This window comes from Euleptes europaea, chromosome 1 (genome assembly GCF_029931775.1).
Source record: "Euleptes europaea isolate rEulEur1 chromosome 1, rEulEur1.hap1, whole genome shotgun sequence".
NCBI lineage: Eukaryota > Metazoa > Chordata > Lepidosauria > Squamata > Sphaerodactylidae > Euleptes > Euleptes europaea.
The window spans coordinates 15363721-15419163 of NC_079312.1; the positions used below are offsets into that span (position 1 = coordinate 15363721).

At 47.4% G+C, this 55443-nt stretch overlaps 1 protein-coding gene across 1 annotated transcript; it reads right to left on the minus strand.

Annotated features, from left to right (window-relative positions):
- Nucleotides 1–225: 225 nt before the first annotated feature.
- On the minus strand, nt 226–27665 carry LOC130492546 (E3 ubiquitin-protein ligase TRIM7-like). Its single transcript, XM_056866305.1, has 7 exons — nt 27465–27665; nt 19080–19175; nt 16479–16709; nt 9544–9566; nt 6493–6611; nt 5069–5101; nt 226–743 (listed from the first exon to the last, which is right to left on the minus strand). The coding sequence occupies exons 1-7, from the start codon at nt 27663–27665 to the stop codon at nt 226–228; spliced, it is 1221 nt and encodes a 406-aa protein (XP_056722283.1).
- Between the last annotated feature and the right edge of the window lie 27778 nt (nt 27666–55443).

Sequence of the window (55443 nt, forward strand, 5' to 3'; positions counted from 1 at the left end):
TGGCGGAAGGGGGGGGGGACACGAACTATTCACAGCTCTCCTTGACCACAAGCCGGTTATTCTTTAAGAACTGAATTGTGTCACTGTTGCTTTAAGAAATGAGATACAAATTTTAAAAAGGGAATGGAGGGAAAATGTCTCCCTTTTTACTCCAGTCAGTTTTGGTGGTTGGGAGCCCCGGAGAGGCCTCATTTGGTGCTCCTGGTGTGAAGAGAAGAGAAGGTCTTAAGAAGAGAGCTTGAGGTGGCCTTTTCCCCACACGTAAAAGAAGGGCAGGAGGGTCTCTCCACGGAAGGAGGCTCCAGAGAACTGGTAGATCGGGGATCCTCGGTCAGCGTCGAAAAAGGCCACTCGGCCCCCAGCGTAGTTCAGGCAGACTCGGATCCTCTTGGGCTCCCCGGTCAGGGTCAGGGGAGGGTGTTTGTCTTTCATGGCAGCCCAATACTGCCCAAGCGACTTCCCCACAGCCCAGATCCCTCCTTCAGGACTAAAGGAGAAATATCCTCTCCTCCTCACAGACTTTCTGGCCACCCCCACACGCCAGCCTTCCTCACTTCCCACAAGGACTTCCCAGAAATGGTGGCCGGCTGTGAATCCCTCACGGCCCAGAACAATGTAACGGTTTTCAAATCTCTCAGGATTGCTGGGCAGAGCTTGAGCTTTTTCTCCCCGTCTCACACTTTTCCTACCCTCAGAAAGGAAGAGTCGGGGATGGGCCGTGTCTGGATCCAGAGTCACATTTGCTGTTGGGGGGAAAATGAGGAGTCAAGAGGAGAAGCATTTTCAGCCGGGAGATTTCTCCCCCTCTGCCCTGTTCTGCATCCTCCTCCTGCTCCCACCTCTTCATGACCCTCTCCTGGATTCACAGACTCTCTCCTGCCTCCTCCTGACCTGCTAAAAGGCAGAGCAGCCATCCTTAGGTTGCCAACCTCCAGGTATTAGCTGGAGATCGCCCGCCATTACAACCGATCTCCAGCTGATAGAGATCAGATCACCTGGAGAAAATGGCCACTTCGGCAGTTGGACTCTATGGCACTGAAGTCCCTCCCCTGCCCAAACCCCGCCCTCCTCAGGCCCCACCCCCAAAACCTCCCATTATTGGCAAAGAGGGACCTGGCAACCCTAAGTCTTCCTGTGTGCTTCAAGAAAAGGCAGGTAAAATCCACAATAAAACCCCACAGTAACCCAACCCATTTCTTCCCATATCCTATCCCAAGCAGAGAACCTCGAGAGAGAAGAGAATCAGGGATATTTCAGTCACAGGATTTTCCCCCCTAAGAAATCACACGAGAGAGTATTTACATAAAAACCCAAATCACATGAAAAATGAGCAGAGGCACAGAATGGGTTGAACACATCTCAAAACAGGGAATACCACCGCATTTGCCTTTCATTGACTCTGAACAAAACACAGAGACTGGAAGGGGGTTCCCATTGCTTTCAGCTTGTCAGGGAGATGTGTGTCTCAATTGGCATTTGGGACCATTTTGGATGGACTTGGGGTGGTTTCTATATTCTATATTCCAGCGAAAGAACAAAGATTGGACTGAATGCAGCTTCTCAGGGAATAAGGTAACGTGACTTCAGCAATAAAGTGGAGCCGATGTCCTGCCTGCACCCCTCAGAGGACGCCTGCGAGATCAGACCTTCACACCTCAGCCTGAACAACCTGCCTTCTACCCTTCTGTCTTTTTAAAGGTTGCAACATCTAGCCTGATGAAGGCCTCTGCTGTTCTTGAAAGCTTGCACAACATTTTGTGCCAATTTAAATAATAAATAATGAAGGTATTACATTGATTTTGCTCCTGTTTTGAGATTTTGCATGGACCACTACAGCTGTACAAGTTTTTCCTGGATCCCAAGAATGACATTTCTACCCAACGCAGCAGCCCCCACCCCCTCCATCTCATTCTAGTGATGCCTTTCCCTGTATATGGTCACAACAGAAAGGTCTAGAGCAGGGGTGCCAAACATGCGGCCCAAGGGCCCCATCCGGCCCCCGAAGAGTTTTTATCCGACCCGCGGAGCCGAGGAACCTAGTACCCCTTTCCCCTTCCCCCTGGCCTTTTCGGGCTTCCCGGGGCCCGTGCATGGCTGGGGAGGGAGTGGAGAAGGCTTCTGCCCAGTCATGCCGAGCCGTGGGCCGCTGCTGTGGCTGGGGTGGAGGCCTTTCCGTGGTCGCACTGGGCCGCGGGGCCGCTGGGGTAGCTGGGGGTGGCGTGGAGGCCTTCCTGCGGTCGTACTGGGCCACGGAGCTCCTAGTGCGTCAGGGTGTGTGTGTGGGGGCAAGGCTCTTCTCTTCCTCTTTTTCTGCCCCTCCCCTTTTCTTTCTTTCTTTCATTCTCTGTCTCCCTCCTTTTCTTTCTCCCTCTCTCTCCCTCTCCATTTCTTTCTTTCCATCCCTCCCTCTCTTTCTTTCTTTCTCTCTCTCTCCCCTTTCCTCTTTCTTTCTTTCTTTCTTTATTTATTTATTTATTTATTTATTTATGTGCCCATGGCCCGGCCCAACCAAGTGACATTTCTGTCATATCCAGCCCTCCTTAACAAATGAGTTCGACACTCCTGGTCTAGAGACTTACTTTTTAATGAAGGCTGGGAATTCAGAGAACCAGGTACACGTATTGGTAAAATGGTATATCTATATAATGATAATATGGTATTGCCTATTTTAAAAAAAATATTAACCCCCCCCCCCCAGAGGTGAGCGAAGGAGATGATCACCACAAGGAAAGGATCAGGACAGGCTTTCCTATAAACCAGGTTTAAAGGGCTAATAACCTGTGAGAAGATGGCCAGGATCAAGCTAGAATTTAGAGACATATCCTTGGTATTGAATTCATGTCCCCTCCCTGCCCCTGTGGAAGCAACTTATTGACAGCTCTGCAAAAACTAAGCCCTCTTGTGGTGTCCTCGGTGGCAGGTTTAAAAGAGCTGCAGTATTATCAATTGGAAGCCCTTCTGCATTAGAGTTACCATCACAGAGCTATCAAACTTCAAGCATGACCTGGGCTAGAAAAACAAATGTCTCAATAACCAATTTGCAAACAAAGAACAGCATGACAATATATAATATATAAATGTGAAAAATCTATAATTTAAAATGACTAAGGTGAACAAAAAGGCAAAACAACATGACAAAACAATTATACATACAATGTGAAACAATTAGAACTCAATATACAATATGCACAAATGAGAAAAACCAAGCGCGAGTATATCCGTCTGTCTACCAGATAAGCAACAATGTATCAGTCCTCACAATGATATAATCTATGCTGACAAGGATTTGATTATTCTTTTTTTCTGTCTTTTTTTGCTTTTTTCAAGGGATGATGACAGATTCAAGGATATTCTCCAAAATATTCCATAGCTAAACAGGAAAAGGACATGTCGTCTAGATCGTACTATCACGTTTCGCTGCGGGCTTCATCAGCTGTCATGAAAAAGGACACAAGAAATATCATAATAGGTGCTATATTGTAATGGACCAGAAGGTTCCTCTCCGAGATTTCAGTAAGCAAAGTCACTTTATGGTGATCTAGACGACACGTCCTTTTCCTGTTTAGCTATGGAATATTTTGGAGAATATCCTTGAATCTGTCATCATCTCTTGGGGGGAAAAAAGCAAAAAAAGACAGAAAAAAAGAATAAGCAAATCCTTGTCAGCATAGATTATATCATTGTGAGGACTGATACATTGTTGCTTATCTGGTAGACAGACAGATATACTCGCGCTTGTTTTTTCTCATTTGTGCATATTGTATATAGAGTTCTCATTGTTTCACATTGTATGTATAATTGTTTTGTCATGTTGTTTTGCTTTTTTGTTCACCTTAGTCACTTTAAATTATAAATTTTTCACATTTATATATTATATATTGTCGTGCTGTTCTTTGCTTGCAACTAACTATATAGCACGGAGCCTTTCTTCTTTCTTAAGGTTTATCAATAACCAATTTGGCAGAAGAATGACTTATTTTATGAAACTGAGCCAAGCAACAAACGTCCTTTGGCATCAAGAACGGTTTCCTTGCCTCAAGCATATTTTGCAGAGCCTTGAAAATGCTATTCTGATGCTTGCAAATTTGGCAGCACCAAAAAGTAACATTTTTTAAAAGAAAACATAACTTTTCAATGAGGCAGAACTGGTTTGAAAGAAACTTTGCTGCCCTGAACACAAACATACATATAGTATCCAGGCGATATCTCTCCAAAAACTAGTTCTGTAACTTTACTGAAAGCTTTGGTAAAGGATTGATATGTTCCGATACACCATCATTGCTTTTTGAAAATATATTCATTTAAAACAGCCAATAACCGACCCTACACAGAAGGGAGCAAAACCGAGCTAAGCCAGCATCCGACCTGCAAACATCTGCCTTCCTTGTGCCTGAATTCATTCTCAAATATACTCAGGAGACAGCCTCCTCCTGCCCAGAAGTGTGCATCCGAGTGACAGACAGGGAGGCGGAAGACCAAGCTGAAGAGGAGGCTTGTGAGTGACAGGCACGTAGTTCCCGCTCTCCTCCCAAACATTAAACACAAATGATGTGTGAACAACTAGAAAAGAAGCACCAGGGCAGGCTGGACTTCTGCCTCTATATACGACCATTCCACAAAGGCAGCTTTAAAAAAAAAGCACACACCATGGATCAAATGCACAATTTGTAGCACCTTGAAAATCAGAGAAATCTGGAAAGCAGGTAGGGAAATCCACGTAGAGAAAAGGGATTCCCAACCTAGTCTGGGCCTCTTCATGGGGAGGATTCTGAAGGGCCCACAAGGGCTGATGCCCAACAACCATTTTTCTCTCATTTCAATATGGCGGCAGGTAGGCGAACGGAGGCAGTTCATCCCCTCAGAGTCCACCTTCTCTTTCACCCTGACAGACCTTCTCCTCAGAACAAGAAGGAACTGAAGGTGACAGGGTGGGAGAGAGGTTGAGGAACAACACGAGAGCAACCAGTAATGTCATCTCAGGAAAAACACTAAACAGAAGAACAGAAAGTGTAAGGTGAAGCTTTTAAGTTAAGCAATAATTGTATAAAGTGTATAAAGAAAAGATTACCTTTCTGCAGGAGAAGTCCAGAATCCAGAGTGTCTGAGGAAGCAAAAGAAACAAAAGTGAGCAGCTGACCCTTGTGCCTATCACCCATCATGTGACGAAAACATCAGTTCATCATATGGTCTCTTTTTCTCTTGGGGAGGGAAGGTGCCATGGTGTAGCCCCACCTCATCAAATCTCGAAAGCTAAGCAGGGTTGGTACTTGGATGGGAGATCAAAGAAGATTCTGCAGACTAAGGCAATGGCAAAGAAATCTCTGCTTCTCACTTGCCTTGAAAACCCCTTTCTGGGGTCGCCATAAGTTGGTTCTGACTTGATGGCTGATGCGTACATATTTCTTCTGAGTTTTGGCTGAAAGGTTAAGTAGAACCTACTTCTGGGGAAAATTCTTTCCAAATTTTATTGATGTGGTAATGTTCCCATTTCTTTTCACTAGTAACTTTTAGTGACTGGAGATTGACTTCATAGAAAGTATGCTAAGGACTGCGGCCCAAGGGTCCACTCCAGCTAAACTCAGGATCCTTCTATAAAGAGATTCCACAGTGCCATCCTAAGCAGACTTACCACCTTCTAACTCCGCTGATTTCAATGGGATTTCAATGGGATTTCAATCTGCTTGAGACCCCACCCTCAGTCCCCCTGAGACCCCTCTGTGGGCTGAGCTATGACATGCTCAAACACAGACTCTCAGTCAAAGAGACCAGTTTTGAGAGGTCCAATTTGGCCACAGACACACTGCAATGAGGATAGGGGTAGTTATTCCTGAAAGGGATGGGGTGGGTGTCTCCATTTCATGAGTATGCCCTGAAGGGCAGTTTCCTCCCCCTCCCTTTGGTTTTAAGTGCTTGTTCTACTATCTAGCTCCCACTTTGCCAGTCCATGGACACAAAGGACTAGAGTTCAGCAGCACAGAATAATTTTGAGAAAATCCACACAATGCTATTTTGAAGTTGCAGAAGAAATCTGAACAGAAAATCTTCCTCGGTGAACTACCTAATTCGTACACACACTCCTCGTATTCCTGGGTCTGCTAATGATATAAGCCCGGGGTCCCCAACATGGCGCCCACCAACCTCTTTATTGGTATCTGTCAAGTATTTAATGAAGAGGCCAGGGCAAGGTGGCACTTTTGCCAAGCAAGGGTTTTGATTGGCTGGACAGCTTTTTTAAAATGTTGCTTTCACTTCTTCTGCCACCAACAGCAGAAGGATCTTCCCTGTGTGACTGAAGGGAAGCTGCAGCAGCCATTTTGTGGCTGGCTCCTCTTCCAGTGGCCTCCATTTTGTGGCTGTGCCTACCATGCTGTGTCTGAATTCCTAAGGTGGCTGCGGGCTCAAAAAGGCTGGGGACCCCAATACAAGCAGCCTCAAACACATCTGGCCCAAGTTAATGTTCAGTCTCAAATCCTTGCCGCATTTCTTCATTACCTACGAATTGCTTCTTGATTCCCTCCAAAAAGACATTTAGATCGGAGATGTCCAAGACGCGCCCCTTCGGCACAAGAGGAAAAGCCACTCGATCCTCAAACGCCTCCTTTTCTTCGTACCTTGAGAAAAATAATGTCAAGGTACCATCCATCCAATTCTCAATCCCCCCCCCACTCCTGGCAGATCAGAGAAACAGAGGAAGGAATCGGCAGAAAGACGAGAGACACAGGCTGAGGCTGAAAGCAGAGCAAGACGGGAGGTTTTTTGGAGAGCAACGTCCACCCCACAATAGTTCCTGAGACCCCAAGGCCACAGAGCAGCTGTGGGGAATGGTTAATAAAAAATGAAACAGAGCCCGTTTGAGGTCAGAACACCACCACAGGGGGAGGAAGGGCTCCTGTCAGCCCCCCAGCCATTTTCCCTGGGCTGAAACTGTGCTGGGGGGAAAGTAACTCCCCTCCTCAGGGTTGTCTGGACACGAAAATTGGCAGGGAGTGGGAGGCAGGAGCCCTTCCTCCCCCAAAGAGGCATTTCAATGCCCTACAGACTCTACTTTATTCCCTAAATTTGCTGTGTGGCTGAGGGGAACCCAGACCCAACTCTGAAAAAAGCAAACACCAAGTTTGGCCTTCAGAACACCAACCCCCCATCCCCTGACCAGATCTGCCTTGCAAATGTCCAGTGGAGGAAGAAGAAAGAAGGGGTGGTTAAGAGCTCTGGAGTTTAGGGTTAGAGTTATTGTGGCTCAGAGGAAGAGCATCTGCTTGACATGCAGAAGGTCTTGGGTTCAATCCTTGTCATCTCCAGGTCAAAGGATCAGGTACTAGGTGGGGTGAAAGACCTCTACCAGAGACCCTGGAGAGACACTGCCAATACTATCTTGGATTGACCAATGGTCTGATTCAGTATTCGGCAGCTTCTGTCAGGTTCTCCAGCCAACCTGGGCAATTCCCAAAAAGCCACTCGCTCAGACAGTCAAGTCAGAAGCAGGTAAACTTTATTGTAGAAGCATCAGGTACAGCTAAGGTAACATGCAGGTTTTCAAAGCCACTAATGGCGGGCCAGAGTACAGATTCACAGGTGCGAATACTAATAGGCTTGGGAAAGGGATTGATAACAGGAAAGGGATGTGATAACAGTGTCTGGTGGAGAGGAGAGTGAAGTAACCCAAAACAGACTACAGCTTGTTAACCGCTCAAGGCCGAGGCCGAGGGCGGGGGGAAACCGGGAGTGGGAACAGCAGAGCAACTATGTAAACACCCAGCAGGGCCCTGACTCATGTCAAGAGCCTGACCGCTTGTACGGGCCAGCTCCAGCATGGCTAGCATGGGCATCGCAGGCACCAGTGAAGAGACACCGAGGACCACCTCTGACAGCTTCCTGTGTCCTGTGACTAGGACTGTAGGACCCTGGTTCAACCCCACATTCAGCCATGCGGCTCACTGGGTGACCTTAGACCCGTCCCTCTTTCTCTGAGACAGGGATGCTGTGAGGAGAAAATGGAGGAGGGCAGAATTAGGTTCAGTGCCTTCGTGTCTTTTTATCCCTTTCCCATAATACCAGCACTCAGGGGCACCCAATGGATTTGTTGAGAAATAGGTTCGGGAGAGACAGAAGGGCATACTTCTTTACTCACAGCCACAGAAAGCCAACCTCTGAGTAACACTGCTAGGAGGCAGCAGCAGGGAAGGGCCTCAACCTCTGTCCCGTGTTTGTTGGCCATCCAGGGGCATCCCTTGGCCATTGTGTGAAACAGGATGTTGGTCTTAATGGACCCCGGATCTCACCCACCTGGCTCTACTTATGTTCTCAAGAGTGAGGCTGAGAGATGATAGAAGGAAACTGGTCACAATGACATCACCACACCCAGAAACGTGTTTCCTTCTGTTCCTTTTAATCATTTGCCCCTGGTGGCAGTAGGTTTGCCAGGTCCCTCTTCGCCACAGGCAGGACATTTTGGGGGTGGAGCCCGAGGACAACGGGGTTTGGGGAGGGGAGGGACTTCAATGCCATAGAGTCCAATGGCCCAAACTGCCATTTTCTCAAGGTGAACTGATCTCTATCGGCTGGAGAACAGGAGTTCTCCAACTAATACCTGGAGGTTGGCAACCCTAGGTGGGAGGCGTGGAGACTTCTATCCCAATAATGTCACATGACAATTCTTCTTCCTCTGAAAATACCTAGGGAGACTTAAAGCAGAGGTGCGAATTTTCTGACCTCCAGCTGTGTATTCCCCATTATGGGTTACTCAGCATGACAAATGCTTTATTTCGGGAGCCCTGTTGTTACCAGGGCAGCCAGTATGGAAACAGCCAAGACCTAATCTGAGTAGGAGCAGCACATTTAAGTGCTATGTGGATGCAGGAACACTGATGGAAACGTGGCACACACACGCGAACTCCTGCTTCCTCATGTGTAGTCTCACCCCGCCCTCCTTAACAAACCAAGCACATCGGATTCGGTTGGGTGGTCATATCCCGTTCACCTCTAAAGTGCCCCCATAGCCAGCCCCGATGCCAACCAAGGCGTTATTTGGGCCAAATAAAGTTTCCAAACTGCCATTTTATGGAACAAATGTCGCTGAGGAGACTCAAACCCTGTATTTCCTGGAGATGTTTTTAAAATATTGCTTTTGAAACAGCTGCCACCACAACAAAAAGATCTTCACTGAGTGACTGAAAGTAACCTGCAATACCCATTTTGTGGCTGGCTCCGCCTCCTACCGCACCCATTGTGTGCCAGCCATTTTGTAGCTGTGCCCATCATGCCAGGGCGGAATCCCAAAGGTGAACACCGGCAGCCTCAGAAAGTTTGGGGACCCCTAGAGATTTTTCAGCTAGGTGTCAACCAAGACCCCCCTAATACTATTTCAGAGTTTCCTGTTGACGAGGCTCTGTGTTTAAGCTGTTTGCCACTGACCGAAGGATGGAGATCCATGATCTTAATTATACCTGATGTGGCCCTCAGCCACCATCCTGAAGGACCACGTTCTTCACAGGACACCCAGAGCCCTCCCAATGTTAAGAAGGTTAATGAGCAAGAACCATTTACCTCTGCAAGGTGCTTCTGGCATCCTAAAGAAAAATGGGAGAGAGAGAGAAAGAAGAGAGACCTCAGTGCTCGCTTAAAAGCCACCCCAGGAAGACCCCCTCAGACCCTGAGAAATCCTGCACTCTGGCCCTTCTCCTGTGTCCAGCTAATAGACTCCACTCAAAGCCTGGGGTGGATCTCCATAAAGTGGGAGAAAATCTCTGAGGTTAACATTAGCAGACAAAGTGGAGCCATTTCAGAGGAAAGTTGTTGATCTGCTTTGACAATTCAACAGTGGCTACTATTGTGGGCCGGGGAGCTGATAGCTAGAACCTTCACCAGATAAGTGTTCAACAGGAAGCTACATAATCTCAAATCTCAAATCAGTCTTTATTGTGCAGGCTACATGCATCTAAACAGTTCAATGTATTCACGACCCAAATAGGATGGTGTGACGGATAAGGGGTTAATCTGCAGCAGGAGCTGACAGACCAAGAGTGGGTGGAGCCAGAGAGCTGACGCTCTGAGGGAGAGAAAAGGATTCAAAGCTTGGGGGACCCAGCCTGGATAGGAGGCTGTGAAAGGAGTGGAAGCTTGGGACCAGCCAGAGAGGGCTGTGATAGATTGGAAGCTTGATAGCAAGACTGAGCGGCAGCCAGACTGTATACTCTGTGAACCCGAGGGGTTCTGTGAAAGCCAGAGCTATTGACACACACAATCTGTGGTAGTGACAGGAGTGAGAATTGGGTTAGAGAGGGCCCATTCTCAAGTCACAAGGGGAATTAGTCTCTGACGTAGAGCTATTCCAGTAGCAGGGAGGTGTGGAGGATTACAGCCACTGAGGTGGAGTAGTCAGAGAGAGCTAGGCTGGGGACAGAGATGAGAGTCTGAAGCTGAAAGACAGACTGAGAGTCTGAACGTCTGAATAATAGTTCTGAAGGGATAGAACTAAGCTAGAAACTGAATCTGAAGAAGCTTGAAACTAGGAACTAAAGGAACTAGAATGAAGGAAACATCTAAGCTTTATCTCTAAAGCGATCTTGTGTATATAAATCTGACTTGAGTTTTCCCTCCAAATTTCTGCCTTTTCCTGAAAACCAATCTCTGTGAGTTCTCTTTAATAAATTTCCCTGTTTTGTCTGCTTAAGTTGAAAAGCCTCTTGTCTCCTATTTCTCACTGAGGTAAATACGGGTGTGGGACTGGAGGAGAAAGAAATAATCTCCTCTCAAATATACTCAGGCCAACGCTTTTCCCCTCAGCTTATACGGCCGGGCTGAGTGAGTGGGATATTGAAGTGGTTGGAAGGGGGGTGCGGCATCTGCATTCATTTTCTTGAAAAGTGTCCGGTTGTAGCAGTCCGTGAAAAGATAATAGATCCACGCATCTCTTTCTTCCTCCGGTCTCATTAACAATGAAAACAAAGGCACTAACTTTTCCCGGGCTAGTTGGAGCTGGCCAATCAGTGGACTAATACAGAGACTTGTGACTAGTGGGTTTCTGAACTACAATAACTAGCATGCACTTTTCTTAAAGGGAAAGTATTATTTTCCTACACATTGCTAATACAAACATGGGCTGTAACCTATACCTATTAGAAATCTACTAACACTGCTTGGGGGCAGCACAGCTACTTTCACAAAAGGGTTTTTCCTCACATGGAAGGAAGCCCTCCAAGTAGCTCCCGTGGCCACATGTGAATGCAGAGGAATTCCCAGCAGCGTTCCTTGCATCAGCCCCAAGTCGCTGTTATTTCCCTTCTTGCCACTGGCAGTATTATATTACAGTAGCATTGTAACAACATGGTAGACCCCAGCTTTCATTTTTGTAGAAATAAAGTCCTTGTTGCAGAGTTATAACTGGAAATGTGCAGTCTGCATTTACTTCTTTTAAAATAAAAACCTAGAATTTAGTGCAACAGATCATTATAATGTTACAACACTAGAAAAACCGAGCCATTGCACCTTTCTTTAAAGCCTAAGAAAAGCCCTCTGATGGGGGGAGGGGAAAGGGGCCACAGGGTCTGAGAGGAGAAGAGCCAAACTCTGTCACCTTTCAGCCCTTTAAAGGGCTTCTCCCCCTTTTCCCTGCAGCTTTGTAACATGGCTCAGTGGGGAAAGGTGAGTCTGGGTACAAATACCATCTCATCTGCACATAAGTGATGGGTTGGCAGCAGCAGGCACAGCATTGCCAGCAACAGGTGTGTAGATTCCATTCCCTTACCACTTGTTGCTGCCGTTGTGTGTGTGCGTTCATTTTTGTGCATCAATCTGCATGCAACAATTATGAGCTATATTCAGCCCAACACACACAGCCTCATTTTAAATCTTGCTGTGAAAATCTTGCCTATGACCCTCATTCCTGATGGTTGGGAAAGAGCTACCCAAGAACTACAGATACGAAAACCACAGGGCACATAAACCATGGATTCCGATGTCTGTACATTAATGCGCAGAGTATGGGAAACAAGCAGGAAGAACTCAAAGCCCTAATACAGGAAGGGAATTTTGACCTAATAGACATTTCTGAAACTTGGTGGGATGTCACTCATGATTGGAATATTACGATTGAGGGGTACAACTTGTTTAAAAGGGATAAACAGATAAGGAAGGGGGGAGGAGTAGCACTGTATGTCAAAGATGTGTACACTTGTGAAGAAGTACATGAATCTGAGCATGGTAGTGTAGTCGAGACTCTATGGGTAAACATAAAAGGAATAAGAAATAATCGTGATATTCTGGTGGGGGATCTGCTACCGACCGCCAAACCAGGCAGAGGACTTGGATGGGACGCTCCTAGACCAGATCACAAAGTTCTCAAAGAGAAGGGACATGGTGGTCATGGGAGATTTTAATTACCCGGATATCTGTTGGAACTCCAACTCTGAAAAAATGCAAGATCCAATAAATTCCTGACTTGTCTTGGTGACAACTTCCTATTCCAGAAGGTGGACAGGGAAACAAGGGGGTCTGCTATCTTAGACTTGATTCTCACCAACAGGGAAGAACTGGTCGATGAGGTTAAAGTAGTATGCACCCTGGGTAAGTAGTGACCACGTACTCTTGGAATTTACAATTTGGGGAAAGGAAAACCTGTTTGTAGTCAGACATATAGGTTGGACTTTAAAAGAGCAAATTTTAACAAACTTAACCTTATGTTAGGTAGAATCCCATGGTCGGAAATACTTAAGGAGAAGGGAGTTCAAGAAGGGTGGGTTCTTAAAAATGAAATACTGAAGGCGCAATCCCAAACCATTCCTTTGAGAAAGAAAAATAGGAGGAGCTAAAGAGGCCAGGGTAGCTCCATAAACAGCTTTTTAAAGAGTTGAGAAATAAAGAAGACTCATTTAGGAAGTGGAAGGAGGGCCTTATAACCAAAGAGGACTATAAACAAAAAACTAGTGCTTGTAAGGAGAGTGTTAGGAAAGTTAAAGCTCAGTATGAACTTAGGCTAGCGAGGGATGCTAAACCCAACAAAAAAGGGTTCTTTTCCTACGTACAGAGTAGGAGTAAGAACAAGGACAAGATAAGCCCATTGCGTGGACCGGAAAGTGAAACTGTAACAGGAGATGAAGAGAGGGCAGAACTCCTCAGTTCCTACTTTTCCTCAGTCTTTTCTCGTGAGGGAAGTGGTGCTCAATGTGGCATAAACAGAACATGTGATGAGGGAAGGGATTTGCAGCCTAGGATTGGCATTGGGGTAGTGCACAAACACCTGGTTTCTTTAAATAAAACAAAATCCTCTGGGCCAGATGAATTGCACCCAAGGGTACTCAAGGAACTTGCAGATGTAATTTCTGAACCTCTGTCCATTATTTTTGAAAAGTCTTGGCAAACAGGTGAGGTGCCAGAAGATTGGAGGCGGGCAAATGTTGTCCCCATCTTCAAGAAGGGGAAAAAGGAGGATCCGGGTAACTACCGACCCATCAGCTTGACTTCTATACCAGGAAAAGTGTTCGAACAAATCATCAGTCATTCAGTCCTTGAGCATTTAGAAAGGATGGATCTGATCACTAAGAGCCAGCAGGGGTTTCTCAAGAATAAGTCATGTTAGACTAATCTTATCTCCTTTTTTGAGAAAGTGACTACCTTGCTGGATCAGGGGAATGCTGTAGACATAGTTTATCTAGATTTCAGTAAGGCTTTTGGTAAGGTTCCACATAGTATTCTAGTTGACAAATTGGGAAAATGTGGGTTAAATCCTATTATTGTTAGGTGGATCTGCAACTGGTTGACAGATCGTACCCAAGGAGTGCTAGTTAATGGTTCTTCATCCACTTGGAGAGAAGTGACTAGTGGAGTTCCTCAGGAATCTGTGCTGGGTCCTGTGTTGTTCAACGTCTTTATAAATGATTTGGATGAAGGAATAGAGGGGATGCTGTGGTCAGAAGTATCCCCATTGGACAGGACGCTTTAATAAAGAGAAAAGGGAATCCCAACACCCCACGACAATCCAGATCTATTTAGGGAATTTTGTAGGTGCGTGTGTGTGCAGTGTTTTTCGGATTGGTACTAAGAAATGATTGTGAACGTCGAATGATGGTGGGAGGTATGTTGTTTTGTTTCTGTATGGGTTTGGGTATGAGATTGTTGAATCTGTGAAAGGGTTTTAAAATAAAGGACTGTTCTGTCCACTGTTCTAGCCAGCAAACTAATCTGAAATATTCCAAATTTAGTTATTTTAAATACACCCCAGGATTCTTGATTCTGGGCATAGTTTATGCAAAGCAAGCATTTGATATGACCAAATGGGGGGATCCCAGTATGACAACATTTTACTATACAACAAATTGTAATAAAACGGTCCCAATATATATTACATCTATTCACAGACCCAGCAACTTCATACCACTTTGCAACCCACACACACATTGAAGAAGGGAAGCCTTAAAAGTGCTCCACAGAACTATGGTATGTGGACAGGAGAATATATTAGAAAGTATAAGGGGAGGTATCCAATAAGTAAAGGAAATAGGATGTATGGAATGGTTTCAGCAGCTAGCTGACAGAAAACAAATGAAAGCAACTTGCACAGCATGACATTATGCAAACACAAACCCCAGGATTATTTTTCGTTTACAGAACTAGTTTGCAAGATTGACAGAATGGGTTAAGATACTTGCGTAATGGTTAGCACTCTGGACTCCAAGTGCTAACCATTACGCAATTTTAATCTGAGTTATTTTTGTTTCTGTAATAATTATGCTTTGTTGCCTCTCACAATGTATGCCTGCAATATCTACACTTTTAGACCGCAACCTGCTAAATTATTTGGGTTTTTCCTAACCCAAAAATGGGGGACTGTGGCGGGAATTTTTCGTATTGAACATTATTATATTATTAAATGGATTTGGGTTAAGAAAAACCAATTTTATTAATCTGTAGCTTAGAAATCATATGAAGACCTCACTTCTAGCTGACCCCAGCCTCAAATTAAGGCCTCTGATCTTAGAGGAAATTGCAGGCTAGGTGCTAGTTATCCTAAGGCACACTAGGGTGCTTGGAATCACTTTCAGGAAAGGAATGGACATCTGGACCAACAACAATCTATCCACTAGATTGGGGGAAATTGTTTAAGATACACAGACTTCAAGGCAAACAGGTGTCAGAGATTCCTGGGAACAGAAACTTCAAAGCAAGACATGGCAAGCTCATCTCCGAGAGAGATTGTAAGGAAGGCTGTTGTAAAACTCTTTCTCTCACGGTCTTGCCTATTAAAAAAGTCCCTCAAGATCCCTGTTCTTTGTCATTGTAGGGAAAGAGATTTGCCTTGCACCTTTGTAAGTTTAATAAACCTATATAGGATGGGGGAGACTTGTCTGAGCAGTAGTGTGTATGAAAAGGATCTTGGGGTCTTAGTAGACCAAACACTGAACATGAGTCAGCAGTGTGATGCTGTAACTAAAAAGGCAAATGCAGTCTTGGGCTGCATCAACAGAAGTATAGTGTCCAGATCACGTGAAGTGATGGTATCACTTTACTCTGCTCTGGTTAGACTTCAACTAGAGTACTGTGTTCAGTTTTGGGCACCACAATTTAAGAAAGATGTAGACAAGCTGGAACGTGTCCAGAGAAGGGCAACAAAAATGGTGAGGGGTCTGGAGACCAAGTCCTATGAGGAAAGGTTGAAGGAGCTGGGTATGTTTAGCCTGAAGAGAAGACTGAGAGGGGATATGATAACCATGTTCAAGTACTTGAAGGGCTGTCATATAGAGGAGGGTGCCGAGTTGTTTTCTGTTGCTCAAGAAGGTCAGACCAGAACCAACAGGTTGAAATTAAATCAAAAGAGTTTCCATCTAGACATTAGGAAGGATTTTATAACAGAGCGGTTCCTCAGTGGAACAGGCTTCCTCGGGAGGTGGTAAGCTCTCCTTCCCTGGAGGTTTTTAAGAAGAGGTTAGATGGCCATCTGTCAGCAATGCTGATTCTGTGACCTTAGGCAGGTGATGAGAGGGAGGGCATCTTGGCCATCTTCTGGTCACTAAGTGTGGGGGGGGGAGGTAGTTGTGAATTTCCTACATTGTGCAGGGGGTTGGACTTGATGACCCTCGTGGTCCCTTCCAGCTCTATGATTCTATAATTCTATTCTATGATTCTATGAACCTTGTATGACTTGCATGTAGTTCCCCAGACTGTTGGATGACACACAAACACACTTCTGCTTCTCAGACGGAAGCCTCCTGGCCTCAGTCTATCACAGAGAGGCAGGGGGCTCTGGGAGGGGGATGCATTTCCTGGGGGTGGAGTTTAGCAGGGCGTCTCTGATTATTTTTTGCAGCCTACCCTGGCTGGAGATGTAATGGGGCAGAGGGGAAAGCAGCCCATGTACAGAGATGAAAACTTTCCAGCAACACAAACTGGGCTCATTTGCTTTCTGCCCAAGTGAAGGAGGCACAGAAAGGGTTTGGAGCCGGCCTTCTCCCAAAGGGGAGCCTGGGCTATTCCTGCCACACTCTCACCTGCAGGAGATCACTGGCCGGCTGCTGACACTTCTCCTCCATCTCCTGGATGAGGCTGTCCAGAGAGGACAGTTCCTCAGAGAGTTTGGCCAGGTGCTGGTCCCTGTTTCTTGCCACCTCCTTCTCCACCTCTTCCATCTGGGCCAGGAGAAGTTTCTCTTTTTCCTCCAGAAATGAGTGTAGTTGCCTGAACTTGGCCACCGTCTCTTGCTTCTCTCCTGTGGTTTGCTTCTGAAATGGAAAGAGAAGGAAATCAGGTCAACAGAACACAGCCGGTCTTTGCGGTGGGAAAGAGGTTCTTCAGGAGACTCTTATTGTTTAAAGACTGACAGACGGTTAGATATTTTGTTTGAAGAAAAATAGATAGAAGTGGAAGAATAGAACTGATTTCAAAAGAATAGAAAGAAAAAAGAGACAATATTTGGAAAGAAACAGAATAATACTCTCAGTGGGTTGAATGTAGAAAAAGATACTTGACTAAAATATAAAAAGCTGGGCAGTATGAGGGATGTGTGGGACACAGGAATTACTGTTTTTGTTATGACATTTTTCCTTTACCCCTTTTTCCTTTTTTTCTATACCCCTAGAAAACCATCAATAAAAATTAAAATAATAATAATAACAGAACACAGCTGGTCTTTGCAGTGGGAAGAGGCTCTTCAGGAGACTCCTATCTGTAGGGCACTGATAGCATACGGGTCTGCCTAAAAACTCCAGGACTGGACCTGGCAACCCGTTATGCAAGCGCACTACTGCTTTCCAGCCACGCGCCTGCTCCAAACGCTACTGGGCGGTCGCGGCGTGGTTCATTTGGAAGCTGACACAGCCGCTCTCGTCAGCCCGGGCAACCAGCCGCTAGGAACCAGATGCAAAGGGCAGTCTCCAGTGAACCAGAGAGGAGCCATGTTCCTGCAAACCTCTGTTCCAGCAGCAGCCATTCCGTGGAGAGCTGACAGCCACGTACTCAATGCAAACTGCTCCCCCTCCCAACTTCCTCCGTTGCTCAATGGGTCGTTAGCAGCGATCCTGATATCAAGATGAGTCATCCCCCCCAGTCCAGCTGCAGCGATCCCTGGACGTTTGCATAAGATCGCTCCCATTGTTCCTGAATGTAAATCACATCAGCAGAGAGATTCCAGACCATCACGGGTTGCGAAAGCCATTGGAATTATAATAGATTTCTAAATTCTCACTACTCCGCCCCGGCAGCCACAGATTAATCCTTTTTGTCACCTTTTGTCACCTGGGAACCTAGGAGGGGTGAAACCCCTCTACCTGCCCCCAGAAAAATAGTATAACTGGGGTGCCCCAAGCCCATTCTAGTCACCTTAGGTCTTTCCTGGCACCTTAGCCGTTACTCTGTTGGTTTGGTCTGCGCAGCCTTACCACGCTCCCTCCCGCCTTGCTGGTCAAGTCTACGGGAACCCCCCCCCCCATCTCGGTCTTCCTTTTCAATCTGTTTGTAGCCTACGTGAGATTGGACAACACCTCGTCTAGATACGGTAAATATTTAATCAATGATCTCCTGCCACATTGGCAAATGTCTCTGTGCTCCTCTCTTTAATTTACTAGTCTCTCTGTATGTTTGTGTTGCACCATTTGAATGCTTGAATACATAAACACTGTTTAATTTGGAACTCCTAGTCTCTGTCTTTATTCAAACGTCTCATTAAACGGATTCTGGTATAGTTGAGTGCGATACCGCTATAAAAATACATAGTTACCAATTGCTCAGCTAATTTCCCCATATAAAGGAGCATTTCGGCTAACAGCACTTTGGCCTTTCACAGAGATCACATCAACATTCAGCAGGGAAAAAGAAAGATTTCCGTGGACCCATCCTGAGGGCCAAAGTATATCTCATTCAAACTTGTGCAGAGGTTCTTTCAGCCACAGACAACGATGTCTGCAGCAGAAAACCCAGAGAGTAGAAGGGACTTCTTGAGTCCATTTGTTTCCCCGACCCACACTTCCTATCAGGCAAAAAGGTACGATGTTTGAGTAGAAATACTACTTGGGAGAAAAGAACTATGAAGCTCCTTCCCCTCACTCGGTCTCCCTGGCTGCATTTTGGGCAAGAAAAAACTGCAGGGGAAAAGATCGACATGTGGCTGAGTGCTTTCCCCCTCAGAATCAGCAATGGCTGAACAACCCTTGGCCCAGTTCAAGATAGGTGGAGTTTCTATCAGCATTTTTACCCAGCATTTCTTTGGGGGAGAGTGACTCCTCATCTCTCTTCAGAGACTTCTCCTGGCTTGCAGTGTTGGGGCATGCACACAAATGGGGAATCAACACATAAGTTCATCTCCCCTAGGATCACCCTGGAGCACAGAGCAGCACCTTGGAAAGTCAAGAGATTCTGCCCCAAACAAAATCACCCAAGAACACAAAAAAGGAGGGGGGTCTAGATCAGGATGAACCAGGGACAGCCCCACCCACTAGGAAGCCCCAGGTGACCATCCAGGGTGCCAGGAGCATCAAGAGGGTGCAGTTCCCCAACATCTGCCTCATACAGTTGACTCTTCTGCTATTTTCTGCCATTCCCCCCCTCCCAATACAAGTTCTAGAATCTGTTCACTTCCCAGCCATATTGACACTTACAAGCAGGTCTTGGCTTTCCTTCACTACCTCTGCTTTACATGCCACAATTCTTTCTCTCTCCTTCTTCAGTATCTCCAGGCGGTTGCAGAACTGATCCTGGGGGAGGAGAGATCCGAAAGTGAGATCGGTTCCTTTTTTAGAATTTATTATAAAACATATGAGAAGAAAACTGTCATTAAAGGCCAAACTAGATATAACTGCCCTACATCTGTAACGGGATCTTCAACAACATTTCCCCAATGCTGAACACAGGTAGCTTCCTCATGGGGATTAGTGCCCCATTCTCCTTGGATACCCACCAAGAATGCAAAGACATTCACAGTGCCAATGCTGATGCAGCATGGAGATTTACTCAGTGCTTTACCCTCCTTGATGCATGAGATGTGGCAAGAACTGGGTGCTTTGCACCAGCAGCAACAACCCGTTCCCCACAATCAACCGGTGGCTCCCGTTAACCCGCCACCTCAGCCGCCACTGCCTCCTCCTCCCGGAATGCCAGGTCCGGCGCCACCGACCCGGCAGGACCTGAAGGTGACTTTTGATGGATTGAGTGATCAACTGTCTTACTTCCTGATCCAAGTGGATGTTTTTATGCAGGATCAGGGAGCGACTTTCGCCACGGATGAGAATCGGGTGCAGTATGTGGCTTCATTTCTTTAGGGAGAAGCAGCGGCCTGGATGATGCAACAGTATGAACTGCGCTCCCGAGTGTTGAGGAGTCTGGATGATTTTATGATCACCCTTCATAACCGGTTCGAAGACCCACATCGGGGCAAGCGGGCCAAGACAGCCATACTTCAACTGCACCAAGGGACTATGTCGGTGGCACAGTATGCTAGCGAATTCCAGTTACTCATGAGTAAAATCATGGACTGGAGCAAGGCCACCTGTGTGCAATATTTCAGGGAGGGCCTCAATCCTGAATTGCAGCAATGGGCATTCATGCAGAGAAATCCTCCAGATGTGGAGGGCTGGGTGCGTCATGCAGCGGACATTGAAAACCACTGGCAGCTTCTGCAGCTCTCGAAGCAGCGCACCGGACGGGATGTCAAGTCCCATGGGGACCGGCCTGGTGCCGCCACAGGCTCCCGATCCCAGCAAGGAGGGGGTCTGCCAGCAGCTGAACAGGCGAAACGCTTCCAGAGTGGAGCTTGTCTAGTCTGCGGGGGATTGGGGCATTTTGCTGCTAGCTGCCCTTCCCATCCGGAGAAGGCGACTTCTGTCCAGCCACCCAGTCGTCCAGCGGCCACGGAGCCAGAGAGGGTGTGCACCGAGGGACAGGCACATCTCCGGAGCGCTCCACCTGGTCATCGGGGGACACCCCGAACTCTACAACTGGAACTACCTTCCATTCCGGAAGCACCGGAAGCTACCGGCTCATCGGAGCCATGGATTACAAATGAGGGCTCCTCTTCCTCCAGCGAGGGGGAAGAGTGGAGCCGGCCGACAAAAAACGCGGCTGGTCTGCTGTAGAAGGAGCTCCGCAGCAGACCGCCCCGGATCATGAGCAGGGAGCTCCAGTGATGGTAAGCGATCATGCCGAGAACGTCTTTTTAAAAGTCGCTATTGCTTTACCTCGAGGGGGACCTCGTGGACTTGGGCTGCGCTCGGACTTTGATAAATGAAGAGACGGCTTGGCAGTTGCGTGTAAAGAGAGTAGCACTCCCCGAACCCATCAAGTTTGCCCAAATGGACGTCAGTGACTCTAAGGGGGGTCCAGTCACACACAGAACGGCCAGTGCCGCGCTGGGGGTAGGGGACCATTGGGAACAACTCCATTTCACCATTGCTCCTGTGAAATACCCCGTAATTTTGGGAATAAACTGGTTACTGGGTCACAGTCCAACTATTGACTGGAAGGAGTGGACTATTACATTTCCTCAAGCCCAGTGCGAGCAGCATAGGAGGGCGGTAGCATTGAAAGAGCATGCAGCCGCGTTCCAAGAGCCCCAGATGGGGAGTTCACCATCTTCTCGGCTGCCCAAAGAATATGCACAGTTTGCTGATGTGTTTGATATGTGTGATTGTGATGAGCTCCCCCCCACACCGAGCTACGGACTTTGCCATAGAAGTGGTGGGGGATGGCAAATTGTCTAAAGGAAAAATTTATCCTATGAGCCCCAAGGAAAGGGAGGTGTTACGAGACTATATTGAAACTAATTTAGCCCAGGGTTTTATTCGACCGTCTTCCGCCCCATACTCCGCCCCGGCTTTCTTTGTAAAGAAAAAGACTGGAGACTTGCGGCTCTGCATAGACTTCCGCAGGCTCAATGTAGTCACACAGCCAAATGCCTACCCCCTTCCTCTCATTCCAGATCTGCTCGCACAACTGAAGGAGGGCCATATCTTCACCAAGCTAGATTTGGTTGAAGCGTACCATCGCATCCGAATGATAGAAGGGGATGAACACAAGACGGCTTTTTCTTGTTGTTTTGGAATGTTTGAGTATCTGGTGATGCCCTTCGGATTGACTGGGGCTCCTAGTGTCTTCATGCAAATGATTAATGAAGTGTTACATGACTTATTGTTCAAGTAGTTTACCATGATGATGTTTTGATTTACACCAAAACCATGGAAGAGCATGTGGTGTTGGTGAAGGAAGTATTGAGTCGGCTGCGCGCTCATTGGTTATACGCTAAGGTTTCCAAATGTGATTTTCACCAGTCGTCTTTAACCTTTCTGGGCTATATTGTATCACATCAAGGACTAGCCATGGACCCAGAAAAGGTCCAGGCCGTGTTGGACTGGGAAGTGCCCACTACCCGCAAACAACTGCAACAATTTCTCGGTTTTGCCAATTTTTACCGTAATTTCATAAACAATTTTGCCCAGGTTGCCCTGCCTCTCACCTCGCTGCTGCGGACGAAAGGGAAGGGGCCCTCAGCCACGTTGCCATCCTCTCAGTTGCTTTGGACTCCTGAGTGTCAACAGGCATTTGACACCATAAAGCAGTTGTTCACTTCTGAACCCGTTTTGAAACACCCTGATTGTGACAAGCCGTTTATTGCGCAGGCGGATGCTTCGGAGGTGGCAATGGGGGGGCATTCTTGCAAGCGGGGGATACGGGACAATTGCAACCATGTGCATATTTTTCCAAGAAGTTTTCGCAATCTGAACTAAATTGGCCCATTTGGGAAAAGGAGGCAGCTGCTGTAAAGCATGCCCTCTCGCTTTGGAGACTTTTCCTAGAGGGTGTTGAAGTCCCGTTTCAGGTTTGGACCGATCACAAAAATTTGGAGGCTTTGAAAGTGACTAGGAAATTGTCGGCCAAACAGGTTCACTGAGCGGAGTTCTTTGCAAAATTTGGATTCGTTCTGAAACATGTATCGGGAAAGGATAATTGCCTGGCGGATGCGCTATCCCGGCTTCCTCAGTACCACAGTCAAGTTGACCTCCCTGTTGATTCCATGTTCACCCCGGAGCAGCGGGGGGAGGTTCCCGGGTTAGCCGTGGTCACCTGGGTGCAAAGCCGGGCAGCGGACCCAGACCCAGCAAGCGGACCTCCAGAAGCCTTCCGTACGAGGGTTGCCGAAGCTGCGCGCCAGGAAGAGGGGGGTGAGACGCTCCCGCAATCCCTCTCCCGCCGGGGAGATTTATGGTTCCATGGGTTAAAAATATATGTACCTGAAGCTGTTCGGAGGGAGGTGTTGGAGATGACTCATGGAGTTAAAACAGCATGACATTTTGGGTTTGTCAAGTCTTTGCATTTATTGCAGCGGCAGTTCTGGTGGCCAGGAATGAGAGCGGATATGGACCTTTTTGTGCGTAGCTGCCCCACCTGCGCAACTTCCAAAAGACTGATGGGGAAGCCCCCGGGACTGTTGAAATCTTTGGAAGTTCCGTGAGCTCCCTGGGAGGTCATTCCCATGGACTTTATCACAGACCTTCCTTCAAGCCAAGGAAAGACAGTATTACGGGTGGTGACAGACTTGTTTTCCAAACAAGTGCATTTTGTTCCCTGCACGGGTCTTCCCACAGCACAAAAGTTGGCACACATGTTTGTAACACACGTGATGAAACATCACTCGTTCCCACTTAAGATAATCTCCAACGGGGGGGGGCAGTTCGTGGCTAAATTCTGGAGAGCCTTTTTGAAGTTGATGGGGGTGGTTGTCTTCGGCGCATCACCCTCAAACGGATGGGCAGACTGAACGAGTAAACTCTGTATTGGAATGCTATTTATGCTGTTATGTGAATTATCACCAGGATGATTGGGTTGATTTATTACCTTTTGCGGAGTATACGTACAACAATGCCCCCCACCAGTCCACTGGGTTTAGCCCCTTCAGGGTGGTGTATGGTAAAGACTTTGGTCCCTTTGGTAATGTTGACTTGCAGTGGGAGGAAGGGTTGAAGACTGAGGTGGGGGACTGGGTACAGGTGGTTCAAGACACATGGCCCTGGCTCCAGAACAATCTAGAGCGAGCCAAGTGCAAATATAAGGAGCAGGCGGACAAACACCGGTCCCCAGGATGGGACTTTCAAGTGGGGGATCAGGTGTATTTGTCCACTAAAAATCTCCAGACCCTATGACCATGTAAAAAACTCAGCGGCAAGTATGTGGGTCTCTTTCCAGTCACAAGGGTGATCAATGAGGTAACTGTGGAACTTGGACTCCCCAAGGCGCTCAGAGGAATTCACCCGGTGTTCCATGTCAGTCTCCTCAAACCCTACGTAGCAGCTCCTCAGTTCCATCCGGAACCCCAACCCGAAGTGCCGACTGTTGTGGGGGGGGGGGGAAGGTGCACCTGAAAGTGTCAAAATCCTCGATTCCAAGGTCAAAAAAGGGAAACTGTACTACTTGGTTCGGTGGAAACATTTGGGGCCGGCTCAGGATGAATGGGTTGCGGCTCCGCATGTAGCAGCACCCCGCCTAGTACATCAATTCCATGACGCTTACCCTTTGAAGCCCCGACAAGTCCTGGAAGAAGAAGGGGGGCCTTAAGGGGGGCAGAATGTCAGAAGTCAGCCTGGTCACAGGCTCTTGACATGGGTTTGGCCTGGGCACAGGCTCTTGACATGAGTTAGGCCTCTGTTTGGTTTTCAAGAGCTCTGTTTTGCTGTTCCCTTGCTTGCGGCCCCTGCACTGGCCTTGAATCTCACGCAGAGACAACTCCGGTGTTATGGCTGTGTACTCCCTTCTCTCCCTGCCAGGCTTTGTTATCTTATGGTTCCCAGGCCTGCCTTGTACTGCACCTGGGATTGCTATGAGCTTATAGTTTTGCCTTGTAGAATGGTTTGCCATTAGCAGCTTTGAATCTGTGGATTACTCATGCTGTACCTGCATTGCCTGAATAAATGTTTACCTGCTTTAGATGTGCCTGTCTGAGCGAGTGGCTTTTGGGGACTATTGAGGAGAGCTGACAGGTATATTCAGAATTCTGCCCTGTATTACCATAGAAGGGTTAGCATTCAATCTAGCCAAGCAAAAAGCTCTACAAAGACGAGCAGTTGTCAGATAATATGTATAGGAAGGCAGACCACATGGAGGGGGTATTCTGAAGAACTGGGATGAACAGACGTGACGAGCACGAAAAGTAGTGCTGTTATAATTGAGCTCTTTAATGCGCTTTTTAATTTTGGTAAAAGCTTCAGTTTTCCCATAACATATCTTGCGAGAAGCCCAACAACGACAGTTTCTCATCTAAGATTTTTTGCCATGAGGATTTAAAAGGGTCATGCATCAGAGAAGCCTTCTAACATTCCAGCAATATACCAAGTAGTGATAATTTTTTTTAAATGGAAAAACCTGTCGGGGGTGCCGGGGAATGCTAGGCAGGAGGGTTTTGGATGGGGGATGGTGGAAGAAATGCATACCTTCCATCCCACAATTTCCCAAACCCTCTTTGGGTATGTTCTTCCAAGAAAGTGAATACCAAAGCAGCTGTGGGAAGGCAGGGAATCCTTTGTAGTGCCATAGTGCAGTGGAAGGGCTGTGGCTCAGTGACCCTCAAAGCAGAAGGTCCTGGGTTCAATCCCTGGCATCTCCAGTTGAAACGAATAGGTAGCAGTTGACGTGAAAGACCTCCGCCTGAGTCCCTGGAGAGCGGCTGCCAGCCAGAGTGGGCCTGGAGAGACCAAGGGTCTGCAGCAGTTGGTGGTGTATCTTTTATCAGAAATTCTTTTATTTCCAACAAGTAGCCAGATACCTGCTGGCTGTATCAAGGATAAGCGAACTGCTTGTATGCGCTCTAGATAATGTTACTAACAATGTTATTTTAATGCTTCTATAGACTATTTGGTTTTTGTAATCTTTTTTTATAACTATGGTGTGTTAAATGCCGAATACAAGTGATGATGATGATGACGACGACGACCAAGGGTCTTGTTGTAGTTTTCAATACATCTATGGTTAAAGGTATAGATTATTGACAATCTACAGCATTGATCTAAAATCCAAGTTAACATTTAACCCTGCAAATAGAGCCTGCAAATAGAAACAGACACTTGAGAAAAACATGTTGTTTGTGAGACAGGATGTTAAACCACAAAAAAAGTCAGACCCTGGATAGCTTGTCAAGGTTACTAATAGGTACCAAGTAGTGGGAAACAAGTTTATCCATCTTTGTGGTTTATTTTGCTTTCAAGTCAGAATGAGAATAACAAGAATATTTGTCTTTTGTGGTTAACAAGACTTGAAGATGAAAGTGTGAGAATGGAATTTTATTTTGAGAAAGGAAATGTTTGGGTGTTATTCTTATGACATCTGTCTGTCTGATATGAGATTAAAGTTTGGGAAATATGTTTGTTAAAGGGATGTTTTGTCTTTTTATACATTTTTGATGTCTGGGAATTTGACAAGAATGTCAGAACAATTTTTTGCTGATTCTTATAGGTTCTCATAGCCAAAAGTAGATAAAGGGGCTTGAGATTGTGAGAGGTTGGATATTCTTGGCCAGGCAGGCTTGCATGCTGTCTGTGTGAGAGTAATCCCTGGCATGACACATTAAAGGTATGTAACTTTACTGCATTTATTCATTGTAATTTTTACTGTATTTCAGATCTGTGTTATTTTATTAGAATCTGTTAGATTTATTCATGTAATCTACTTTTCATATATACTGGTGAGGTTTTTTTTTTTAGTTTTTCACTATTTTATTAGTATTATTGATGCTCTTACAATAAAAAGGAATTTTTTGACAATTCAAAGTTGTATCATTGCTTGAGATGGCTAGTTAAGTAAGATAAAGTATTTTTTTTAGTGAAATACAAGATCTAGAAATTTAGCCACTTATCACAGCAATTGATCTGCTTCAGTCTGACTCAGAATAAGGCAGCTTTATGCATAACTCTCCCGCCCCCCAAAAGTTCTTCTTCTGATTTAAACTGCTGCCTCACAGCTACTGGGTGCAAGTGGGGGACACAGGCAGGTACCAAACATGCACGCTTTCTCTCCCAGGCTAACAGCAATTCAAGGACAGCAACTGAAGTTGAGAAAGTAGTATGTGTGTGGAGGGGTGGGGGTTAAAACTAGGAGTCAGGCGGCTGCCCCCTCATAGCTCAGCCTTGCAGTGGGCTGCGCAGACCTCAACGCAGCCAGACAGGAAGTGAGTCAATCTCCCCATTTTATCATATCACCCCACTTTAGCCTCGGCAGGGGGCAAGAGGCAATGCCCTTGGGAGCCATGAAACCAGTAAGGAGGAAGCAAAGAGGTGTTTTCACTCCCCAATTTGGGCCCAGAGGCTAGAGTTGCCAGGTCCCTCTTTGCCACCGGCAGGAGATTTTGGGGGCGGACCCTGAAGAGGGTAGGGTTTGGGAGAGGAGGGGCTTCAATGTCATAGAGTTCAATTGCCACAGCGGCCATTTTTCTCCAGGTGATCTGATCTCTGTCGGCTGGAGATCAGTCGAATTAGTCGGTGAGGATACGGCCGTTTCAAATTCTTAATTTTAAATTCTTCATCAGTCCTTCGAAGACTGATGAAGAATTTTAAATTAAGAATTTGAAACGACCGTATCCTCACAGTGACCTGTGCTTCTTTTAAAAACTACTTGACATTAACTTATTCCATCATGGTATATGTACTCTACCATTGAGACTCTTCCTGAGACTTTTTTCTTGATTTTGAGAACACTGTACAATTTTTCACCAGTGTTTACTGTATTGTGGGTTGTTTTGTTGCATGTTTCCTTGTTGTATATATTGATGTGTTTATAGTAGTAGCTCACTGATAAACTTTTTGCACTTTCTTAATATACTTCGCTCCTGTACTGATTTTCCTATCTACTTGATACTAGTACAGTGGTGCCTTATTTTCATCCACTACCTGGCATCCACTACCAGAGGCTGAGGCAGAACCTGCAGGGAGTTCCTGCACAAAGAGACCATGGAGAAGGGAGGGATCCATGGCTCTTCCTCACCAATCTCCATGTTGTTGATTTCCTACCTTGTACTCTTGGGAGACCTCCTCAAGAGGAAGGGCTTCATGATCTCTGTGCTCCTTGGATCGGTGACAGACCACACAGATGAGGGCTTCGTCGTCCTTGCAGAAGAGATTCAGTGGCTCCAGGTGCTTCTGGCAAACTCTCTCTCTTGTAGCAGCCACGATTGCCTGATACAGAAAACAAAGAAACAGAATTTGTTTCATCCCCCCCAGGGTTGCCACCCTCCAGGTACTAGCTGGAGATCTCCTGCTATTACCACTGATCTCCAGCCAATAGAGATCAGTTCCCCTGGAGAAAATTGCCACTTTGGCCATTGGACTCTATGGCACTGAAGCCCCTCCCCTCCCCAAACCCCACCCTCCTCAGGCTCCACCTCAAAAACCTCCTGCCGTTGGCAAAGAGGGACCTGACAACCCCCACCCCTTGGACTGTACCTCTTCTTGTAAGGGCTGGATGTAATTAGTGCCTTGTTCAGTTGTGGGGGGGGGCATTGTTATACAAAACCGGATGTAACCCAAAGTAACCTTTCAGTTGGAGTTGGGGGAGTTGTTCTGGACAGGGAGCTTTGTGGGGGGGGGAGAAGATACTTGAAGGAAAAGAGAGTTCTGAAGGAAAGGAGAGAGAGAAGCCATCTGGGTCCAAGTGCAGAGAAGAGGGAAGCCTGACAAGGAGACAAGGAGCCTCCCGGTGATCTGCAGCAGCACCAAGAGCCCCAAGATCAGCCCCATCTCCAGCACGGCTGAGGGCCGGTCAATCCACAGCAGCAAAGGCAGGGGGAGAGCCCTGAAGGAGGCCTCACAGAGACAGGATAAGACTCCCATCATCTCGTTTCCATTCTAAGCTGTGTTTACTATACGAGTGTCCTGATTTGACTCCCCGCCCCTCCTTGTTGGAGTAAACCCTACTTGTATATTAAGTTCTACTTGTAAATGGTTATGAGTGACTGGACAGTCTGGGAGTTGTTGAATTTTTCCTTTTCTGCCTCCTGGCCATCCTCCATGTTAGGCAGTGGAGGCCAGTGGGCTGGAAGCACCCCTGCTTTATTTTATTTCTTTTTCACACACACACCCTCCACTAATAAACCAGGTCCCATAATGTTTCCCCTCAGCTGGGGCTGGTGGAAGAAACTGTTTTTTTCTAACCCTCAAATTCCTCTGGAAATCAATGAATGAATCACAACTCCTGGTTCCAGTTAAACCACATTCTCCCTATACCTGCTTTGAGCTGCATTTTGCAATGTGCCTGAGGAGTCCCCAAACACCACCCCCCTTCCTTTCTTGCAATGCACATTCCTGGGGGGTTATTATGACAAGCCTCCAAACATAGGTTCAGAGGTATCAGGAGGTGAAGCAGGAACAGCAGAAATACGGATTGACCCTGGTGGATTTTTTATGCCACCTTTCAAGATTTAACTCCAAACCAGCCCATTCCGGTCTCTCACAGGCAGCATCTCCTCCCAGGTGGCCCTCCAGATGACACCATGAACGTTACAAATGACTGATGATTCTGATACTGACCCAACAAGCGGATATCAGTTCTGGTGTGAATTAACTTGAGTTTGATTGGGGGGGGGGGGCTACCCTCCCTGTATCTCAATTTTTTCATGTTTTTAAATGCAATAATAATAGTAATAAAATGAGACATCAATATATGGGGCACCTATGGGTTCCTAGTCTTATTGCATGGAAACCCCATCATGGCCCTTTCTAAACTCTGAGAAGTAATCTCACAGTCCCCCCTTCCCTGCCCCATTAACTCCTGCGGTTCGTTTGCCCTCAGTGAAGCCTTTGTGCCAACAGACCTACAGGCAACATCCTGCTCTGAGTTTTGGCCTTCTTGATCATGAGGGACTTCTTCATTTGTCCTGACGCTGAGAACAGATTTAGGGCCCAGACTGAGATGTAGCAAGTTACGCCAGAGCCGGTGAGCCTTGCCAGTTGCATAGTGCTCAGTTTCTGAGAATGACATGCATATTTCTTGCCTTCACACCATATTCACAATGGCCTTGGCACAGTATTGGAAGCCCCACTTCATCAGAGGCCTGCACTTGGGGGTGGGGTGGGGGTTTGGCCAGGACCCCCTTTGAGCAGGGAAACCTCTTGGGCTGGCCACGCAGCTCCATCTCACTGTGGGAGGGCCAAGGAGGTGGTCATTGTAAATAATGGATGGACAACTGTTAAAGGGAATGGCTGTGTGTGGGGAGAGGGGCTGCCTGCCCTTTTCTTTAGCTCCTCATGTCCAGCCTTTTTCACTGGCAAAAATGGCTCGAGGGGGAATAGCCTGCAGCTCTTCCTCCCCCTTTGCAGTGTTTGGAACCCACAGGAGCAACACAAAGCTTTCAAGGTAAGTTTCAGAGACCAAACGTCTGACTCTGCGTCGGTCAGGCACCCATTGTCCCCACTTCAGGTCAGATGTCTCATCTATTTCAGCTCTTCCTTCATACCTTATCTAGGTCAGCAGCCTCTTTCAGGTTAAGTAAAGAGTGACCTTTGTGTTCTGGGGATTGCTTACAAATGTGACACATGAATTTTTCATCATCCTTGCAGAAGAGATGGAGTTTCTGCCCGTGTCATAGAACCATAGAATTATAGAATCATAGAGTTGGAAGGGACCACCAGGGCCATCAAGTCCAACCCCCTGCACAATGCAGGAAATTCACAACTACCTCCCCCCCCCACACCCCTAGTGACCAGAAGATGGCCAAGATGCCCTCCCTCTCATCATCTGCCTAAGGTCACAGAATCAGCATTGCTGACAGATGGCCATCTAACCTCTTCTTAAAAACCTCTTCTTACCACCTCCCGAAGAAGCCTGTTCCACTGAGGAACCTCTCTGTTAGAAAATTCTTCCTAATGTCACTCTAGACCAGTGATGGCGAACCTTTTAGAGACCGAGTGCCCAAACTGCAACCCAAAACCCATTTATTTATCGCCAAGTGCCAATGCGGCAATTTAACCTGAATACTGAGGTTTTAGTTTAGAAAAAACAACTCATACGTTAACATCTTTTGCCTTAAAAGAAAAACACAATAACAGAGCTTTCAATGATACAAACAACTTTTTATCGAAAGGCATGCTTTTGAACAATTAATGTGATTTTTGCTGTTGTGTGCATGCTGATAATTTGTCTACCCTTGGCTCATACTTTGTAAGTTTGAGAGCAACACATGCAGCACTCAGGTCATCTGTTAGTCTGTTTCTGGTGTCAGATTTGATATAATTCAAAGCTGAAAACAGCTGCTCACAAGCATAAGATGATCCAAACAAAGTTAGGAAAGCAATCCCAAGTGCTTTCATTGACTTAAAATTATTTGGCAGAGAATTCCACACTTTTAAAGAATTCTGAGTGGCAAATCCAAGGCAAAACCTCCCATTCACAAATGGCCAATTACCCCCCATGCAGAGTTTTGAGAATCTGGATGGGGAAAATGCGCGAGGGGCCAGCTTGCCCCAGCAACGGGGTGTATTGGGGGGGAAGAGAGAGAGAGACCCCCCCTGAGGAAAGGTCCAGTCGTCCGCAGGCTTGCATGAAAACCCGCAAGGCGAACTTTTGCAACTTGCCCCCCAACGATGCAAAGACACAAACACACACAAAAAAGCCTCCCGCGTTGCAGAGGAAGAGGTGCCTTTGCATCGCACCCCGGGTAAGAGGGGGGGCAAGCTCGCGCCCTTCCCACGCCGGCAGCAAAAGCCGTGCGGGTGCAAAGGGCGGCAAGTTTGCAAAAGTGGGTTGGGTGGGGGGGGCTTTCCCACCCCGTTCCTCCGGTCCGGCTCCCTGGCTCCCCTCCGCCTCCTGCAGCGAAATGCAACCCCAGGGCGAGACGCGCTTTGCAAAAAAACATAACCAAGCCACACACCCTTCCAAGCCGGCGCCGGGGGGCGAGGAGGTGGAAATCAGCTCCGGAGCAGCTCCCGACTAAGGGGGGCTCCAAGGGGAGGGGAGGGAAAGGGGGGGAGCGGTTCCCAACTTGCCGCCGCCGATCACAGCGCAGCCTACCGGGGGGAGAGAAACCCCTCTTCCCCCAGCCTCCAAGGGGCCAGGGCCACTCACAGCAGGCAGAGGGCAAAGGCGCCGGCCACGCTCTTGCTCACCAGGAAGCTGTGGTGCGGCCGCCTGGGCCAGCAGCTCCTCGGCTGCCGCCCCACCCAGGCGCCGTTCCAGACCCGCCACCGGCCACTCATGCTCAGCCCCGAGGGCTACCCGACCGGCCGCACCGCTACACCTGCCGTCTCGCCCCCGCCTCCGCCCCATGACAAAGTTGGTTGCGGCGCGGTGGAAACTTGCATTGAGGCCGCGATGAGGGGTGGAGGAGGGGGCAGACGCGACGGCTCTGCGCGTGCCCACAGAGAGGGCTCGGCGTGCCGCTTATGGCACGCGTGCCATAGGTTCGCCAACACGGCTCTAGACGGAAATTCTTTTGATTTAATTTCAACCCGTTGGTTCTGGTCAGACCTTCTTGAGCAACAGAAAACAACTTGGCACCCTCCTTCAAGTACTTGAACATGGTTATCGTATCCCCTCTCAGTCTTCTCCTCTTCAGGCTAAACATACTCAGCTCCTTTAACCTTTCCTCATAGGACTTGGTCTCCAGACCCCTCACCATCTTTGTTGCCCTCCTCTGGACACGTTCCATCTTGTCTTAAACCTTATTAAATTGTGGTGCCCAAAACTGAACACAGTGCTCTAGATGAGGTCTAACCAGAGCAGAGTAAAGGGATACCATCACTTCGAGTGATCTGAACACTATACTTCTGTTGATGCAGCCCAAGACTGATTTTGCCTTTTTAGTTACCGCATCACACTGCAGACTCATGTTCAGTGTTTGGTCTACTAAGACCCCAAGATCCTTTTCACACACACTACTGCTCAAACAAGTCTCCCCCATCCTATAATTATGCATTTGATTTTTCCTACCTAAACGCAGAACTTTACATTTGTCTTTGTTGAAGTGCATTTTACTAGTTCTAGCCCATTTCTCCAGCCTGTCAAGATCATCCTGCATCTTGGCTCTGTCTTCTACCGTATTTGCTACCCCTCCCAATTTAGTATCATCCGCAAATTTAATAAACATCCCTTCTATTCCTTCATCCAAATCATTCATAAAGATGTTGAACAACGCAGGGCCCAGCACAGATCCCTGAGGAACTCCACTAGTCACTTCTCTCCAAGTGGATGAGGAACCATTAACTAGCACCCTTTGGGTACGATCTGTCAACCAGTGGCAGATCCACCTAACAATAATAAGATCTAACCCACATTTCCCCAATTTGTCAACTAGAATACTATGTGGAACCTTATCAAAAGCCTTACTGAAATCTAGATAAATTATGTCTACAGCTGGTTCTTGTAGGTTATCCAGCCTGTGTGACTGTGGTCTTGGTATTTTCTTTCCTGACGTTTCGCCAGCAGCTGTGGCAGGCATCTTCAGAGGAGTAACATCTTCAGAGGAGTAACACTGAAGGACAGGACACAGCTGCTGGCGAAAAGTCAGGAAAGACAATACCAACACCACGGTCACACAGCCCAGATAACCTACAAGAACCAATGAACTCTGACCGTGAAAGCCTTCGACAATATTATGTCTACAGCATTCCCCTGATCCAGCATGGTAGTAACTTTCTTTAAAAAGGAGATAAGATTAGTCTGACATGGCTTATTCTTGAGAAACCAACGCTGGCTCTTAGTGATCAGATCCATCCTTTCTAAATGCTCAAGGACTGACTGTTTGATGATTTGTTCGAACACTTTTCCTGATATAGAAGTCAAGCTGATGGGTTGTTAGTTACCCGGATCCTCCTTTTCCCCCTTCTTGAAGATGGGGACAACATTTGCCCGCCTCTTGGACACAGATCTTCTGTTCCTGGATTTCTTCCACAAAATCTCTTCTCTTTTATTTTTTCTACCAAGTTTGCCAGCTGCCAGTTTGAGCAGAAATTCCCTTTCTGGATCTCAGCTTTGCAGACAGGACACTCCAGGCCCCCCAGTTCTTCCCATGTGTCACAGTAGTGGGTGATGCAACCCCGACAGAAATTGTGGCCACAGTCCAGGGTTACCGGTTCTGTGAGGCACTCCAGGCAGATGGGACAGTTTAATTCCTCTTCCAGATCTGTGGATGGTGACCCTGAGGTCATGTCGGAGGCAGTTTATGCCTCTTGGCAAGTGGAAAAGGGAGCTTTGTGAGGCCTGTAAAGAGGACAGCAGAAGGACAATGAGCTGGAGAAGGGGTGGGTTTTAGGCAGGAGATATATTTTTCAAAAGCACAGATAAATAAGTAGCATTTTACACTGGGATTTTTTTATAAATCTAATAGGAGGCAGAGAACTTTCCATTAACAAATGATTGATGAAATAGAGGTGCAGATAGAAGTTGATTTGATACTGGTAGGACAATTCAACAGAGTAATCAGGGTTGCCAATCTCCAGGTGGAGGCTGGAGATCTCCTGGAATCACAACTGATCTCCAGAATTCCAAGATCAGTTCCTCTAAAGAGGCAGCTTGCAGGGTAAACTGGATGGTGTCATACTCTGCTGAGATCACTCCTCTGCCCAAACCCCACACTCTCCAGGCTCCACCCCCATCTCCAGGAATTTCCCAACCCAGAGATGGCAACCACAACCATAATCGATAGATGGACAGATCAACTCAAACAATTCCACCAGTATTTACAGTGACTGACTTATTCAAGAGGAATCAAGCAATAGGGTCGCACTGTACAAAATGATTCACAAAGCTACTTGGATAAATTATTGGGGACTGTGGTCTCTACTACCGTGTATAATTTTCTGTAAATTGGATCCTACTGTGTAATTTTACTTTATCAAATGTGTCATGCTAACAATTTGCTTTGCTTCAGTTCTGTTTTTACAGTTCTGGTTGGTTCTACAACCCAAATCCTATTTTATTGTTTATTGAATGTCCCATCTTGTTGATAGTATTGCCTTACTCTGTGTAATACTCCTTGAGTCCCAAAGTAAAAGACAGATTATAAATAACAAATAAATAACAGGATGTCTCTATCCTGAGAAAAAATACTTCACTTTTTATTTGCACAGACATCAAATCTATTCAGGAATAGATTATATTTTTGCACTAGCAAAATTATGACAAACACAAAGGTATAGACTGTATTTGAGCAATAATCATGCAGATCTTGCCCCACTTAAATTTAACTATTATATAAGTGCATTTAGTGGGGTTGCCAACCTCCAGTTGGGGTCTGGAGATCTCCTGGAATTACAACTGATCTGCAAACAGAGATCAATTCCCTTGACAAAAAATGGCTGTTTTGGAGGATGGGCGCTCTGGCATTATATACCTCTGAGGCCCCTCCCCAAACCCCAACCTTCCCAGGCTCCACCCCCAAAATCTCCAGGGATTTCCCAAGCCAGAACTTGCAACCCTAGAGGGGCTGTAGAATTTGGAGATGAAATGATCTGTTGTTAAAAGATGAACAGATAACGAAGAAACTAAAAGAAAAAGCGGAAGTTCTTCTTTAGTATTAATGAATCAAAAGAAATACCATTTCTCATAATCTGGGAATCCTTTAAAGCATATTTTAGAGGCACTGTTATGTTGATAGAGAGCCATTTGACCAAAAGGGTAGGGGGGACATTAGTCTTGGAAGCAGAAAATGAGGAATCTCCCCCCCCCAACAAAACAAATAGTGTCTCCAAGAAACTAAGCTAGTTTTGGAAATGACAAGAGACAAGTTAAAGTTACAAAGTGCTCACCAGACAGCAAAATCCCTCTTGTATGCTAGACAGTCAATCTTTGAACAAGCCAATAAACCAGGAAAATATTTGGCACATTTACTAACCAAAGAATTGGGCCAAATAGAATTATTGAAATTAAGGACAAAATAGGAAACCGGCTTTACAACGGCTCTCAGAAAATGAATGAATAACCTTCGTGGCGAATTCTCTGCCAGACGTAGGGGGCATGAGCTACAGACAAAATATCAGCATTCAATGAGACCGCCTTAGAAGTCTCCTCTTCATAACATCTCAATGGGATGTCTATTCCCCTCCACACACAAACATATGCATGCTCATCCCTCTTCTGTCTTGTGCTGCAGTTACCAACTACTTCCGCAGTTTCAATTTATCTTCTCTGCTTCCTTTATCCTTCAAAATGCCATTTATTAACTGAACTCCCAAATTGTTCCTTCTCTCATAAGCTGTTTCCACATGGGTTATTTGCCCGGGGTTTAATGCTGTTGGAAAGTGGGGTTTTCCTTGCTTCCCCACAGTATTGAGGTGTACCTCCTGGATTTTCACAGGCTTTTCTTCAGTCTTTCCCTAACCGGTTTGCTGCAAAAATTTTGGAAGAGATTGCAGCAAAGTCCAGAATGCTGTTGAGTGAGGGGGTGAAAAAGTTTGGCTATTCGTGGTCCTGCCCACATGGCAGCCATTTTCCCTGCCCCTCAGGCTGCCTTTTCCTCCCACCACCTCCGGGGGATCTTTGTCAAAAAAATTGCAATAGAACATTGTTATATCATTTTGACGATATAACAACCTGTGAATCGATTTCTCTGAATTTCCAGTTTTTGTTTTTTTAAAGACTCTAGCCCCTTTTGTTGTGAAGATATAAAGGGAAAGAAATATCTATGCAACAAAAGGGCTAGGGACTTTAAAAAAATAAAATCTGGGAATGATATTCAATTACTGATTTTAAAAAAAGAAAGACAAAAGCCCTGATGGTCCAGTGGAGGGTGGTGGCAGCTGCTGCCAGGGGACTGAGACAAGAAAACTATGGGAAACCTGCCTTGCGAAAGCCCTGTTGTCACTGTGATGTATTGGCAGCTGCAGCAGCAACAGGAAAAGTAGAAAAGCCTGTGACTGTGTGGGGAAACCACTTTTGTTGCTATTGTTGTTGCTGTCAAGTCACAGCTGACTTAGGTGACCCCCGTCAGGTTTTCAGGTAAGAGATGTTCAAAGGTGGTTTGCCATGGCCTTCCTCTGCGTAACAACCCTGGACTTCCTTGGGGGTCTCCAGTTCAAGTACTAACCATGGCCGACCCTGCGTAGCTTCTGAGATCTCACAAGACTGGGCTAGTCTGGGATATCCATGTCAGGATGGAAAACACCATACACACAAATAAAATCCCTGGCGTGTAGCTCTGTTACTGCTGTTGCCCAACTATAAGGACAGAGGGGTGGTGTAAAGAGAGCAGGGTCAAGAGGTGAAGGTCTCCAATACAGCCACTGAGGGCTCAGCCTGAATCCCCCCCATCCTCCATCCACTAGGCTACCCAGCCATTATGCCAACCTTACCTGCTAGTTGTCTCAAGGGGACATCCAGAACCGGCTCTGTGGGACACACAATACAGCCTTCCCCTTTCTTGTGATTTCCCACTCTTCAGTCTCCTCAATAGGGTCACAGAGGTACAGAGAGGGCCAATTTGAAGTCCCCTCGACAGCTGGAACCCCCCCCTCTGGTTGCTGCAATTCCCTTTGGCTTCTTCAGGGAAAAAAGCCAGGAAATGCATCTCAGTCCCTTTCACTGCAGAGAAACAGGAGCTGATCAGCAACAACCTTTGAACAGAGAGCCCAACCCATATCTCCTAAAATAGGAAATATATTAACTAGTCCATTAATATATGGATTCTAAAGTCCCAGCCATATCAAAATGGTCTTTGTACAGAAATGTCACAGCTGGGATGTCTGCATTTCATGACCCGTTGACTCCACTTTTCCTCCATATCTGGGTGTGCCTGTATACACATGCATATACCGATAAGAATACATTTCGTCCATTTTATGAAGAGGACTGTAGGCACCTGGGGACAGAATCAATGTGTTCCTATGGATGAAATACAAGACTCCTTTTTGGTTTTCCTGAAACAGACTAAGCTTCACCTTCCCCACACATAGATGCTGCCAACACTTCCCATGAGATGCTTCTGGTCACACAACTGCTTGCTCCCCAGGTCAGCGGAAGGAAATGTGTGCGTTTTTGTTGGCTTCTTTTCGCCTAGTGAGAGGGTGGGCCACAAACAAAAGAGAGTCAAGCGCAAACAAATGTAACACAAATGTTGTAACAGCAACAAAAATAATTTGATGCCTCCTTTTCTACAAATTTAACCTTCCAAGGTAGCAATCAGTTAAAAAACATTAAAAAAACTTTGAAAACAATGCATATATATATGGAAAACAACAATTGAAAACATAAACAGGAAGGAGAGTCAATAAGGGATAGAATCATGAAACAAAAAAGTCTTCATCTGCTGACGGAATATAACAATAGAGGGAGACAGATGACTCCACAATTTGGTGGCACAATCAAGAAGTCCTTTCATGGGATGCTACCCATTTCCCCTCAGATGATGGTGCAAATGAAGCACGCCCCTCTCAAATGACCAGAACAGGTAACTTCATGTGGCAGTGGGTGGTCCTTAATGTATTTCAGCTCTAGCCATATAATCAATACCAGCACATTGAATTGGGCCCAGAAGCAAATTGGACGCCAGTGCAGCAAGACTGGGGTTATATGGTCCCTACCACCCACTCCAGACAGCATTCTCACTTCAGCATTCTGTACCAATTGTAGCTTCCACACACTCTTCAAGGGCAGCCACACAAAGAGCACAATGCAGTAGTCTAATCTCGATGTTACCAGGGCATGCAACACATTGGCAAGATCTTGTCTGCACAGTAAGGGCTGCAGATAGCTCCCCAGCTGAAGCTGCTGAAGGGGAACCCTGGTCACTGCTGCCACCCGTTTCTCCAACAGGAAGCCCTGGTTCAGAAGCACTCCCAAGCTATGAACTGCTCCTTTAGAGGGATTGCAACCCCATCCAGAACTGGAGGTATCCAAATACCTGGGTCAGACCTTCCTCCCCTCCCCCTACACACACACCAATACCATCTCTGTTTTGTTGGGATTAAATTTCCGATTGTTAGCTCTCATCAACCCAAAAACTGCCTTGAGGCACCTGTTCACAGTTTCCATGGCCTCCCTGGAATCTGCTGGAAATGCAAGATTGAGCTAAGTGTCATCCACAGACTGGTGGCAATTCAACCTCAATCTCCAGATGACCTCTCCCAGTGGCTTCATATAGATGTTGAAAAGCAGAGGGTGGAAACATTGAACCTTCCAGGACTACATAGGTCAAAGGCCAAGAAGTTGAGCAGCAGCCCCCCAGCACCACACTCTGAAACTAACCTTTGAAGTAGGACTGAAACCACTGCACAAAAGGGCCTTCCAGTCCCAACCCCGAAAGGCGATCCAGAAGGATACCATGATCGATGATATCAGAAATAGCTGAGAGGGCCGAAGAATCAACCAGGTCACTTTCCCCACATCCACCTTCCACACAGATCATCCACCAGGGCAACCAAGGCCATTTGAATCTCATAACCAGGCTTAAAGCCAGATGTGAATTGATCCAAATAATCTGCTCCATTCTGGAATCATTGCAGTTGTCCAGCCACCTCTGGTTCAATCACCTTGCTCAAGAATGTCACATCCGAGACTGGCTGATAGTGATCGAAATCTCCTGTGTCCAGGGGAGGTTCCTTTAGTAGTGGAAGTACCACTTCCTGCTTCAAGACAGGGGCAACCACCCCCCACTCAGGTAAGCATTTGCTGTGCTCTGCACCCAGCCCCCCAGCCCCCCAATGGTAGATTTAAGCAGCCAGGAGGGGCAAGGGTCAGACAAATAGGAGGTAGTGGCCAGACTTCCCAAAATCCTGTTCACAGCCTCAGATTGAAGAAGAAGAAGAGTTGGTTTTTATATGCCGACTTTCTCTACCACTTAAGGGAGAATCAAATGGGCTTACAATCACCTTCCCTTCCCCTCCCCACAACAGACACCCTGTGAGGTAGGTGGGGCTGAGAGAGCTCTAGGAGAACTGTGTCAAGCTGAAAGGGATCCCATGCAAGTAGGCAAGTCGGCACCCCAGGACCATCCAATCCTGTCAGTGTGAATGTACAGTCCAAGTCGGAATGGATACAGGAGATTTTGTCTGCAAAGTGTTGAGCAAAATTATTGCAATGGGCTGTGGAAGAGTCCACCTCCTCCCTAGTCCAGAGCCCGATAGGCCCCTCCCCACCCGAAAGAGTTTTGCAGGTCTATACTGTTCAGATACAACAATGGCAGAGAAATAGTGTTTCTTTGCAGTTGCCCCTACCACTGAGTGTATAACATGATGTGAGTAGCTGAGCAGCTGTGGATTCACACACACCCTGTCGCGGACACACAAAGAGTTTTCTCTATAGACTCAGGAATAGTTGAACCCGCCGGTTTGCAACAGAAGCAAGTTGGGCCCCGTGCTGATTGCCCTGTGCCTGCAGCATCAGATCCTCATGTCTTCTCCATCTCTGGAGCCAATTGGACATACTTTTAAAATTATTTTTGTTTTTAAAAAAATCATGTGAGAAACAATCTATTACTGTAAGGACGCAGGGAAGTCGTTGTTTTTGCCAAGAAGGGTGGAGTCGGTGAATGAAGGTTAGCAGCAGAGGGAGTTTGTTTGCTGTTGCAGTGAATAGGATATTCTATGCTCTCATCACTTTTTGTAAGGTATTTGAAAATTATGTTATGTGGGAAATTAACTGAGAAAAGGGGAGAGTTAGTACTACGGGCCTTATTATTGGAGTCATGTTGTTATTGGAGTGATGTATTTTTCAAGCCGAAGACCGGTTTCTCTGATGCTGAGTTTGTTCCGAGAGGAAAGACATTGCAAGACTTTGGCACTTGTTGGAGCGGAAAAGCTGGACTCTGATCACCATAAAATATTATTATCAGGAAGAACCAGCAGCTTCACTGAAATGGAAGCAGGCGCCTCTAAGGCCAAAGCTCCATCATCTTAGGAGGTTTTAGAGGGACAATCCTGAGGAAAAGTTGGCAATCCCTGCACATCAGACAAGCACAGGAAACCAACGGGAAACCTGCTGAAAGTGGAGGGAGCCAATGAGGAAGAAGGTGCCTCTAGGTCCCCTCTCCTCCTCCATGCCCCCAAAATTAAGTTTTTGAGGGAAATCCTGAGGAATCTTCGGGAGAGGGACAATTTGTCCTGGGTTTTTTTTGGGGGGGGGGAATACTACTTGCCTATTAACATCTAAACTTGTTTTGCTGTGTTAACAAGATAAAATGCACCAGTTGGCTTACTTATGGAATTTAAAAGTATAAATGCCTGAGAGAGCAATCCCAAACAGATCTACTCATAACCCTACTAAAGTCTATTCAGTGTGGCTTACTTCTATGAAAGTGTTAGTAAAGGTAAAGGAAGTCCCCTCTGCAAGCACCGGGTCATTCCTGACCCATGCGGTGACGTCACATCCCAACGTTTCCTAGGCAGACTTTGTTTACGGGGTGGTTTGCCAGTGCCTTCCCCAGTCATCTTCCCTTTACCCCCAGCAAGCTGGGTTATTGGTGAGGCACTATTAAGTTTTCTATATGCAAAACTGCAAATATGCCCAAATATTTGACAGCCACAAACTTGTGCCTCTTAACCCATCTGAGTGGCAAGAAAAATAGAAGTAGAAATTAGAAAAAATGTAGTAGGCAACATAAAATGCTTTTTTTTTTTTTTACAGAAACAGCAACTAGTATTGGGGTGATGTCAGGCTGTTATCTCGGTTTAGATGTTTCCTTTCGTTTCTCTGCTGCACCGTCCAGACTCAAGGACGGCTACACATACCAAAGCCTGGGAACGCCACTCCTGGGAAATAATGCTCTGTTTATGCTTTGTAATCTCCCGCCGTTTCTCTGCCATATATTTCCAAATAACGGGCAAGACAAGCCATAGCTGTCATCTTGCCTTCAATGCACTGTATTGCCTATTTGACCAGTAAAGCCATCTGCTTGGAATCTGATTGTCTCTGTGGTAATTTCTGGTTCGATGGGTCAAGAGCTTACAGGTATATACGTCACAATAACCTAGTCTGATGGTCTGATGAATGGTGGGATGATAGCCGGGATGATAGCTGATAATAGTCTTCTGGACCTGCTGGGCTGGCCTCACCCGTTGGGGGTTCTAGACGGGTGTTCAGGACCGGAGGGGTAAGAAATTCTCTTCTAAACACCCCCCCTTTGATAGGGTGCCTTGTTTGTTGGCTGCAGCCAGGGATCCACAGCAACGGCATAATCAAACGGGTGATTTGCGGGAGATCCCGGGCAGTCCCTGGCCCCACCATGAACACGTGAAGCTGCCTTATACTGAACCAGACCCGTGGGTCCATCAAAGTCAGTATTGTCTACTCAGACCGGCAGCAGCTCTCCAGGGTCGCAGGCAGGGGCCTTTCACATCCCCTACCTCACCTGCCTATTCCCTTTAAGTGGAGATGCTGGCCAGGGATTGAACCTGGGACCTTCTGCATGCCAAGCAGATGTTCTCCCACTGAGCCATGGTCCCTCCCGCTTATGTTCTGTGTTGTCTTGTATGTGTGTGCTGTTGTTGTTTAGAGTTATCCGTTGGAAACAGACAAGACTGAGAAGTTGCTTACAACTTCTGGAGTGGGACAAGAACTTGAACAAGCTACCAGAAAGACTCTGAAAGAAAAGGAAATCCAACGACGGGGAACTGTGGGAACGGGAGGAGGAGGGAGACGGGAAGCTGAGCTCGGAGCATGGGATGTGTTTTTAAAATATCAAACTCAGGGGCTTAATGCACTCAGTATATACTACGTATATACTACATTTAAAAAACGTGTTATCCAGGTTAGATCACACCTCAGACCTCTCGTTTCGGCTTGGAAATGCTTTGGAAGCGCCAGACATCTGTTTTTTCCTTACTAAGAACCCAGATTGAGGCTTTGAGGTGTTTGGGATGTTTGGGAAACTTAAAGAAAAGAGATCTGAAGAAAGTTTCAAAAATCAAAAAAAGGAAAGCTTCAATAAATGAAAAGCGGAGGATTTCCCCCCCCCCCCTCTAAAAGCCGTGGCTGTGAAATCTAAAGCGGGACCGACTGTGCCGGGACGGCGACCTTTGCTTTAGGGGTAGAGAAGGACCCGAGCAGGTCTCAAATTGTTGTGGGGGGGGGTGGGGTTTCTCCTCTCGTAATAACAGGGGTGGTTTATAAAACAAAAACAGCATAGAGCTTGAAGCACCAGGTTCTTGCATATAAATGCAGAGAGGGATCGTCCGTCTCTACCGGTCAAGCGACGAGCTTCAGAAAGCAGATCTTTCTTTGTTGTATAAGACTTCCGTCTACTGGAGCTAGAATAGAACTGCAGCTTTTGGGGTGTTTTTTGTGTGTGTGGCTTGGTGGCAACTGTAAAGCTTTGTTTAAGGAGTGAAGATGCCCCTCATCTTATGGGAATGTTTGGATGATAGACTGGTATCTGTGGGGCTATTTTATTTTTGTGCTCCCTGTTCTCTGGTATAATCAGATTCCGCTTCCTTCTATGTTTTTGGACCTTGTATAGCTCAAGTTAAAGGATTACAAGATCAATTAGAGTATACTATTTTTGGACTGTTTTTCTTCTGACGTTTTTTTCTTCCCTTCCACCCTGAAGACCTCTGGTGTGCTTGTGTACACTATGTTTTGTGCCCACTTAAACAGTAAAAGGTACTACATGGACTTTGTTCTTGTTTGGGGTTGTTGCATGGACCACTACGGCTGTACAAGTTCTTCCATATTCCAGGAATGACGGGGGGAAGTTTGGATAAGCCCAATTTGGCCATAGACACACTGCAATGCGAATGGGGGCAGGTGAGGTGTTTCTGAAAGGGATCGGGTGAGTGTTATCTGTTAAATGAGGATGCCCTGAAGGGCAGTTTCTTCCCCTCCCTTTCATTTTGGGTGCTTACTCTACCATCTACCTCCCAGTTTACCAGTGCACAGACGCAAATGACTAGAAATGAGCAACACAGAGCAATGCAAGACTGAACTAAAGTTGCAGGACCACTCTGAACAGAAAACTTTCCATGGTAAACTAAAATTTCCTGAATCTGTATAAGTTCCCGACATTCCTAGGTCTGGTAATAATACAAGCAGCCTGGGACATACTAAAACACATCTGGCCCACTCTAATGCCCGGTCTGAAATCCCTGCAGCATTTCTTCATTACCTTTGAATTGCTTCTTGATGCCTTCCAAAAAAGGATTTAAATCCGAGAAGTCCCAGATGTGCCACTTCAGTGCAAGAGGAAAAGTCATTGGATTCCCAAATGCCTCCTTTTCTTCATACCTTGAGAAAATCATGTTAAAGTATCATCCATTCAATTCAGAATTTCCCCCCAGTGGATCAAGGAAACAGAGGAAGGAATTGGCAGAAAGCTTACAGCAGGGGTCCCCAACCTTTTTGAGCCTGCCGGCACTTTTGGAATCCTGACTCAGCACAATAGGTGCAGCATCAAAATGGCTGCCACAAAATGGCTACCATAGGAGGACGAGGAGGAGGAGGCCGCCACAACATGACTGCAAAAGGTTAATTCCAGTAACACAGTGCAGATCCTTGCGCTGGCAGCTGCCAATCAAGCCTCCAGTAGTCAATCAGAATCTTTTATAGAGAAAAGCCCTACCTGGCTACACCCACTTCCAAAAAAATATCTGGCAAGTGCCAGAAAAGGTGCCCACGGGCACCACATTGGGGACCCCTGACTTGGAGACACAGGCTGAGGCTGAAAGCAGAAAAAGATGGAAGGCTCTTTGGAGAGCAACGTCGTCCACCTCACTGTCGCTCCTGGGACCCAAGAGCCACAACAGCAGCTGGGAGGAATGGTTATTTAAAAATAAAACAGAGCCCGTTTCGGCTCAGGACACCACCACAGGGGGAGGAAGGGCTCCTGTCTACCCCCCAGCCATTTTCCCATGCAGAAACAGCACCTGGGGGGGGGCTATTTCTCCATTTTGCTACTCCATGTGGACTATTCTGTGCATTTGAAGCAGCAAAAAAGGGGAAATAACTCCCTTCCCCAGTGTTGTTTAGGCAGGGTTGTTGTGAGGATAAAATGGAAGAGAGCGGAAATAGGTTCAGCCGTAACGCCTTCATATCTTTTTCTCCATCCCATAATACTAGAACTCGGAGGCACCCAATAAAGTTGCTGAGAAATAGGTTTGGGACAGACAAAAGGCCTTTTTTTTTTTTACTCAATCAGTAATTAAACTGTTGAATTCATTGCTGATGATGACCATGAGCATAGCTAGCTTTAAAGGAGGACTAGAAATATTCAAGGAGGAGAGGTCCAGCAGTGGCCACTAAACTTGGTGACTGAAGTGAGCCTCCATAGCCAGAAGCAGCCAACCTCTAAATAACACTGCTGGGAGGCAGCAGCAGGGGAGCGTCTCGGCCTCTGTGCCGTGTTTGTTGACCGTCCAGGGGCATCCCTTGGCCACTGTGTAGAACAGGATGCTGGACTAAATGGACCACTGGTCTCACTCAGCGGGCTCTGCTTACGTTCTCAAGAGTGAGGCTGAGAGACGGTGGAAGGAAGCAGGTCACAATGACATCACCCTACCAGGACGTCTCCTTCCTTCTGTTCCTTTGAATTGTTGGCCCCGGTGGGAGGCGTGAAAACTTCAAACCCAATAATGTCACATGACAATTCTTCCTCTAAATCTACTTGGGGAGACTTACATCAGAAGCCTGAATTTTCTGGCCACCAGCCATGTATTGCCCATAATGGGCTGCTCAGCATGACAAATGCTTCATTTCAGAAGCGTATACTCATCTGAAGAGTGGCACAAACACACAGAGAGACAAAAGAGAAATTTTAATAGATGCTTAACCCAGCAGAACCCTGGTTACAGAAATCCCCCTCCTGATTTTCTTTATACAACTGGAGAGCTGGGGACAGTTCAAGTCAACAAATGAAAGCATCCTTGTGCCTTATCTGGCACTTATGAAATCCCCCCCCAAAAAAACCCCCAACAATTCAAGACAGCACAGTTTTCAAATCAACATAATTTTATCATTAACATAATATCTGTACAACCCTCACATCTACCATGACTGAAACCCAAGTGCTAGGAACATAGCAACCTTGATAGCATCCTCCTTTCCCTTCAGGAGGTGCACTCCAATGGGATTTCTGAGGGAGAAAAACCTCCCAACAGCCTGAGGTCGTTTTTGCATGGGAACTTGGACCCACATTTGCCCCGTCTGACTCGGTTGTTCCTTGGAGTTCTGCATGTGTTTTCCATCCATTAGACATGAGCTCGCTGACAACCCTCGCAACGTCTGGGTCTTCCCATCCCTCTCTTAACCCGACTCTTCCCTCTAACCTGAGCTCAGCCCAACTGAAATCTCCATGCAGATAGCAAAGCACTGGACACAGACGACTGCTTTCTCTCACAACCAATCACAAAGCAGTGTGTCAAGAGACAGGCATTCAAATACTTCCTGCTTCCTCGGAGCACTTTCTGAGGCGAAATGTATTACTGTTGCTTTCAGAAATGAGAAACAAAGGGGAAAAGGGGAATGTTGGGAAATGCAGGAGAAATGTCTCCATTTTACCCCAGTTTTGGTGGTTGGGAGCCCGCAGAGGCCTTATCGATGCTCTTGCTGTGAAGAGACAGTCTTAAGAGAGTTTGAGGTAGCCCTTTTGATACACCCAAAACAAGGGCAGGAGGGTCTCTCCAGAGAAGGAGGCTCCGGAGAACTCGTAGATCAGGGCCGCTCGGTCAGCGTCGAAAAAGGCCACTCGGCCCCCAGCGTAGTTCAGGCAGACTCGGATCCTCTTCAATTCTCCCCTCAGGAACAGGGGAGGGTCGTGGTCTTTTAAGGCAGCCTTGTAGTATCCTCCCCACTTCCCCACAGTCCAGATCCCTTCCTCAGGACAAAAGAGGACCCCTCCCTTCCTCCTCACAGTCGTTCTGACCACCCCCACAGCCCATCCTTCCTCACTTCCCACAAGGACTTCCCAGAAATGGCGGCCTGCCGTGAATCCCTCACGGCCCAGCACAGCACTATATTGGTCAAATCTCTCAGGATTGTTGGGCAGAGTATGAGCTTTTTCTCCCCATCTCACGCTTTTCCGATCTTTGGACAGGACGAGTCGGGGATGAGCTGTGTCTGAATCCAGTCACATTTGCTGTTGGGGGAAAAACAAGGAAACAAGAAGAGAAGTATTTGCGGACCCAGGCCGAGCATGGGATCCAGAGGTCCAGCCTCTCCTACCAGGGGTCACCCACCCCCGCCCATAACACCCAGTGTTGTCCGAACCCCAAATCATGTGAGTGCAAGTTAAGAAGTACACAAATGACAAGTACAAACATGGTTGGATTGAAACAGGCCACAACTTTATTGGTTACAGCATTAGGTATTGGCAAGCATGGAGGTAGGATCCTGACATCAGGTGACCCGATGCCAGCTGATGTACCCTGCACCCAGCACCCTGCTGGGCGCAGCCTGAGATGGCAGCGTCCAGGACCCACTTGGACGGCAGCCACTGCATAGTCCCCTGCCACCTGTGAGGAGTCCATCCCTTTGGCCCCTGACTGGGCATGTCCAAATCCAGGCCTCCTCCAAAGCCCCTTATTGGGGTTCCCAACATGGGAAAAGGGGGCACGCAGGCCAGCTTTTCCCCAAACAGGATCCGGGCCCCATGGCCAAACTGCCACAAGAGGAGGCCAGAAGGGTGCGAGCTTCTGGAAGACTCCCGCCAACGCCTAACGTTGAAACCAGACCTGTAGTCTGTGCAGGACGTCCTGAAACCAAATATCCATGCCCCACAAGGACAGGTGCACACCATCTGGGCCAAACCAGGCCCCCAAGCGACTCCACTGGTCCACGAGGTGAATGACATCACCCCCAAGGGCTTCTGCCGCCCTACCAGTAGCCAGCATTGCCTTCCACCTAGGCATGGTCTTCCACCTAGGAATGGTCAACTTTTCCCGGGCACCCTGCCAGATCTGCCTTTCCAGCATGTCCAGCCACAAGTGCTCACCCCCGGCCACCGCCTTGTTTGGGCCTGCAGATCCCACACTGCTGCTGCCCGCAGAGTGCTGCCTTTTGTTTTGCCCGGTCATTTCCACCCTGATGACGTCTGGCAATCCATGCTGCCATACTCTGTGCTGCCTGTGCGGTAACAGGGACTCCCCGTGTGTTCCAGAAGCACCAAACCACTTCAATTTGATCCAGTCACCCGTGCCTAAGCGACTTTCCCCACCAGGGTTAGGAGCACCCGTGCAACAAGGAGTTGGATCCAACAACAGTTGACCCATCTGCCAGCCAGTGTAGCATCAGCCCCCGTGAGGGACCGTGCCAGCCCAGTCTTCACCAGAGTGCCCACTGAGGGGGGGACCATGGAACGGCATACCCCATGTCACCCAGTGGTGAGCACCAGCCAGCCGTCCCTGAGCCAGACCTGCCCAGACATGGCTCAGTTCCGAAAACTCCTTAAGGGAATTATCAACACAAGAGGTAGGCTCATAGGCTTCCCCCCCAAATGGATCCACCGAATGCCCAGGCCACCCACTGCAGCAAAGCAAGGAACAAGGGTCCTCCTGAGGGCCACCCCAGCCCAATTCCCGCTCCAAGCAGGGAAATTCCCTCCATCTGGTGACCCCTGCTCTATGCCCAGAGGAAGGCGAAAAACCTCCGGGACCCCTAGCCAATCTGGCCCAGAGGAAAATTTCTTCCTGATCCCAAAGTGGCAATTGGCACTACCTGGGCATGTAAGAAAGGGCCACAAGATGATCCCTCCAGTACAAGGAGCTTGCCCAATCAGTAGAAGCTGCATACACCCCCATCCTGCACACTATATGTCAACAGGTCCAGGCCCCAATTTGCCACTGTGCGAAAACTAAAAGACATTATATGGCGTTGCTTTGGGCCACATGCAAATGGACCTCCACCTACCCATGTGGACCTCTCCCTGCCCATGGCACAAACACGGGTCTGTGACCACCGTGGTGGCTCCTATCTTAATAAAAGGGGGCACAAACACTCTGGGTGAGAGGCTGGGTCATGCCCAGCCCCATCATACGGAGTGTATCGTAAGGAGGATTGCCGGCATTCCCTGCTCCCTCTGGAATTTACTTTATTTTAAACTCAGGAGACAGCCTCTTCCTGCCCAGATGTGTGCATCCGAGTGACAGCTGGGGAGGCAGCAGACCAAGTTGAACAGGAGGCTTGTGAGTGACAGGCACGTAGTTTCCGTTCTTCTCCCAAACATCAACCCGATCTGTGCCTCTCTTGGGGAGGATTCTGAAAGGCCCTCCAAAGCTGATGCCCAGCAACTGTTCTCCCTGCATTTCCATATGGCGGCAGGTAGGCAAAAGGAGGCAGTTCATCCCCTCAGAGTCCACCTTCTCTTTCACCCTGTCTGACCTCCACAGAAAAAGAAGGAACTGGCTGAGGCAGGGAGGGAGAGATGTTTGAGGAACAAAACAAGAGCATCCAATAATGTTATCTCTAGAAAAACACCACGTAGAAGAACACAAATTGTAAGGAGAAGCTTTTTAGTTAAGAAATAATTTAGCCGTGTATGAAGAAAAATTTACCTTTCTGCAGATGAAGTCCAGAATCCAAAGTGTCTGAAGAAGCAAAAGAAACAAATGTGAGCAGCAGACCCTTGTGCCAATACCTTTCCTGGTTTTACAAGGTATTTTACAAGGTGGCCCGTGAAAGGTGGGACTTTTGCCAAGCCAGGCTTCTGACTGGCTGTGCAGCTTTTCAAAAATGCTGCTTGGGCAGCAACTATCACCACAGCACAAGGATCTTCACTGTGTAACTGAAGGAATGCTGCAGCAGCCATTTAGTGGCTGGCTCCACCTCCGGCGGCAGCTATTTTGTGGCATCCCATTTGTGGCTGCCCTCACCATGCTGTGTAAGAATTCCAAAGATGGCCACAGGCTCAAAAAGGTTGGCGACCCCAATCTAAGTAGCCTAAAGCATAATAAAACACATCTGGCCCTATCTAAAGTCCAGTCAGAAAAGTACATTGTTTACTCACCGAGAAGGTCCTTTCCGCTCTGAAGCAGAAGGTCATCTTGCAGCGTTGGGTGTTTCTCGTCCCATTGCTTGGAGGGGCAGGACTAAAATTAAACTATTTCCTGTCTTGGGGCGAGGAACGCCCACACACTTCCAGTTAATCTAATACGAGCTCATTAGAGACAAGGAAAAAACAGGAACATGATAACAAAAACCATAACAACAGATTGAACAACACAATGAACTGGTTGAACATCAACACAACAGTAGGAAGGACAAGGTGCCCCCTTTATTGCAACTGTGTTTGTCTTGTGCAGCTGTGATTATCTTGCTTGAGGTTCACGTTGGCTGATGAATGTTGGTTCAAATTAGTCCGCCACCCTGAGAAGATGACTCCTCATGGGTGGGCAAGATGACCTTCTACTTCAGAGCAGAAAGGACCTTCTTGGTGAGTAAACAATGTATCTTTCCCGCTCTGAAGGAAGGTCATCTTGCAGCGTTGGGATGCCCAAGAGCCCCTTCACTTTCGGGTGAGAGTCCTAGATGTCATCTTCTTTAACTACGTGTTGCAATACGCGCCTACCGAAGGCGGCCTCTGCTGATGCTAAGGTGTTAATGCGGTAGTGCTTAATGAAGGTGGATGGATTAGACCACATAGCTGCCCTGCATATTTTCTCTGTTGATGCTTGTTTGAACAGTGCTGCGGAGGTTGCTGCACTCCGGAGGGAGTGTGCCATGATGCCTAATGGGGCCTGAAGCCCGCTTGCAATGTATGCCTTGGTGATGCACCTGCGGATAGTCATGCTGATGGACTGGCGAGACATTGGCATACCCTTGTTAGGTAGTGCTATGGAAATAAATAGGTATTCGGTCTTTCGGATGGAAGCTGTCCTTGATATGTATATGTGGAGAGCTCTGTGCAAGTCCAAGGTATGCCAACTGCGTTCCTTGGAGTTGGAAGGATTGGGGCAGAAAGAAGGAAGGTTGATTTCTTGAGCTTGATGGAATTGTGATCGAACCTTAGGGGTGAATGACGGGTCTGTTCGGAGGACCACTCTGTCCTTGTGGAATATACACAGATCCTGACGTATGGAAAGTGACTTCAGTTCTGACACGCGACGGGCCGAGGTGACGGCCGTCAGGAAGAGGGTTTTCATTCTGAGTAGTCTGATGTGGACCACCCGCATTGGTTCAAATGTCCCTAAGATCAGCCTCAGTACCAAAGTATTGGGAAATGGCTAATGTAAAACCCATCTATAAAAAGGGCTCCAGGGGGGACCCAGGAAATTAGAGGCCAGTTAGCATAACATCTGATCCAGGTAAATTGATGGAGAGCATAATATGGGCTGCCCTCGTGCAGGACTAGCCAACGAACGGGCAGCGTCGGACCCGTGTGGCAGTTTCTACCGGGGGCCGCTAACCACCTGGTACGGTGACGGGAAAGAGCAGAACCGAGAGATCGTGCCTAGAGAATGGTTGGAAGGACCCTTGATTATCCACGCTCCGACCACCCTAGCCACCATCGCCACGGAGGAAACTATCCTGCTACGGGAACAGAACAAGACATTGAGCCTACAGAACCGGGACCTACAGGCGCAGCTGAGCGCTCTGCAGAGAGATTTGACTGCAGTTTTGGGGGTAGTGAGAGAGCTCCGACAGCCCTTGCAGCAACCCCGAGCCAGCTCCCTACCTGCCGCGGAACCACCCGTCTGTAGGGAGGCACCCCCACCCAAGCGCCCTACTGCCAGGGATCTGAAGGTATCCTTCGACGGGTCCAGCATGAAGCTACCCCATTTCCTGCTCCAAGTGTCCAGTTTCATGAAGGATCAAGGAGAGACCCCTCGGAGGAAGCCAGGGTCAGGTACGTGATCAGCCTACTAGAGCTTGCTTTATTTCCACTTCTTTAAGCATAAGCTCAACTGACTTTCTTTTGACTGATGAGTTGGTGCTAGCAGCTAGAGTAAACCTGACTTCTTTCCTGCTTATTTTATTCTGTTTATATTCCTCCCGCTAGATCAAGTAACACTGCACGAAACTGGGCCCGTCTAGGAGAACTATTTGATGACATCAAAAACAACCATCCAACTATTCCAGTTCTTATGGCTGGTGACTTTAACGCACGAATAGCGCTGGATGATAATACTCTTTTCCAAAATCTTATAGGGAATTTTGATGAGTCTTTCCTGAGCTCTTCCAAAATCTTATAGGGAATTTTGATGAGTCTTTCCTGAGCTTCCTATGGTACACTAGAACTTCCAGGGACTCGGTAATTAACTCTTCCGGCTTAAGTCTGGCCCAATTCGCTATCCAGAGAAACCTAGGATCACATGGAGAGACGGCATGGTGTGGTGGTTAAGGTGCTGGACTGGGATCTGGAAAACCCAGGTTTGAATCCCCACTCTTCCATGGAAACTTGCTGGGTGACCTTGGGCCAGTCACACACTCTCAACATTGAGCCTGGCAAGAGTTTGGATGAGAGACCACCAAGGAATACCAGGGGCATGATGCAGAGGCAGGAAATGGCAAACCACCTCTGAACATCTCTTGTCTGGAAAACCCTGTGAGTTTGCCAAAGGCAATTTAAAAAAAAAAAATTCTATGGCTTGTTACGATCCTCATCCTGTCAATTGCATTGGTTTCCACTGTGTAATCTGCCTTGAGTCTCAGTGAGAAAGGTGGACCGTTAAATAAAATAACACTAAGTATCTGGCGTTGCTGTCCTGCCTCAGTGACTCACCAATAAGTCTAATCACGAGTTTATTCATTCAGTAGTGGAAGAGCTTTTCCTGGGCAGCCTGCAGGTAAGGCCGTTGCCTGTCTCTGAATACTTTCCTGTAGCTGAGTGTGTCTCAACCTTTCCTACCTTCGGTCCCACTAATTACCCTTATGAAAGCACCTGGGTCTCACCAGGATGGAATTTTTTTAAAACATCTTTTCTGAGAAAGACATTTCTGTGTCTGTACTTGCAGGCATTCTGTTTATTACACTGCTTATGGTAAGTTTTAAGGACATGAATATTGCAGTTATATTGCTTTATTGCTATGGCTTTAGAACACAACAGAAATAATTTTCCATTAGCAACTGAAAAGCAGTAGTTGTTCTGAAAACCCCAGATCCCACCTAGACAAGTTCTGCATCTCACCAGAGCTGCACAGCCTGCTGGTTGACAACCACGTCTGTGCATTAAACTCCCATACCTAACCTATAACTTACTGTGAGATCTAAATCACTTAATTATACAAATCTAAATCACTTAATTATACAAAGACCCCAACAACCCCAACCCCCACCATGAGATATAGAAATGAAAGAAAAGTCCAGTAGGATGTCCAAAATTCCGCGGGAGGATATCAGCAGCCGGAGATCACCACTACGATCAGATGGGTGACGTCCAAAGGAGAAAAGAAATCCACAGATCAATTGAGACGGTCGTTCCGGATACTGTATAAAGTCCCATTTTTGCCAAAAGCTTCATCAGTCATTGATCCCTTGTTGCTGTCCGCAGTTTACTTTTGAATATTTGTTGAATATTTGTTATATCTTCTTGTAATATTTATGAGTATGTGAGTATGTTATTTCCAGGTTGGCTTTCACAATAGGTTAATCATAGGAGGATTGTATTTGGATCTTATAGGGATCTACTTATTCAAAAGCAAACTGCTGACAGCAAGCCTGGCAGCGTGGATCTAAACTAAACCCCCCTCCGCCCGCCTTGCCAGGAGTCCCACGGACACGGGCGGTGGGGCTTTACAGAGATCCACGCCTGCCACCCTCACCCACCCTTGCCACCACGTGAGCCTGGCAGGTGGGTGGTAGAGTTGCAGCTGGTGCCACCCCCCACCCCCGGCATCATGGGCAGGTAGGGAGGAGGATATGCCATGGCCCCATAAACCAGGCAGGTGGAGGCAGCGGCACTGCAAGTGGGAAGGGCAGGCAGGGGAGGGAGGGAAGGGGAGCCACCATTTCCTCCTCACCACCACGTGAATCAGGCAGGATGACATGGTGGCACATTAGATTGACAGAGTGGCTGTTCAGTGGCCAACAGGGCAAGTGGGGATGGGATGATGCCCCCTCACAAGTCTCATGGGCCCCCTTTATCACCAGATCTTTCTGAAGCGTAGATGACACATTAGTATGATTGCAAACACTGACAGCCAGTGTGTTGAAGTGCAGTGTGGTGGACTTGAACTGATGAGGCCTGGGTTCAAATTCCTACTCAGCTATAGGGTTGCCACTGCCTCCAGGTGGGCGCTGGAGATCTCCCCGAATTACAACTGTTCTGCAGATAGGGTTCCCAACTGCCCAGTTGTGGTGGCAATTCCCCGCCAATTAACCGGGCTGCCCACTGACCAGCTGATGGGCAGAGCGGGCAGAAGCAGGCAGGGAGAGCAATTCCCTCCCGCTCATACTTCTGTGGGGTCAGAGTGTGCAGACAGTGGGGCTGAGAAACCGGAAGGAACTGTATCTGGACTGTGCACAAATCCCTCCCTCTCCCAAACCCCCAAAGAGGCTCCCAAGTGGGGACAATGGCTGCTTCAGAGCTTGGACTCTACGGCAGGGGTGGGGAACCTTTTTTCTGCCAAGGGCCATTTGGATATTTATAATATCATTCGCGGGCCATACAAAGTTATCAACTTAAAAATTAGCCGACCAAGCCCCCAGCAGGCAGCTGCCCCAGATGACCCCCCCCCCGTGCGTGCAAGGAGGCCCACATCCAACCAGTGGCGCGCACGCCCACCTGGTGGCACAGGATGGTCTGTTGCACAAGCCGGGCACCCTGAGACTAGCGAGAGGGTTTCCCTGCCGGGCTGGGGTGGAGAGATCCGGGATCTCCTCCAGCGACTCTCTGCAAAACGAGCCTGGGAAGATTTCCCCAAGCAGCAGACCATCGCCCTGGGAAAGTTGGAAGGAAGCGGAGAGGCGCAGCGGGACGGGTTTGCCGAGGGGAGCAACCTGGTGCATCATCTGCCCATTTCCAAATCAACACCCAGGTGCAAATCCCCGACCCCTCTTACTGGGGGGGGGGGAGTGGCAGAAACTCTCCAATTTCCCCCGCAAAGCTGACTAAAAAAATAAATAAAAAGAGGGAAGAAAAGGTCCAATCGTTTGGGTGCGACCCCGCCTCTCTGCCCTTGTCTACGCCAGAGTGGTTCCCACAGCAGCAGCAGCACACGCGTTTTCCCTGCAAACCGGCATCTGGATGCGGACACCAGATCCGCAAGAGGGGGCGGGATGGGCTGCACCACTCCAGACGGTGAGAGAGGGTGAGTCCCGTTTCCGAAAGCTCCCCCCTCTTCAAGAAAAGTCCACACAGACAGAAAAGCAGCACAGCAAAGAAAGGGCTGAGATTATTACCTGAGCTGCTCCTTGAGCTGCTACTTTTCTGGTATAGCCAGTCTTTTCGTTGCACGTGCACAATCTCTAAGCCTTCCACACAGGCAGGTATCCACCCTTCTGACCTTGGAGGAGGAGGAGCTGTGCAAAGCAGGGAACTGCCCATATTGAACTTGGAATGGGTGAACAGGCGGGCTTCACCTTAATACCCTCTTCTGCATTGTTTAAATAGACTCTGCAGTCCTAGGATTACATGGAGAGACGGTTAAGGTGTCAGACTCGGGTCAGGGGAACCCAAGTTTGAACCCCCACTCTGCCCTAGAAACTTGCTGGGTGACCTTGGGCGACCTTGGGCCAGTCACACACTCTCAGCCTCTACCCTGGCAAGTATGTTTGGATGGGAGACCTCCGAAAGAGCACCAGGGACTTGACCCAGAGGCAGGCAATGGCAAACCATCTCTAAACATTGTGAGTACAACAAATCTCTAGTCAACGATGGAAGTGGGCATCTCCAGCTCCTCCTCTCCCTTCCCTCCAGCGGTTGGGGAAAAGGAGGGACCCTGGATTCCCGCTGTCCCCCCTCTTCTTTGGAGGTGGGACAGGATCATATATCTCATTCTGAATCTGGCACCCGTGTGTATCACATACCCCAGAAAGTGGGGCCAGGTACACTTAGGAGAAGGACTCCTACCAGCCCATAGAAACATCCCAGGATTGCAAAAAAATCCCAAAAAGAAAAAAAAATTATAAATCTAACATTTTCAGAAAAACATGGAGATCTTGTGAAATACGTTATGAGATCTCGCTTGTCAGTTTGGAGAAGGA

Bases quoted from the DNA above. Each gene is read 5' to 3' on its own strand.
- LOC130492546 (XM_056866305.1), bottom strand. From the start codon at position 27,665: ATGAAACAAATTCTGTTTCTTTGTTTTCTGTATCAGGCAATCGTGGCT. The intron at 6,612-9,543 runs GTAAATGGTTCT...ATTTTTCTCAAG, and splicing joins GCCAGAAGCACCTTGCAGAG to GTACGAAGAAAAGGAGGCGT. The intron at 744-5,068 runs GTAATCTTTTCT...TCCCCCCAACAG, and splicing joins TGGACTTCTCCTGCAGAAAG to CAAATGTGACTCTGGATCCA.